The sequence below is a fragment of the Acomys russatus genome, chromosome 2 (assembly GCF_903995435.1).
Source record: "Acomys russatus chromosome 2, mAcoRus1.1, whole genome shotgun sequence".
NCBI lineage: Eukaryota > Metazoa > Chordata > Mammalia > Rodentia > Muridae > Acomys > Acomys russatus.
The window spans coordinates 65476060-65548148 of record NC_067138.1 but is presented as its reverse complement, the minus strand read 5'-3'; the positions used below and the strand labels follow the sequence as shown (position 1 = coordinate 65548148).

Sequence of the window (72089 nt, the reverse complement as noted above, 5' to 3'; positions counted from 1 at the left end):
AGTCCCCTTCCCCATGCGTGGTCCTTTCAGGGGTCTAGGGTGCTGCCCATCATCTTCTGCCTACGAGGCTGCAGGGCAGGGCTGCTTCTTCAACTCAGGAAGCATCAAGCCCAGCAAACCTCTGGGGACATAAAAGTTGACTACATTTCTCCAGCAGGCCCAGGGTGGCAGAGAGGCCAGGTGAGTTCCACTCGAATGGAAGCCATCATAAGGAGGCCGCATGGCCGGCTGTGTTCACTGACGCCATTTCATTAAGCACCCACTGCATGCCATATGCTAGCTGCTGTAACAGGCGGGTAAGTCATCGGATTATGGAAGAATGGCTAGGGGCATTTCCCGTTTTTAGAAGAGGAAACAAAGGAGCCTCAGTCTCTTCCCCTGTTGCTGTGGGAAACATGACAAAAAGCCACCGAAGGAGGAAGGAAAAGCTCATTTTTTGCTCTCAGTTCAAGGTACATACAAGCCATCAAGGAGGCAGGTGCTGGAAGTAGCTTGCCACATCACATCCATAGTCAAGAAGCAGAGTGATGAACGATGGAGGGATGCAAGTAGCCTTCCCCATAGGTGAGACCATGCGGGTAAGTACCCCCCTCCTAGCGATGAGTTCATGCAAATACCCTTTTCCCCTTTTGTGAGCCCATGCGAGTACCTCACCGCCCCCAGCAATGAGCCCATGTGAGTACCTCTTCCCCCTCCCCGCCTCCAGCAATGAGCCCATGTGAGTACCTCTTTCCCCTCCTCCCCGCCCCCAGCAATGAGCCCACATGAGTACCCCCTATGCAAGGATCCAGGGATGAGCCCATATAAGTACTTCCCTCCCCTGGCAGTGAGTCCACGTAAGCATGTGCCCCTTCTTCTCTCCCCCTCCCCCCTCCGCCCCCAGCGATGAGCCCACACTCAGCTCCTGGTCTCCACATAGAGTATTGGATCTCAGCAATCCAAATCCAAATAATGCCCAGAGGCTGATCTCCCCGGTGATTCTAGATTCTGTCAACTTGACCATTAACGCCAAGCACAACAATTCCACCCCTTGTCGACTTGACAACGACACGTGGTGTTTGAGCCATAAACTCTTGCACTTGTGCCAGAGGCTTATGACCATGTCCTAATTAAAATGAATTCATCATGATTTGCTGACGGGGGCGGTGGGGGTGGGCAGTGGTATGCTGTGACCAGCTGCTTCAAGCTCCCTCTGCTTTGACTTCCCTGCTGTGGTTGTATTAATTTGCTTTCTATTTCTGTAATATAACGCCACAACTAAAAGCAACTTGGAGAGGAAAATGTTGATTTTCCTTACATGTTCCAATCACAGCTCGTTAGGAAAGGAAGACAAGGCAGGAGCTCAAGGCAGGGACCTGGAGGCAGGAACTGGAGCACAGCCCACAGAGAAGCGCTGCTTACTAGCTTCCTCACTGCTTTCTGATACAACCCAGGACCACCTTCCCAAGGATGGCACTGCCTGGAGCGGGATGGGTCCCCCCACTTCAATCATTAGTCAAGAAAATGCCCTTACAGACTTGTCTACAAATGGGCCAACTTGATGTAGGTTCCCTCTTCCCAGATGTCTCTAGCTTGTGTCAAGTTGACAATAAAACCAACCAGCCCCGTGATGGAAAACCTAAGATAGGAAGGCATATCCAGAGGAAAAAAGGTCTGGAAGTTGAGCCAGGCAAGGTGGCACACGCCTTTAATCCCAGTACTTGGGAGGCAGAGGCAGGTGGATCTCTGTGAGTTTGAGACCAGCCTGATCTACAAAGAGCAGCCAGTGCTATTACAGAGAGAAACTCTGTCTCAAAAAACCAAAAAAAAAAAAAAAAAAAGGCTGGTTTGTTTTTGTTTTGTTTTTTCTTACCCTTGAAACATACACAACGAGGCTGCTATTTGCATAGTATTAGTGTATGCATCTCTGTGTGCATGCACACACACACACACACACACACACACACAGGCACACATATGTTCTGAACAAGGCCTAAATTGGACATCCTGGCTTGCCACAAGCCACAAGCCCAGTGGTGTTAATGGGAGCACAAAACTACCTAAGTATTCCAGGCACAGGAGAGAGTGGCTATGTGGGAGTGGTTTTGGTTCACTTTGTGCAGCCTCTCCCTGAAAAATCAACACAATCAAGAGAGGACCTATTGCTCCAGCTGGACCGTGGCACCTGCACCGAGCCAGGGACGGATAATGGAAATCGCTTGCTTTCAGCAGGATCACAGGCCAGACGGGAGATCTAGCAGTGAGCTCATGCCCGCTGCCCTCTGGCTGGGTGAGCTTTGAGTCACCACGGACGAATTTTAAAGGTGAACAAGCTAGTGCTTCTAAATTGACAGCCAGCTGATAGCAATATAAACACCAGAGAGCTGTGAGAGAGCATCCATTAGACTCCAAATCTCGTTAGCCCTCGCGTGCTCCATTTTTCCAGGTATGTGCTAGGGCAAAGGTCTAAGACCATCTCAAAGAATAAAAGAAAATCCCACTGCTCCCTGGTCCTCACGTCCTCTGGACAGATCAGCATCAAGTAGCGGCCAGGAGCCAGGGGTGAGTTACCAATTACAATAGCTGGAGCACACAGCCAACTCTCAGCTCTTCCCCATCGCCATGGATTAAGCAAGTCAGCGCAGTTTTCTGCTTGCAGTTCTGTAGGTCCAGTTCTCCAACGGAGCCTGGGCACTGCAGGCTGCGGTGCACCTGGCCTTCCGGCCGGCATCTTTCCCCCTGACTGCTAACCCAACTTTTCCAAGGCTCCAGAGAAGCCAGCCCTTTCTCACCTGTCCCGTCCTACCTAGGAGTCTGTGCAGCTCCCCCTCACCACAAGGGGGCGAGCCAAGGCAGACGTTTTTCTCCCTCCCTTTTTCCAGAAGGCTCTGAAGGGCACTCATTTAGGGTTATCTGCTTTTCCCTCTTCCGTGTCAGCTGGACCAACCCGAGCCAGTAGTATTCAAAGGCTTCAGGCTACAGTTCCTAGGGTACTTAGCCCCCATGTGACTGAAAGGGCAAGTTTGGATTTTTACTTTGACACAACGTCCATAAAAACAACAGCACAAGCAGGGTGTAATTGGTACAGCTCTCCGCAGGCTGAGGCAGACAGCCATCTGTGAGTTCGAGTCCAGCCTCGTCTACAAAGTGAGTCCAAGACAGCCAAGGCTCTGTTACACAGAGAAACCCTGTCTCGAAAAACCAAACAAAGAAACCAAAATCTGAACAAATAAAGAACTGTGGTCAGGGGTGTGGTTTTCCTGCCAATTTTTCAGAGAGTGTTCCTGGGGAGCAGTCCTTTGCTGGTACTAGACACGGTCTCTACGGGGCCTTCCATATTCAAGAGGGATCTTTTTTTTTTTTTCAAGTGGGATCTTAGGGGTACATCAGAGTTCATTGGAGAAACGACTACAAGAGAATTTGTAGACAGGAATGATTACTATGTGGAAATAGGTACAAAGATCTAGATAAACAGGCCTAGGCCAGGGTGGAGGTGTACACTGGATGAGGTTTATAAAGGAGGTTGAAAGCTATTCAGTGAGTGGGCATGGGTCTCTGTTGGTAGAGTGTTGGCCTAGCATGCACAAAAGTCCTAGGTTTGATCCCAAGTACCACATGAACTGAGCATGGTGGTGCATGCCTGTAATCCCAGTATGTAGCAGGTGGTAGCAAGGAGACTAGAGGTCTATCTAAGTCATCATTGAGTACATAGTTTAAGGTTAAGGGCAGTCAGAGATTCTGGTAGGGAGGGTAAAATGAGATGGAGGGAGAGGGAGGGAGGGAGAGAAGGAGAGAAGAACAGAGAGACAGAGAGAAAGAGAGATCTGATTTGGGATTCCTACCAGTTGTGGGTTGAGGACAGAAGAGCAAATAAATGGGCACTGTTGATGTGAGACAGGCAAGATTTCTATTCAGAAGTGTGCCATGTGCCACGTCATAGAAGGGAGGAAGAGAGGACCAGATCTTCATGGTCAGTTTGAGTGGAAGACACGTCAGTGCCTGCATTCTCCAACATGGATGCCAAGAGCAAAGACTTCAGCTAGACACCCTGATAGAGGTTTGCAAAACCCAACAGTGCATCCTTGGACCAGAAGTGATCTCCACTGGTAGAAAAGGCATATTTAATGACTTGTCTTTAAAAGGCCACCAATGAAACAGTGACTGCCTTATCACGAATGCCTCCTGGCTGTTAATGAACCATGATCTACCTCATGGACCAGAATTCAGATTGTGAAAAGCAAACAAGATTTTTGTTAATTCTGGTTTAAGTAAAGCTGGCATGTAGCAAAGGCAATATGGTCTTTCAAAAATCATATATATTCCAGGTTTGTGTTTGGACTTAATTAGGAAAGTCCAACTTTTCACAAAGGAAATGCCACCTCAAAATCAGTTGAAGACTAGTTTTAGTTCCATAGCTACTTATATGAACATGGAAGATTCTCTCCAATGTCTCAAAAGCAAGACTTGTTTCAATTTGTGTTCACTGGCCAGGAACAGACAATGGTTAAAGATAAACAAACAAACCACCACCACCAACAACAACAAAAAACCAAGTTGTCTGCATGGTTCTCGATTATGCCACTTTAACTAGGAACACCCCACATACACTGAAAGACACTGCCCTTTACTTACTGAAATACATCTTAGTATGGCGTGTGTATGATTATCAAGTAAGGAAAAAAGTCAGAGAATGAATACGGGTCGGAAGTCTGCCGGAACTCTCAGATTGAAAGGCATAGCATGAACTCCATGACACTACCCAGCCGTCCCTCTTCCAGGACTGCATATTAATGAGCACAACAACAAAACTTTGAGCTAGGGTTTCACTTCTCTGGCAGGCACTGAATGGTCATTGGAACAGAGGTGAGCGCCCTGGTGGAAATTCTACAAGGATCAAGGAAGAGCTTCCTAAATGGGCCATTTATAACTTAGAAATAAAGGCAGCAATAACAAGGTGGTGGGGACTGTTCAGAATTAAGTGTGGGCCTGAAGTGATGGCCTGTGAACCAACCAGAGGCAAGGCAGAGAGCCAGACTCTGGGGGGGTGGGGGTGGGGGGGCAGGCACAGGTGCAGTTTGTGGACCTGAATTTGCTTGACTCTGCTGCTCCCGCCATCTTCCTCACTACCCACACCATCCATGGGCTCTAACACCACAGAGGGGGTAACCTGTAGGTAGCTCCCAACCAGAGCAGGCTAAGCAGGGCCTTCCCTGCAGAGAGGCCCATTGATGGAATTCAAAATTAAATAACCTAAATGCATCCAGCTTCATCTACTGAAAGAGGAATGTGGGCAGGCGTTTTAGCTCATGCTTGGAATCTCAGCACCCAGGAGGCCGAGACAGGAATGCTGTGAATTTGAGGCTAACCTTAGCTAGAGTAAGATGGTCTCAAAAAAGGTAATAAAATATGCGTGCACTGGCCAGTCACAGTGGCAGATGAAAGCTGAGCGCCTGAGGAGACTGGCACACAAGGGAGCTGAAAATTCTATGAAGAACAGTGCCAGACCATTTCCTCACTGTGCAAGGAATTCAAAATACACAAAAGAAGCAGGGTTCAAGCTTGGAGTATTAGACATGTTTAGCATGGTACTATACTCCACATTATCAGTACATATGATGTATAAGTGTGTATAGACATATACTACATGCATGTGCAAATGTGTAGTTATCGTCAGTGTCAGCTGCAGAAGGCATAGTAACCACACAAAAAGAACAACTCTGCTTTCTAAGGAGTCTCCAGGAAAGGGAACCAGTGCTCCTGGGGAAAGGGCAGAGAGCAAGGCTCTGATGCTAAAGTGCAGATGCCTGGGATTTACAGCTATGGCAGGAATCGAGGAGCTAGTCAGATTTGCTACAGCTTGGCACTTGTCACACCTGATCAGCCGACCCCTGAAATAACAAATGACCTATTATTACGAAGCAAAGCAGGAGACCAACACCTCAAAAATATAGACCACCAAGGGGAAATGCAAGAATACAGACAGTAACTGCTAACTAAAGCACTCTGTTGGAAAGTTGCCCATGGCAGCCATTACTTAGTAACTGATTCAGAAGCATCAGTAGATACAAAAGCAAGCAGGTGACAAACACAGCATTTATAAAAGGTTAACATGGCTCCCGTCAGCTTTTTGACTTATGACAGAAGTTATCTTTACAGGGGAGCAACCTGGTCACTCTCCAGTAGCAATCTTCAGGTTTTCCGACAAGTGTGTGCCCAGGTCCAGTGATGAGTGGCATTTTATGGCAGCTGCTCAGAAATATAAAACACTGAAGTCATGAAGATCAAAGAAGAAAGGGCCTGCTTTGAGACAAACTAAAAGCAATTTGTTAACTTGTTGGGACTCTGGCTATATCTGCAAAACTGCAAAGGGTCTCAGAGGTGGACATGAGGTTGTGGGAGCCCTTTGTTTAGTTCACATTATCCTGAAAATTAAATATATTAATCAATGTTATATTATATTATTAAACTATTGTTTAGTCATATATATGGTGCTACATTTGAAAAAACAGTGTAAAATTATAAAAGCCACTTTGAATTGCAAATGAGTAGAGGTCATTGGACATGGTGGTGCACACCTTTAGTCCAAGCACCTGGGAGGCAGAGGACAATGGATCTCTGTGAATTTGAGGGCAGCCTGATTTATACAGTAAGCTCCAGGACAACCAGAACTACAGAGGAACACTTGTCTCAAAAAATATAGAAGAGAAATTTTTAATGACTAATTAAGAAGGTTTTGGGCAGGCATGGTGGCGCACGCCATTAATCCTAGCACTCGGGAGACAGAGACAGGCGGATCACTGTGAGTTCTAGGCCAGCCAGGTCTACAAAGTGAGTCAAAGACAGCCAAGGCTACACAGAAACCCTGTCTCGAAAAACCAAAAAACAAAACAATCAAAAAAAAAAAAAGTTTTAAACTAAACTAGTGTATTAGTCAAAATGATCAGACAAATCTGACCAAAAGGAAACCTAGAAAAACAAAGCAAACAAAAAGTACAAGAAACAACCTGAAACTATATTCTTAAAACTATACAGTAAAATGCTGAAGTTACTCCAGGCTACAAAATACTTGAATAAAGAGTACTCCACCTTCTAAATCACAGGAAATGTTACTTCTCCAGTAAACTTTTTTCTTTCAGTTTTGAGGTGATTCAAGTGCCACTGTATGTAAACAGTAACTGTACAACTGAGCACCTTAAAATCAGTTCTCAAATAATTTGAGTTTGCTATTGGAGTGGACACTGTTAATAATCTAATCCAGATCTGGTCAGACATTTCTTTAGTCGTTAAAGTAGCAGTTCAGTTCTAAGGACCCATGTAAGTATGGAGGGCTGTGACAGAAAGCAGTGAGTCTGTGGTGGTTAGTTACAACGGAAGTTAGGATCTGGCGAGGGAACACCTGGTTAGCAAAGTACTGTCTGGATGTGTCTAAGGGTCTGATCCAGTATCTCAACCTTCCTAACGCTACAACCCTTTAATACAGTGCCTCATGTTGTGATCTTTGTTGCTACTATCAAACTGTAATTTTGCTAGTTATGAATCATAATGTTAATATCTGATATGCAGGATATCTGATATTCAACCTAGTAGTTGAGAACCACTGGCCTCGGCGATAAGAACTTGAATCTGTGGGCTTACAAGTAAAGCTGACTACTCTCACCAACGTGGGTGGCTATCATACAATGTTTTTGTTGTTTATCTTCAGAAGGGGTTTCTTAGCCCAGGCTGGCCTGGAATTTGCTGTGCAGCCAAAGCTGTGCTTGGACTCTGGATCCCCCTGCCACCACATGCTAGGTGCTAGGATTACAAGGTGTGCAACATGGCCGTTGGGTGGAGAGCCTGAATGCAAGACAAGGCAGGCGCAGGTACAGCTTTTTTTCTGGAGCTGGCACTATCAGCACTGGCCACTGCAGTGCCTTGCAAATTGCCATCTCATGCCAGCACGCCAGCCTTTTCAGGTCTCTGGCCTTGGGCTGACTCACTCACTACTAAGCCTTCCCAGTTCTCCAGCCTGCCGACTCTCATGCTCATCTCTCAATCTAGCTTATTGGTCACATGTTTCTGGAGAATGCTGACTCAAATATCCATCCTCTTAAGAGCTAATGAGAAACGAGGCTGGCATTTCCCAATCTTTACACTACTGTAAACGTGAATGTCGGTTCTCCTGAGTCCATGAGCCCTCGTCTACATACCCAACTAAATGCAGATCAAAAATATTCTAAGCCAGAAATAGTGGCACACCTGAACCCCAGGACTTGAGAGGCTGGAGCAGGAATACAGACAAAGCCACCTTGGACTACGTGTCAGGTTAACAGGCCAGCCAGGGCCATATAGCAAGTGAGGTGTAGGACTCATATTTAACATCTATCTGAAGTTGCACCTATGTTGACCATGTACATTTTGTCTCACCTAAAATAATAGTATAACAACTAGCTCTCGGGAGCCAGAGGCAGGAGGATCTCTGAGAGTTCGAGGCCAAACTGGTTTACAGAGTTTCAGGTCAGCCAAGGCTACACAGAGAAACCCCGTCTTCAGGGAAACAAAACAAAACAAAAGCTCTGTAGTAAGAATGGGACAGATCAACTGAGGAGGCACTAGGATGGATGACAACTTTTTAGTCTGTTCCTGAAGGCAGTGAGAACACAATCAGAGTCCACAGCTATCAAAACTAACTATGCTGATAAGGAAGGCTCTTTGCAATAGATTCCTGAGCTTCCTGACAGGTCCCATGACTGACAGTGCTTCCCTGACAAGTCCAAGCCTCTGCCAACCAGTCCTAGAAAGACTCTGAAATCCATCCAGTCAGACCCAGCCAGTGGGCAGATGCTCCGGACTAGTTCTCATTATCATGCTGTAAGGATAAGAACTGTAACGCAATGGGGAGAAACTTCAAAGCAGCCAAAGGCCAGAAGGCACACCAGGCAAAAATGCTCCCAGTGGAGATGCCAGATTTAGGAGATGGTGATGTCCACAGGAGGACCAAACTAAGTGAAGACCTGAAGTCACACGTCCTAGCATGGCAAGGTAGAAAGCAGACATGGTCACAAAGGAAGCATGGCCACAGAATAGGGAAGGCAGAACATTTTCTGTGAAGAATCAGGAGGTATGTTTGTAAGCTTTACAGTGTTCCAAGAAATCCACAGCAAACTGACTGAACTGCTAAATGAGCATAGGTTCAGCATGTGCAAAACTAGACGAACAATGACATGTGCTGTTTCACTGCACAGAACTTGATTTTTGTATTGTTTAAAAATGTGAAGAGTGGTCCAGGCACCGTGGCACATACCTAATCTCAGCACCTGGGAGGAGAGGCACGATCTCTGAGTTCTAGGATAACTGGTTACAGAGAAACCCTGTCCTGAAAACCCAAAACAGGTGGGTGTGGTGGGGCACGCCTTTGATCCCAGTACTCAGGGAGGCAAAGGCAGGTGGATCTTTGTGAGTTTGAGGCCAGCCTGTTCTACAAATCCAGTCCAGGAGAGCCAAACTAGAGAAAACCTGTCTTGAAAAACAAAAGTGAAGACCATTTGTGCTTGCCGTGGCTAATGTGGTCATTGCTCTCCAGCCTGCACTTCAGAACAAACCAGAGGAGATGTGGTCAGGAAGTGAGCATCCTAGCTTCAGAAAGCAATCACTGCTCTGTTTAGGTGTTATATTACCCTTGGGCTGGGAGTGGAAATGCAGAAAATGGTAATTCTACACCAATAAATTTAAGTGCCTTACAATCTTCGGTTACAGCCCAGCAGGCATCCTGCCACTGTGTCCATGTATTGGAATCACGACCCTGAGTCTGGTCTCCTAAATGATACAGCAACCAATTCCCAATGATGAAACAATGTCATCTCCATCTAAGCTTGTAGGAATATTTAAGCCTTCCTGAGGCGCTCTAGGGACTATGACCAAACTTTGTGTGAGGCAGATTAAGACTGGCATGGCAAAGCGATTGGTTAAAAAAAAAAAAAAGTGGTGTATGAAAAATTGAAGGTTGAAGATGGTGAAAACTATGCCATAAGAAACAGGCAGAGACCCTGCCAGAGTCCCAGATGATGATCCCAGGTTGCCAGCGGCAGCTGGAAGCTGCATGTACTGATCTTCAGGCGGTATTAGAAAGTGAGACTTGGAAGCAGCAGAGGAGTATAAAGAAGCATGTATAGTGCTGGATTCAGTGAAGTTAGAAGCCTCAACCTTTTCTATATGGAGTGTTTTATGCATTACATCCTGGGCTCCACTCTACAATTTGTTATTTTTGACCACTGCTGTGTTTAGTAATATGAAAATGTGGTTCTTTTAAAGCAGTTGCATGTATTTTTTGCATAACTTAATGTGCCAAATAAATGAGTTCATCTACTAAATTGTTTATTTCATACTTTAAAAAATATTTTTAAAAAATGAGAACTGCAATGTCAGATGTGTTGAAAATACTTTATAATCAATTTTCTGGAATCCTGCCGTCTAGTACAGGAAAACGTTAACAGGGTGGAACATTTCCGTACTTTTAAACAATGAAACAAAATATTTGACCAGAAGATGGTAAAATAATTTTACAAATATAGATTCAGGCTCCTCATATTTTCTACAGAGCAGCTAGACAATAGAAATACTAACGATGCCAGTAGATCTCAAATGCAAGACCCAAAAGTCCAGTAGTCACTTACATTAAGAGGTTTACCTAAACTATCTGTTAACAGTGACAGCAACAGGCATGAAAGCCGACCTCACTCGTGCATGGTGTCTCTTGGTTAGGGATGGTCCACTGGCCCGAGCTGTCCTCTGGAAACCATCACTCCTACTACTTCTAGGTTTGCATCCAGAAGTCCCAAATCACCACCAACCTCTGTGGTCAATTTCCAGAAAGAAACAGCAGCGCTATTTTCATACGCTTCCTGTGCCGTCTTACACTAACAGCCATAAGGAAGCAGGCAGAACAGCAAATGGAAGCATCCCCCTATCTCACCGGAAATGTGTCGCTCCTCTCCCCTACCCACTGCTGCTGTTTTGAAAGATGCATTTACTGTTTCTTTCTCATAACACACATGATCCACTGTAAAACACATGGGCAACACACCCAACAGCCTACCATGTTTACGGAATAAATACATGAAAATTAAACATGGCACATCACGAAGGAAAATCATGATCTCATTTATTTTCATGACTGCAGGAGGGGTCTGCAAAGGCATCTTCTTCCACGGCATCATCTTTCAAGTCTCACTTATGTCCAGGAAAAGAAGATATGACATGTTCAACAAGCTGATACCCGGCCCCTCTTTATGATCAAAGAGAAATGCCAGTGAGGGGGTTTCCAAAAGAAAAAAGAAAAACAAACAAACAAACAAACAAACAAACAAAAACAACCTGAGATGGGCAAAATCCAAATAAAAGCCAACACTGTGATTGAGATTTTTCTTTTAATATGCCATGAGATATCTTGATTGTATATTTTCCAAAGTACTTTCCAGCCACATCTCCCAAGCATACAAAAGTTTTCTCCCATGTTTGGATGCAGTAAAAGATGCTGGAGTACAGTTCCATCCGCCTCCTCTGTTTGAAAGCAACATAATACTAATGACGTAATGGCGACACGTTCTTATCTAATAAAGAAAAACATCCACAAGTGCCGGGAACCCAGCTCTGAGAGATTTGCACTAATTTTAAACTGAATCAGCTGTGTGTGTGTTTTAAAGGCAGCAGTTTGACTCACAACTTGCTGATCAAACACATTTCTACTGAGGAAAAGGGAGGGGAAAGGAGACTGAATGCTGCGTTTCTTCATTGGCCCCAAAAGTGCTAATTTCACAAAGGGATACATCAAAAGCAAACATGCAATGGTTGTTTTAAATCTTTTACTGCAATACAACAATGAAGTAAACAGTAATTAGACACCTACCAATTTTCCCAAACAAAGAATGTAAACAGGAAAATAATTCTGCCTGTATGTGTACAGCTTTTCAAATCATGTTAGAGGGTATCACATTCAATAATCAGGAAATTTTAAAATAGCAGTAATTATTTTCATTTTAAGAAAAAGTCCCCTTTCTACCCGCCCCCAGCACTGAACAAGAAGAACGGCTTCCTTTGCACCAATTTCATATTTATGTGAAGCAGCAACGATGACCATCAATAATTTGGCATTTCTGTTTATAGATGCCGCAATTAGGTTTTTTTTCCTTTTCAATTTCAAAAAGCCATTATCCAGTGTTGCCATAAAACAGACTGTAGATTCTAGGTAGCAAAGATTCTTTCAGAAACCAAGGTTAAGTCAAAGGAAAGATAAAGCAGGGCATCACACTAAATTTTTGGATCTAGTACACTAGAAACAATGAAACCCAGGAAAAGTTACCTACTGCTTAGAAGAATAAAGACCTGTAACGGTGGATGTTTGGTTGAATAGTATTTTACACTGTGTGGATCTGCAGCATCTGCTAATTGAAGCAGACATGCACTGTATGTATCCCTGCCCTAAATCCTAGCTCCCTCCCTCCCACCCCCACCAACCTACTACCATATACCAAATATTGTGGATATGAGCCCAAGTCACCCCAGACAATCCAGTGAACAAGTTTAGTGTAATGCACTGGTGTGAGTGTGAGGTACAAAAGAGTCCCTTCAGTCTTCATCAAAGTTTTGCTGTAGAAGAAAGTTGGCAGCCAAATTCTCATTCTTCTCACAAGCAAAATATGCTTGAATCACAAGTCCTTCAGGAAATCCTAATGCCTTTAACTGGAAGAGAAAAAAAGGCAATTAAATTAATCAATTATGGTGGATTGTGTCTGCTTTATATACTAGGGATTGGAACATAGCCACTGGACACAGAAAATGCTCATGAAAATTTTACAAGTTCAGCTCCATTTGAATCTGAATTCATTGTTCAACACTCATAGGGGTAGAATACATTTACAATCACCCAAAAGACTCTTTTTTAATCTTCTGAGTTAAGGAAATTAAACAACAGGTACTGTATGTTAAGTACTTTCTGGTACCTATACTAAAAGTCAGTAGCTAACTGTTTTGATTTAAAAGTCTATTAGTGTGTGGAAATATAAATATCAAATGGATTGAGTAAGGGAAAGTTAAGAAAGGGGAAGAACATGTGGAAAGATCTTAACTTACACACCAAGTTTTTCTAAAGTAAATGTTTCATTTCTTAATACAGCTTGTATTTGTCAAATGTTGGTCTCTTGCTTCTTTCAACACTTTATATTAGCAAAGTGGTGATCAATTGTAGTACCACTGCATGATGTATTTATCGTGAAATGACGACAGTGCTTTTTTATGTGTACTTAAATGTATAGTATATTTGAAACACCAATATTAGCTACTTAATCTCATTTATGAACTCTATTAAAATTACCTGAGATCCAATTTTCACTGCTTTTAAAACCTTTAAACACTCAAGTCAACTACCAGCTTACTTTACTACATACAATTATTCTCAGTCAGACGAATATCCTCCCTATCACAATAACTTTCTATTACACATTACTTAAAGATGACTGTTAGGAACTAGAGAAGAACAGAACAACAACAAACCAATTTGGCACAAGAAGTTATTTATAAATTGAAGTAAAAAGACTCCAAAGATGAGCTAGTTATCTATATTGTGCCCAAGTTAAAACTAGGGTAGCTGAAGTAATGGATCAAGAGACTGAGGGGTGGGAGGATCCACCCACATACTTCAAGACAAACTGAAGACTCAAAGACACAAATATGTTACAAATATAAAGACAGAGTGTCATGCAAACAATAACTAAAAGACAACTAGAGTAGCTGTAGTTTTTAGTCAAAACTGTTACAAAGATGGATATTTTTGTGACTTAAAAGGGGGGAGCAAGAAACCATAATTATATATATAAATAACAAGAGGCCAAAAATACACAAAACAAACAAAATATAACACCGAAGAGAAAAGGCAGCAATTCTGCTGTACCTGGAAACTCCAATGCCATCACTATCAGTAACAGTATACAATCAGACAGAGGACAAGGAAGTCACAGACATTAACCAGTACTGTAAGGCAACTGGTCTTAACAGCAGAAGAATGTCTAATAAGAGCAATTACAGTCTCAAACATGTACAGAATGTGCTTCTGAACAAATTGTATACCTTCAACCATTCAGTTCAACAGTCAGGGGAAAAAGAAAAAAACTGAAGATTCAAATTGCGAAAGTAAGAGTAGAATGTAGCAAATATTATTAGTATTTTTTGACAAATAAAAAGTATATGAAGGGGGATGGGGGTGGCACACACCTGTAATACCAGCACCCAGAGAGGCAGAGGCAGAGGCCGAGGCAGAGGCAGGTGGATAGATCTCTGAGTTTGAAGGCAGCCTGGTGTACAGAGTGAGTTCCAGGACAGTCAAGGCTAGAAAGAGAAACTTTGTCTTGAAAAACAAAACAAAACAACAACAACAAAAAAAAACAATGAAGGGGGGGGAGGGGAAGTGTATGAAATAAAATACATAAGCAAACAACTTCCCCAGAGAAAAATGAAGGGCCAGATGGAAACTGGTAAAGCCTATTAGCTCCTTAAAGAATCAAGACCAATTCTTAAATTTTTCCAAAATAACTCCCTTTACTCATTCTGTGGGCCACAGTTCCCTAAAACTAAGACACTCCCACCAGCAGGAAACTACAAAATAATAGTTATGAATATGGTATAGGAACCGTCAATCAAATATCAAGAGATTGAATTAAACAGCATTATCTAATGGTTAGTGCAATTTATCCCAGGATGCCATATTGATTCGATGTACAGACTCAAGTACTTCTAAGAATAAAAGACGATCTTTTAATGAACTGAGAAAAAGTATCTGGCAAATGTACTGCTTGTTATGACAAAAGCTCCACAACCTGACACTGAAGGGTTAACTTCCTTAACCATAAAACTCCATGGGAATAAAGTAACAAATGTGTTCAGCAAGATTTTTCAGAATGTAAGATCAACACACAAAACCAAACTGTACTGTACTTCTATGCAGCCAAAAATGAACATTGTGAAACTATAAAGAACAATTTCCAATACCTTCAAAAAATAGTTCTAGCCGGGCATGATGGCACACACCTTTAATCTCAGCCTTTGGGAGGAAGAAACAGGAGGATTGCTGTGAGTTCAAGGCCAGCCTGGTCTACAAATCCAGGACAGCTAAAGCTACAGAGACAACCCCTGTCTCTCGGGGTAGGGGATAATTCTTAGGAATAAACTCATAAGTAGCAGACATTTTTAATTACTACAGCTCTACACCACCACTGAACATGACTTGGTAAGAATTAAGTTGCTCTCTGAAGGCAGAGGCAAGCCGGATCTCTGTGAGTTCGAGGCCAGCTAGGTCTACAAAGTAAGACCAGGACAGAGAAAACTGGTCTCGGAAAACCAAACAAAATACAAAAGAATTAAGTTGCTTTGTTTTGAGATGATCTCACTACGCAGTGTAGGCTTATCTTAAGACTTGGATTCTACAGCTGACCTGTACTGCTCAGGTGCTGGGATCACATGCTGTTCTATCCCGTGAACCCAACAGATTTAAGATTGCTAACAAAGGTCTCAGTGGGTGAAAAGTGGTGCATCAACAACTCTAGCCCTTGCAGAATGAAGGGAGAAAGATCATGACTTTAAGAGCATCCTCACTTATACATTAAATCAGACCACTTCAGGCTATTATATAGCAAGACTACCTCAAATGACAAACCCCAAACAGAAAGAAAAAAGATATGGAACATGTCTCAAATTCATCTCCAGGCTGAGCATAATAAGGGCTGTAGGCCGGGTGTGGTGGTGCAAGACATTAATCCCAGCACTTGGGAGGCAGAGGCAGGTGGATCACTGTGAGTTTGAGGGCAGCCTGGTCTACAAAGTGAGTCCAGGACAGCCAGGGCTACACAAAGAACCCTGTCTTGAAAAAAACAAAACAAACAGAAGGGCTCTAAACTCAGCCTCTTTAAAAGATATACCCCCAGAAACCTGACAAGCTGATCCTGAGATTTGCACAGAAGGATGGTGGATGCACAATAGACACAAGTTTGGAACAAAGCTGGAGCAGTCCACATCTTTTGATTTCATACTTCCTAGAAATCTGCCATCAAAGCAGTGAGGAATAAAGTACTGGCCTCAATGGCTATGAATAAACAAGGATCAAAGGATTAAAACTGAATCCAAAAAATAACCCCAACACATCCATGCACTGCTGGCTTTTTATAACAACCATAACTTCAATTTTTTTTTTTTTTCAACAAATGGTTTTGGGATACATGGATAGCCACATGCAAAAGGACAGATCCTCACTCATACAGATAGAACTCACAGTGCATCACAGCCCCACACCTAAGAGCGATGTGTGAACTCTTGAAAAACTAGTAAACGTTATTTTCACTTGGATTAAGCAATGTTCTATATAATAGCAGACAAATATATAACAGACAAAAATCACAGAGAAAAAGATAATTTACGATGAGAAATGAGAAACCAATCTAAGTTTAAACTCAGAAGGAAGTTAAATCCAGGCATGGGTGAGTACATCTTTAATTTCAGCTGGAGAGGGGAAAGGAGTCTCCTTAAACACAGGGCTCTCTGGTCACCACCTCAAGACACTGTGTAACAATGTGAAAACAAGGTTTAAAAAAAAAAAATAGCAATCATGGAGAGAAAAGGAGTTACTGATCACAGCAGCACAAATCTAGTTATTGCAGTGCCCAAACTTGCACTGGTCTATTTAGTGAAGGCAAACAAAGTTAAAATAGCCATGCTTCATGTTTTTTGCACAGCATTCCTATATAATTCCCACAGACACTTATTTAACAGTTTGAGGAAAGTAGTGAAGTAAAATTAGAAATATGAATGATTTTGAAGTAGGTGTAATGCTTAGTGTTTTTCTTACATTTTTCACAAATAAAAACTTTAGTCTATTAATATGCATACTTGATTTACTTAACATGGTTCTTTGCTGCTACTGGGGCTAACAAATACAAAAGACAGGGGATGGGGCAGCCACTGGAACAAGGCAACACTGTTTCTGGTGAACAGAAATGCCACAGGTGTATGCCAGCAGGATCCCAGGTGCTAGGGGAACCAAGAAACTCAAATTCTTTTTAACGTAAACTCACCCGTTCTATAGCTTCTTTTTCCTGAGGTGTTACTTGGATGTAGTTCATGTGCCCACTTCCAGCTTCTGCAATTCCTCCTCCTCCTCCTCCACCACCTCCTCCTCCACCTCCTCCTCCACCTTGAGTACCAGCTTCCTGAACTGGTTCATTTAGCATCTGAATAAAATGCTCCTGGTGTTGGCTAATTTGCTGTAGTTGATTTTAAAAACAGAAGAAATGGGACACTGATCATAACTGTCTTCAGGAAAAAAGCAATCAATTCTAAATAAAGTAGGAAAAAGTTAAGCCAGGCATGATGATTTACTTTAATTCCAGCACTTAGAAGGCAAAGGCAGAAGGATCATGTTAGGCATGCCCGAGTCCTATAGTACACTTGAATTTAAATCCAATCCTATCTAAAAGAGCCAGAAAGAAAAAATTTAAGTGATTTTTAAATATTATTCTTAAAGAAACAGAACAGTTCTGGAAGGTAAATGGAGAATGCAAATTTTTTAAAAACATTCCACTCACCTAAATCAACATCAAAAAGCTACCATGGGCTTAGACACAGAAGAGAACTTCTTTTTTGTGTCTCTTTACTTTCCACACTTGCAGGCCATTCTGTGCTGTACAAAACTCAGGTATTTCCAGGTCTGAGCATGAAATATGCCCACAAGAGCTGGGCGTGGTGGCACATGCCTTTGATCCCAGCACTCAGGAAGCAGAGGCAGGCGGATCACTGTGAGTTCGAGGCCAGCCTGGTCTAAAATGTGAGTCTAGGCTAGCCAAAGCTACACAGAGAAACCCTGTCTCAAAAAACCAAAAAGAAAAAAGAAATGTCCACAGGTAAATTTCTAAGAGGCAGTGTCCCACTAGTAGCAAGCTTATGAAAAGTGGTTTACAAAGTTAAAACTCCCTCTCAGACTCTCGAAGACATCTGAAAGAGGAAATAAACCTTTCCCAAACATAATTAATTAACTAACATAAGATGACTCAATCTTTATCTCAACTCATCCTTCAGTATGCCCACCTAGAACACAGGCAAATTGCAGTACAAAACCAACACAGGACAACCCCATTTCCCAAATTTACGTGGATTGGTCACCTGCAGCAACTGTGGGTTCTCCCGACCTATCTGCTGCAGCAGAGCTGGAAGCAGAGACGGATTCTGCTGGATAATTTGTCGCATCTGCTGAAACTGAGGCTGATTCCGTAAAAATTCAAGTGGGTGCCCTGAAACAGATGCAAACATTTTAAAACAAAAAAACCAACACGTAACAGGAGATGGTTAAACCATCATTCAGACAGAAAATACTTTACATGACATGACTTGAGTTCTCAGGTGTTATAGAGAAAATAAGTCACAAACTCCCCAAACCCTAATGCCTTGCTCTGTAGAAGTTATACTATTAGCAATAAGATAGAACACTGAAGCCAGCCAACCACAATGCCCTGTGAGCCACCACAGAAAATGCACGCACACAAAAAACAGCATCCTGTATCAAAATAAAAGGTTATCATGTTATTGTAGTTGCTCACAAGTAAGAAACACATAATACTAGTCTCTGTGAGACTGAGAGACTAAGTTACCTAGTAGGTGACGAATAGGAAATACTAAAATCTAAGCCAGAGCTGTGCCTCCTCTTTCTACTACAATAGAGTCCCAACTGGTTGCTAAAATGAGCAAGAAATTATCAAAAAACAAAACAAAACAAAAACAGTGTTTTCTCTGTTAACTGTTTACCCACTAAGATTTGGGTGGCCTTGAAATTGTACACTACCACCACCACCCTTTTTGAGCCAGGGTCTCTATATATCCTGGCTGTTCGGGAACTCTGCTGTATAGACTTGGGTTCCCTCAAACTCAGGTCTGCCTCTGCTTCCCAGTGCTAGGATTAAAGGAGTGCCCACCACACCTGGTCTGAGCTCACCTGGCCATCTTGAACTCACTTTGTAAACCAGGCTGGCCTTGAAAGCACAGATTTCTGCTTGCCTCTGCCTCCCAAGTGCTGGAATTTAAAGGTGTGCACCACCATCACCCAGCTACACCCTACATAGGTACTGAATTCAAACCATGAATCATCTTTTCTCAATAGTCGATTAGTAGAGTAAGCTCTGACCACACCGATGTGCTCTAAAAGCCCGACAGGGTCTCTCTACTGTGAGTGAAGACACAAAGTAAGGCTTACACAAACGCTCTGGGAATAAATCTTACCAGTCAAGTACTTCACATTAAATGATCTTACACTAAAAACTCAAGACCATTTGCCATCTGAAACAGTCACTTTACCTCCAGAACTTGTTGTTGTTGTTGTTGCTGTTGTGGTCGCTGCAGCTGCAGCTACTGCTGGAGACTGAGGAGTTCCAGTACTTGCTGCCTGGGGAGAAGGATCAACCACAGCCTGACTTTCTCTATCTCCTGGGATTCCCTGCCAACACAAATTTCAAGCTTTAAGACATCTCAAAAACACATATGCTAAATATTATACACAGCAAAACCTGGGCGGCTCACTGGACACTGTGTAGGTTACGTTACATGTTTGCTTATTAAAATCTTACAAATGGCCCAGGTACAATGCTGTAGTGCAAGGCAGCTCTTTTCCACAGTGACAAATGTACTGTCCAGTGACAGCCACGACCCACATCCAATTAAACTCTGAGAACATTAATAACTAAGGCATTCATTCTTCATGGGGCTTCAGGTGACTTTTGCTCCATGAAACAAAAGAACTGTGTTTACATGAATACCAGGTGACTGGTGGCCAAGTAAGCAAGTCTCCTCTATTGACTTATGTTTCTGAGCAAATATCTAGAAATTGTCACGCATTAAAGGGGAGGGGGACTTTCAAAATTGACAAAATAAGTATGAAATAAATTTCAAATGATGCTGTTTCAAGCATTTATCTTTTGAAACTTAAAAGTACAGTCATAGACTTTCTATTTTGATGCACAGGACTTAAACAAAGAGCAGTTACAACTATTTTTTTTTTTAAAATCATCAAATTCTTAAACTTTAAAAGATGGTATTACATTCATTTCCTGTTAAACATTAAGCTAAACTTAAGGAACTGAAAGAACTGTGGCTAAAGGGGCATCAGTAACTGCAGGCACTCAAAACAGCAGATCCAGGGTCCAGACTTCCATTAAATTCCCAAACGGAGAAGTTAATACTGCCTCCTCACAGAGGACAATTAAAATTCTGCTCTAAATAACTCATAATAGATCACACTAGCAACTAGGATAGAAGGTGTCAGTCTATTCAGTTAGAAAGATACTCCTCCAGAGCTTCGCTGGTACATAAGGCTCTGCTCCAAAGAAGACCACTTTATAACTCACTCTAATTAAAGTCATTTCAGAGTCATTTCCAAAAGATTATATTTTATCAACACAAAATGTGAACATTAGGGGTGAAGGTGGAACAAACTATTTGGCATATAGTGCTCCCCACTGAATTGTTAACTCATCAATTAAAATCTTAATTTCTGTAAGAGTTTGACATTAAGGAGAATGAAGAGACATGTAAAATACACTTCTCACCATTAGAAGATATTCCACAGCTCTGTCAGGGTTGTTGAAACTGGCTCTCAGGGCTGCAATTACTTGCTCTCGTTCATAGCCCATTGACATGATCTCCGTTACCATATTCTCGTAAGACTGACCAGTCACTAAACAGGCGTGTAGGGGACAAGGAAAAAGTACAGAACGCTCAAGAAACATTCTCTCCATAATTCCTGACTGTATGATGTCTATGTTTCATATACTGCTGTGTTATGCAAAGACAATTAACAGTATAAAGGTCAACACGTAGTCAAGTAGGCAGAATAGCCTCCTAAAATGTTTATGTTCTAACCCTTAGAACCTGTATGTATGTAGATTAGGTGACATGGGGAAGTGAGCCTGCTTATCAACTGACTTTCCAGATGGGCCCAATGTCGTCAATAAAGGTTCTTAAAAGTAAAGTGAGAGTTGAGCATGATGGTGCACACCTTTAATCCTAGCACTGTTTGGGGATGGTCTAATGTATTTTGATACTAATTACTACTTGCTGTCTTTGTGACCCACCTTTTCATTAATAAAAAGTCATCCCACCTGGCCAGGGCAGAGGAGACAGGTGGGGCTTAAAGAGAGAGAGAGAAAGGAATTCTGGAAAGAAGAGAGACCCTGAGGAGAGAGGAAGGCCTCCACGGTTTATATGGAGGAGAAGCACATGGCCGGTGTAGATGGAGAATCTGGTCCAGATGAAAAACATGAGCAAAGTATTTGGGATTATGGTCGGAAGATAGCTTGATAGAAGTTATTGGAAGCAGATGGCAGGGGATTGAGACAGGGGTCCCATGCCTCCCCCACTATGGCAGGTAGTTTAAAGGATTGATATCTGCCCTGCCCCGGATTAACTAAGACTATTTTAAAATATAACAAGTGTCAGTGCCTTAATTAATACATGTAACTTTAAAACAATAAGTGGCACCCAAATGTGTGACTCAAACCCACAACCCTGAGATTAAGAGCCTCTAAACTACCTCCCATAGTGGGGCAGGCACGGGATTCAATGCTATCTGCTTTAAATAACTTCTATCAGGCTACCTCGCATCCACAATTTCATATACTTGTTCATGTTCTTCATCTGGGCCAAATCCCCATCCACGCCAGCCACATGCTTTTCCTACATCTAACCCATGGCAGCCTTTTTCTCTTTTCTTCGGGTCTCTTTTTTTTTTACCCCCCTTGTGGCGGTCTCTCTTTTTCTTCCTAAGATTTCTCTCTCTCCTAGTCCCACCTATATCCTCTGCCCTGCCCAGGTGGGGTAGCTTTTTATTAAGCAAAAGGTGGGTCACAGAGACAAGCAGTAATAAGCATCACAATACACCACACCATCCCCCAACACAGCACTCAGAAGGCAGAGGCAAGAGGATCTTGTGAGTTCAAGGCCAGCCTGGTCTATAAAGAGTTCCAGGACAGCCTGACAGAGAAACCCTGTCTCGAAATACAAAACAGCAAGAGTATTTTACTAGAGTTCTTGAGAAGACTGGTTAGAGATAGAACAGGAGAGGTATCACAAAAGCCAAATGGCAAGTTAAAGAAGCAGGGACTCAGCCAGGTGTGGGAGGCAGGTGGATCTCTCTCTGTGGGTTTCAGGCCAGCCTGGTCTACAAAGGGAGTCCAGGACAGCCAATGCTATATAGAGAAACCTTGTCTCAAAAAACAAAAAACAACAAAAACAAATACAAAAAAAAGCAGGGGCTCAACAGAGCAAAGAGATCCTGGGATGATAATGCTGAGATGAAAGGGTCCAGTGACACAGCCAACTGGCTCTAGCTTTGGAGCTGCAGAATAGTTTACCATTTTCTACTCTACTTCAGTTCTTCCCGTACCATTCTGACAAGTATTTACAATGTATAGCTTTCTGTGTGTGAAGTAATGTCTTCAGTCTTATAAATTACTAAAAGTATTTGATAGAAGTGCTGCCCCAGGATAGTCTCTCAAAGACGAAATTCTGAATTTAGTATACCCAGGAAAGCTTGGGTTGATTAAAACATCTACATTTTTGTCACTACACATGACAAAGGTACCAACAAGTTAAAGCCCAAGTAGGTCAGGTAATCCCAAGGGTTGCAAGGTTGTCAAAATGCTGCTGTTAGGAAGCCAGAAACCAATCAAACAGGTGACCGCAACTATCCCAACGCTCTATCTACCGTACCAAAACAGGAACAGGGATACTAGGCCATAAACAATAAGAACATGAACTCCCATTAATAACTGGAGGGGGAAACCTGACAGATTAGAGAAGGGAAAGGGACTTTACTAACAGGCAAAATCAAAGGTTTGGGCAAGAAGACCTTTTGGTATGTGCCATATAAGCAACAGGACGCAGCTTGCAATCTAAAAGGCCAGCATAGAGGATGAAAACAGGAAGTGACCAAGCAAGTGGGAGGCACACAAAAGAAAACACAAGGTCTTCCAAAGGCGCTTCTGGAGGAGGCCACACACAGACCAACATGATAAGACCACATATAAAGTTCACATTGGAAAAGTAATTTCCTTCAAGGAGTATACTTAGCTGCAAGAGGAGATTTTAAAGAATTCAGTATGGAAAATACCCACGTCTCTACAGTTAAATGACTAATGGTTGAAATACTTCGTTTTAAAACTTAATTATAAGTAAGTGATCATGAAACTGATATACCAATGTGATCTAGAGGATGAAACTGCACTGTCTGAGGATGTATTTTTTAAGTTAGACACTCACCAAGGGCACTTGTTGCATCCTCAAAAAGATTTGACCGGGAAGAATCTCCTGGTGTACTGTAAAGAAAAATCAGTTTAAAAAGTATGCAAAATTCATTTAAATTAGTATAGGAACTAATTTCTAAAAAATTCTTTTTAAGTATTAAAGTCTGTGGGTATACCAGTCTCTTAAGAGATTATACCAAAAGTTTTACCTGTAGGATTTAAGGAAAAAATTTCAATCTTAAAACTACTTCTGAGAACCCATCATTCTACATAACATCAGAAGGACACAAAACGAAAGACACAAAACAATGCCTTTACAGAAAATATGCTGTGAAATATGAGAACGATACTGTAGTTAAAATAACCTACAAAGTCACAGCAAAAGAAATATCATTAGTAGTACATGATAAAAGTATCACATGTAGAAACCAAATGAAGCTGGCAGGTCTTTCACAGTGAAGTTTAACTATGTAAGTTTTCAATAATAGGGAAAGAAGGCATACACATTCTATAGCAAACACACAAAAAATGGCAGGTAGGGGTATACACTTATTCTAACCTAAAGAAAACCAATTTAAGGCCTAAGATCCTAAGTTAATCCTCAGCAAAACAAACACACAGACGTCTGTTCTGCTGAGGAATCAGATTAGGTTCAAAATAAAAGGATGACAAACAAAATTATAAAACCCCATAGAGCTGCTGACAGTGGAAATATGAAACCACATGTGTATATATGACAAAGTAGAAGTGAAGTCATCTGCAGGAACGAAGAGGACAAGTGGGAGGAGCAATGAAAGGGAGGGTAGTATGAGTGGAGTTATGCTCAAGGTACAGTATTTATTTATAAATATTAAGTATCAAGGCAATTACAATGTCTACTTTACTTTAGTATCCCTGAGTGTGTGTGTATATATGTGCACCACATGTGTAGTGCCTTGAAGGTCAGAAAAGGCGTTAGATTTCTTGGACCTGTAGTTACAGACAGTTATGAACCACAATTTTAGTTGTGAATTACATTTATAAATGCATTTGTGTGCATGTGTGGCACACATTTGTGTACACTGTGTGGGCAGAGTACACAAGGAGGACAAAGGATGTGTACGGGCTGCTTCTCTTCTACCACGTGGCCAAGTGAATCAAAATCAGGTTGCACAGCTTGGAAACAAGTGCCTCTACCTACTGAGATATCTCACGGGTCCTCATTCCAGCTTTAAAAACAAGACCATAGCCAGGCATTAAGTTCATGTTATCTTTAAAAAACAAAAAATAATTCATTTATTTTTATTTTATGAGCATTGGTGTTTTGTCTGCATGTATGTCTGTGTGAGGCTATCAGATCTTAGAATTATAAACAGTTGGGAGCTGCCATGCGGGTGCTGAGAATTGAGCTCAAGTCCTCTGGAAGAGCAGTCAGTGCTCATCAGCGCTACACCATCACTCCCAGCACTCAGCACTTAAAAATCTCTCTACGCACTTAAGACTGAGTTGTACTTTAAACACTATTCCTCAATCTTGATTCACTCTCACTTCTTCCTAAAACACATAGACAATCTCTAAGTGTATCAGAACATCCCCAAAATTTGCCTGTGTATTAAAAAGCATGCCCAGACCAGAGAGACAGCTCTTGACCAGCAAGCTAGAGGACCTGAGTTTCATCCCTGGGTACAAGGAGAACCAACTCCCACAGCTGTATTCTTCTATATGCATGCCATGGGTATGCATGCACACATGCACACACATACAAAAATAAAAATGCAATAAAAATTGTAAGACACATGCTCTTAGAAGTTGTACAATGCTGCTTTATAGTGCTTAGCTTATGCCTCTGGCTTATGTTGTTCTATAGCCATTTTCACATAATGGGTCCTGACTGGGTGTGGCAGAACACTGCTGAAGTCTCAGCACTCAGGAGGCCTGCTGCACATTCACTGACAGCATGATAAGCTAAAACTGGGCCTGACTTTAACTGTGTCCTTGACCAACAATACTGACCTCCCAAAGGACAGGTGAAGCTTCGTTCTTCTTTTCTTTTGAGACTTAATGCATTTTGCCTACACATGCCACACATGTGCCTGGTGCCTGAGAAGGCCAAAAGCGGGTGTCAGCTCTCCTAAGACTGGAGCAACAGACAGCTGTGAGCCACTATGTGGGTGTTGGGAATTGAACCCAGGTCCTCTCGCTAAGATCTCTCTCCAGAGCACAAGCGCAGTTTCTTTATGGCAGTAATGAGCAGCATAATCCCTACTGCTAACAGGTAGTTTTTGAAGAACAAAACTGACCTGAACAAACAAATCATAGAAAACAAGATGTCTGCCCAAACTGATGGGAGTATACCTGACGCCTGTTCACCAAGTGGCATGCTTTAAAAGAACACATTCACCTTGTTTTCTAGACCTTCTGCCATCCTCCCTGAAGATACACAACTGAGAAAAGACTGAGTAGTTAAGTGCTTGCTTCAGCAGGACATACACTAAAACTGGAACAATACAGAGAAGATTAGTATGGCCTCTAAACAATGCTGACCTGAAAATTTATGAAGTGTTCCGTTTAAAAAAATAACTAAGTAATTAATGTATTATGTCCAACAGAGAAGTCTACAGTCATTCAAGCACAGTAGAGCACACCTCTAGTCCCACAGCACTCAGGAGGCAGAGGCAGGTGTTATCTGAGTTTGAAGCCAGCCTGGTCTACATAGTACGCTCCAGGATAGGCAGGGCTACACAGAGAAACCCTATCTCAAAAATCCCAAACAAACAAAAAAGAAGTCTTTAGTCTGTTTTCCTAAACCTCTAGGTGTTCTTTCCTAACTTAGGTAAACTTTCTGGAGACCTAAAAAGGTTTCATTAAAACTTTCATTCTGGCCGGGCATGATGGTGCACACCTTTAATCCCAGGCAGAGGCAGGCAGATATCTGTGAGTTTGAGGCCAGCCAGGTCTACAAAGTCAGTCCAGGACAGCCAATGGCTGTATCAAAAAACCAAAAAACAAAGAAACAAACAACAATAACAAAAAAATTTTAACTCTTTGGCTATGTATATATGTTTATATGTCTATATGTGTATTTAAGATAATATAAACTTACATAATTCTCTGAAGACCAAAAAAGGTTTTTACTTTTTGGCAAAGTGTGTATGTATGTATGTGATATAATATGTATTAATGTGTCCTGATCATATCCACCCAACTCTGCTATGACCTGTCCTTTAAGTCTCCCCCTCCCTCCTTCATGTCTCTTCTTTTTAAATAACAGGCTGAGTCTAACAGTACTGCCTATATGTACATAAGTGTGATGACATCCACTGGAGCTTGGAAACCTATCAGTGGCTGTAACTGCCCCCGTGCCCATGGAAAAATGACTCTCCGGCCCAGCAACCCTCTACTGCCCGTAGCACCTCCCACCTATATTGGAATGCTGGATGGCTTGAGTTTATGCAAAAATTAATCTAATATTAGCACATCAATGTACTGTTCAAATATGAGATGCTCATCGTGTATCCTAGCTTGGTAAGGATATTAAGAAAGTCAGTGTACTACTTACTAAAGACATTACATTTATGCTGGTGAGATGGCTCAGAGGTTAAGAGCACTGTCTGCTCTTCTAGAGGATCTGAGTTCAATTCCCAGCAACCACATGGTGGCTCACAACCATCTATGATAGTGCCCTCTTCTGACCTGCAGGTGCACACTATATACATAATAAATAAACAAATCTTTTTAAAAATTGTATAGTATCTAAATTGTTTAGGGAACCAATTTGTCAAATTTCTAAAATTCTTCCCAAACACCAACTTTTGATGAAATGGTATAACCTGATTCTAATGATCTTCCAATGTGCAAAAGAGCAGAATGCATTTTAGTAATATACGGAGAAAAGAGTTTAGTTAGGCAATAGTACCACAGAGGCTGAAGAAAAGTGTTCTAGGTTAATACAAAAAACATATTACATTTCCTAAACTTTGTGCTATTTTCTCAGCAATGAGCAATTGATTTTAGACTCTTCCAAAACACAGCTGACTTGGTCAGACATGGAGGTCACGTTTAGAAGTAGAACACTAAAACAAAGGGGTTCCATAACCCATGTCAAACCATTTCCTAAAAATACTAAAACCAAATCGCTGTGAGTTCAAGAACAGTCTGGTCTACAAAGCCAGTCCAGGACAGCCAAGATAACAGAGAAATCCCGTCTTGAAAAACCAATCAATCAGCCAGGTGTGGTGGCGCACGCCTTTAATCCCAGCACTCGGGAAGCAGAAGCAGGCGGATCCCTGTGAGTTCGAGGCCAGCCTAGTCTACAAAGTGAGTCTAGGACAGCCAAGGCTACACAGAGAAACCCTGTCTCGAAAAAACAAAAACAAGAGAGCATATTTCAAGGAACTTTCGAAGACAGGATCTCTATTTTTTCCTCCCAAGACAGGGTTTCTCTGTGAAGCCTTGGACGTCCTGGACTCACTCTGTAGACCAGGCTGGCTTCAAACTCATAGAGATCCACCTGCCTCTGACTTCCAGGGTGCTGGGATCACAGGTGTGCACAACTATGTCCAGTTCAAGGAACTTTCTTGTTGAGACAGAATCTTGCTATGTGGCCCATTCTGCCTTTGACCCTGTAATCCTTCTGCTTCAGCCTCACAGTGCTGATTAGTCACGGCTCACATGCAACTTCCATTCCAGTCATTTTTAACTGTTCTAATTTCATTAGTCATTAATCTCTTAGTATGGCTAGTTTATAGATTAAAGTTTATCAGGGGCATGTTTGTTTAGGGAAACGCATAAAGAGTTACCTTTGTGTGGTTTCAAGTATCCACTGGACATGTGGAATGCATGCCGTGTTTAAGGGGCAAAGCTGTTTATACTGCCATAAACAGCATAAATGTTTCCCATGCTTTCAAAGTATTTCCAATCACTTCCTGTCAGTGACTGGCTCTGGCTCTAACATCACATAGACTAGTGTTCCAAGTTGTACACAGTCAGAAAACAAAAATAGCTTAGTGCCAATTTCAGGCTGCAGTAATAGAACTCATATTTTAGATTAGGCAGGAAATCCCTTCTGTGATTTCTAGCCAAAATTACTATGACTGAGTCATTTGCTTTGACCATTATCATTATGAATAAAGGAACATCTCATCACCTGCAAATAAAAACAAGCCTGTCCAAAATCAAAAACAAAACAAAAAAACAACTGTTCAGTAACCCTCACTGCAATTCCTCCCCCATCCCTCTCATCTGATTCACCAGGTCTCAGTGAGGAATAGTGGCTCTGGCAGTAATGAGGAAGCAACTCTGGCTAGGAGGCAGTGGCTAAGAGTGTTCTACCAAAGCCGCAGGTGCCAGTCACCTCCTCTAATAGCACTTCCGAATAAATGAATCCATACTATTTAGTTACTGGTTCAACAAACGGAGTTATGGGAAAGAGCAACTACTGCTGACTCTTACCTAGCAGTCACTGTGCACACGTGCCACTTGCTTTAGATTGTCTTAGTATGACCCACATTTTATAGATGAGAAAAACACCCAACAATCTTAAGTATACTTTTCTAAAATTAACAGGGCTAACAAATGTCAGAACTACATACAATGCAACACAGCAACTGAATTATTTATTGATGTGGAAGGCTACTTATGTTATATTAAAAAAACAGCCACAATTACAACAAATAAAAAATGTTTTGACTGCCGAGCTATGGTGGTGCACGCATTTGGGAGGCAGAGGCAGGCGGATCGCTGTGAGTTTGAGGCCAGCCTGGTCTGCAAAGTGAGTCCAGGACAGCTAAGGCTAACACAGAGAAACCCTGTCTCGAAAAAACCAAAAGTTTGGCAATTATTCTTTTAATAACTTAGCCAGGTGTGGTGCCTTTAATCTCAACATTTGGGAGGCAGAGGCAGGTGGATCTCTGAGTTCCAGGCCAGCCTGGTCTGCAAAGCGAGTCCTGGACATCCAGGGCTTTTACACAGAGAAACCCTGTCTTGAAAAACCAAAATAAATAAATAAATAATTTAAATTTTTTATGTTTCTTAAACATCTCTACTCAAAATGAGCACCTTTCCAATAAAGGTGCTTCTTAAAGCGGAGAGTACAGAAGGCTGTATGAAGAATGTATGCCTGTACTATTAGTAGTAAAGTGTCGCAACACACACTGCCAGCTAGGACGACAGCGTAGCTGATAAAAATGGCTGGCTAGGCGGGCATTTAAGAAAAAAGAACTTGACTGCAGATCCCTCAAAGCCATGACAAAGTAGGGTACAGTGGCATGTCCCTATCACTCTAGCACTGTGAGGGCGGCAATGGGTTGGTCCCAAAGGTTCACTGGCCAGCTCTGGATTCAGCTAAAGACCCCATCTCAAATAAATAATGTGAAAAATAGAAGAAGACACATTACTCAGCCTGTGTCCTCCATTCACTAGTGTGTGCACATATACATGCAAACATGAAAGACAGGAGCACAATTCAGAGTTCACTTAAAAATAAAAATGTAACACAGTCGTCAGCTTGATTTTTTTTTTTTAAATGACTACTTTGTGATATAATTTCTTAAATGTAGACCTTACCTGTCAGCTGGTGCAGGGCTGGTAGCCACTGGTGTCTGTGCTGGCTTTTCTGCAGGTTTCTCAGGCTGAGTTGCACTAGCAGGTGCAGGTTCAGAAGATGCTGTAGTTGAGGCTGGAGTAGTAGATGCAGGTGTGGGAGTGGGAGCCAAAGCAGGGGTAGGAGTTGGAGCTTGAGCCGCCACGGCTGCTGTGGTAGAGCTAACTGCAGTAGTGGTGGGAGTACTTGACTGCTGAGTTGTAGCTGGCACTGGTGTTGTCACTGCTTTGGGCTGGATGTGGTAAAAAGCCAAGTAAATAAAAGGCACTGTGTGTGATCACTCACTGTACTACAATGGCTACATGATCAACCTAGTAACAAGTAACCTGTGCAACTGGAGAGAGGGCTCAGTGGTTAAGAGCACTTACTAACTGCTCTTCCAGAGGTCCTGAGTTCAATTCCCAGCAACCACATGGTGGCTCACAACCATCTATAATGTGATCTGATGCCTTCTCCTGGCCTGCAGGTGTACGTGCAGGCAAAGTGCTATATACATAATAATCTTTAAAACAAAAAACAAACAAACCAAGTAACTTGACCATGATTTTTTTGACCATAATTTTTGAATGGATAATAAAAGATCAACATTAGCAAATGAAAGGAATTTACTGCCCTTCAAAATTCCTAAGATCATTGACATTACCGTAACTACCAAGTGCAATTAGCACTGGACAGTCATTTCAGTCTTTACAATTCAATTTGAAAAAGAACCCAAAGAAGTCAGTTTTAAATATAGAATATACGTGCCCCAAAATACAATATAGTTTTTACAAATCTTTACTTAAGCATCTTGCTTGTAACTTTAAAGTCTATATTGCCACTTAACAGCACTACCAAAGGAGACTGCAGTCTAAGTAGATACTGACTATGAACAACAGCTGTAAGTACACAAAGGACTAGAAACATACAGCAAAACAACGTATGATCATATACTTGGTAGGTCCTCAACCAAAAGCACGGCTGTAAAGCCTTCTATGCAGCAAATGAAATTAAACAGGCATTTAAAAAATCATACTGGAGCCGGGCGTGGCGGCGCACGCCTTTAATCCCAGCACTCGGGAGGCAGAGGCAGGCGGATCGCTGTGAGTTTGAGGCCAGCCTGCCCTACAAAGTGAGTCCAGGATGGCCAAGGCTACAGAGAAACCCTGTCTTGAAAAACAAAACAAAACAAAACCAAAAAAAATCATACTGAATTTCACTCTATCTGAACTATTAGTGTTCAATCTACTCAGCTCATAAATTTTCTGTAGAGTTAAATCAACTATTTTAACAGAAGATGGGATTAAAATTGAGCACAGTCTCCCACAATCCCAAATCAAAAGCAGTGAGCTGAACTGTCTTGTTCAACATGAACTAATAAACTGTTGGAGGAAGCTAACTTACTAGTGTGGGCTCAAAGGAGCCTTTAAAACACTGCTAGCATATACTCCATTTTCCTTTTTGTAATTCTTCTTTTTTTTTTTTTTTTTTAAAGATTTATTATGTATACAGTGTTCTGCCTGCATGTACACCTGCATGCCTGAAGAGGGCATCAGATCACATTATAGATGGTTGTGAGCCACCATATGGTTGCTGAGAATTGAACTCAGGACCTCTGGAAGAGTAATCAGTGTTCTTAACCGCTGTGCCATCTCTCCAGGTCCTCCTTTTGTAATTCTTAACTGCCAATTTAACAGTGTGAAGATTATTGTTTGTATTCTCAGAGAGGGTCTCGCTGCCTCAGCTTCCTGAGTGCTGAGGTCCTAGTAACACACTGCCACAGTCACACCCTGGTACCTACCTCTTTAAAGTAATTAAGGTTCTAAATTTGCAATGAGCTAAAGTCCTTCACAATGATTATTCTGAATAAAATGGAACACTACAAATATGCAGATTTTGATTTTTAAAGCATTAAAATTTTATAATAACTAATCTTGAGAAATGTGTATTCGTATTAATGCATTTAATTATTTGTGAGCTATTTCTGAAAAGTAAGTTTAAATACACACAGCACCATGAAAGTGTTCTGCTGCTTCGATCTTTTAAGTGATAGGCTTCTGGCATCTATTCCTCATAAGCATAATCCATCCCAAGACATTTTCACTCTTCACTACACTGAATATTGAAGGAAATACAGCACAACTACCCTAATGTGGGCTTATCCTATTATTGTCCCCTGTGCCACCATGAATAAAGCTAAATAAAAAGGAAAGGAAACCACAGTACATGCTACAAAACAGATGACCTTGTGGCCCTGTGCGAAGTGAAATAAGCTAGTCATACAAAGCTAGAGTTTTAAGAGTATGGCTGTAGTTTAGAGAAATTGAAGTTTGGTTGTTTTTGGTTTGTTTTTTTTTGTTTTTTGAGACAGGGTGTCTCTGTATAACCCTGGCTGTCCTGGGCTCGCTTTGTAGAGCAGGCTGGCCTCGAACTCACAGCAATCTACCTGCCTTTGCCTCCTGAGTGCTGGGATTAAAGGCATGCGCCACCATGCTCAACAACACATTTTAGTTCTAACATTGGGGGGGGGGGGCAAGTTTCTCAGTGTTCTCAAATTCCTAGCATGTTATTCTTGAGTTGTAGGAAAAATAAAATCAATATCTTAACTCCAAGAAATTTCAAACATAATTTTAATAATCTTCACACTCTGTTACTCAGTAGCCAAAACTCATGGTTGATAAATAAAGCACAAATTTAGCAGTGCTTGCAAAGAACTATAGCCTAGAGAATTTTCAAATGATGAAACCCAAAAGGTAAAATGCTCATTTCCCAGTAAGGTAACAGTTTTCCACAGAATCACACATGGACACTGCTCATTTAAGGACCTATTCTTCATTGCCAAGCGGTGGTGTCACTTGCCTTTAATCCCAGCACTTGGGAGGCAGAGGCCAGCCTGGTCTACAGAGTGAGTCTAGGACAGCCAAGGGTACAAAAGTTACGCGCTGAGAACAAAAGACTTACAGGAAGTACACTATATATGAACCATATATGTAAGGTAATTAGTATGAATTTTATCTTTTATTACCTTTTCTTGTTCTCCTTTCTGCACATTAACTATACTCACATATGTTTACATACATGAATGTACACAACAGGCCAGCATCTTTTTTTTTCTTTTATTTTCTGAGCCGGAGTGACCTTGCTTAAAGCATCCAAGGTCTATCAACTTTTCTGAAACTTTTGTGGTTTCAGTTTTCTTTAGAGTTGATTAATAACCATTTTATATGCAATAGATTTTCATCATCCATCTCACTGTTTCCTACTGCTCTTATTTAATATTCTATGACTTTGGAGGAAACTCACATTTATTCCACTACTAGTCTTTGATAAATCAACTTCAACCATCAACTTAAACTTGCTCTCATTATTACAAAGAGTGTTGCTGTTTGCTCCCTCCCAAACTCAGGCATTTAAACCCTGAAGTCATACTGATTTTAGACAGGATCTCACTAAGCAGCTCTGGCTGGCCTGGAACTTACTAAGTATAGCAGGCTGGCCTAGAATTAGAGATCTCTGTGTCTGCCTGCAAAGTGCTAGTATTAATGGTGTGTGCCACTACATCTGACATAACCCTGAAAGTCTCATGATAAACTAGTATGAAGAGGGTAGAATTAAATCTGACTGTGGTATTAGAGGAAGGGCCTTTCAGACTACATGAACAATTCTAATGGCTTTCTAAGGACAGAAGAGAAACTATAGGCTGAGAGAAATGTACAGGTGTTCCCATCATGACAACACCTATAAGTGTTATTTTGTAGTCTTCACCACACCGTTTGGACTTCCATCTGTCTGATCTAATAATAACCCTTTTTCTTTTTTTGCTTTTTTCGAGACAGGGTTTCTCTGTGTAGCCTTGGCTGTCCTGGACTATTACTGCAGACCAGGCTGGCCTCGAACTCACAGGAATCCACCTGCCTCTGCCTCCTGAGTGCTAGGATTAAAGGCATGCGCCTCTACTGCCCGGCCCAATAACACTTTTTCTACTTTACACTTCTCCCTTGGATATTTTATTACAGCAGTGAAAAGATGACCAACAGTGTATTGCTATTTCCCAGATTATCTTTCAATAAGCAAGTATACAAAGTCCTCTCTTCAAGGAACCCATGTTGACCCTCTGTGTGTGTGTGTGGGCATGCATGTGGAGGCCAGAGGCCAGATGTCAACTCTCAAAGGCCACCCACCTTTAAAAGTCTCTTACTGGCCTAGAGCTCATCATGCAGGCCAGATTAGAAGACTATTGAGCCCCAGGGCTGAACCTGTCTGCCTCCCAGTACTGTGCTTACAAACAATGCATGTGATCACATGCTTTTTGGTGAAGGCTCTCTGGAGAGACAGAACTCAGATTCTTCGGCTTGCCAGGTAAGTAAGCATTTTACTGGCTGAGCTTTTCCCCAAGCCCTCAAGCTCTATTTCATAAAATTACCCAATATATTTCACCTTCATAAATCACAAAACAGTTCTCTCCAACGGAGAGGTGGCTCAGCAGCTAAGAACACTGACTGCTATTTCAGAGGTCATGAGTTCAATTTCTGGCCACCACATGGTGGCTCACAACCATCTATGATGCAATCTGATGCTCTCTTCTGGCCTGCAGAGGTTCATGCAGGCAGAGCATTCTATACACACATAAATAAATAAATCTTTAATGAGATACTCTCAAAATAATTCTACTGCTGGGTGTGGCAGAGGCAGGCAGAGACAGGCAGATTGCTGTGAGTTCAAGGCCAGCCCAATCTACAAAGTTGAGTCCAAGACAGCCAAGATCCTGTCTCAAAAAACTAAAATCATTCCATCATTTCCTTTTTATTTTCTAAAACTCTCGTCTCTTCACTGAAAACCAAAGTTGCATTCATTTCATGCTTTTCTTTTTCTTTTCCTGCCATAAGCCCGTTAGGTCTAACACATAACTTACCCAGTATCTGAAAGGCTGTATATTAAAAGCTAGAGTGAAAAGACATTAATTGCTAAGAAATTTTAAAATAATCACATGATTATTTTATTCTAATCGTATTCTAGCACCTCTTTTTTAAAGCAGAGTGAACATAGTTTAAGGAAATGAGAGAAAAAACTCTTATCAAGGGTATCTCTATGTAATAGCCCTAGTTGTCCTGGACTCCTTTGTCAACTGGATAGCCTTGAACTCAGAGATCCGCCTGTCTCTGCCTCCTTGGTGCTGAGATTAAAGGCATGGGCCATCTTATATAAAGATGACTTCAGAACCACAAATATCTAGTTATTACCTTTAATATGGACCATGGTAAATCTGCCTACATTTTGGAAAGTAGCTAAGTGCACCATGCTATTTATTACATAGGCTGTGTATATTATGGGAATGCATAAATATTTTTCACTGTGGACTTGGCCACTATTTTTGAGATGAAGTACATGTATAAAGATAAGGAAGGGGCCTGAAACTTACTTTTGTCACCATAACCACCACAAAGTTTTTCTCATCGATTTTGTATTCTTTGAGAGCGGTATCATCACTGAGGATTTTACCTAATAATTCAAAGGGGAAAATGTTGTTTAAAGACACATTAAGCTTCGCCTTACAAAGAAATTACTCAATTTATCAGCAGCATTAATTTTACCAAGTAAAACTTCTAGGAAAAACTTTGGCAACCAGATAAGACAAACATAAGTGGACTACTACTTTAAGAGCACCAACGCCTGATGGAAAGATGTCTAACATTAAATGCCAACTGATTTGATTTTTAATTCACTAACTAACTGTATCTAAGACTTAGTAGGCAAGAAAATTTGAGTAAGTCCTGAAAACAGGGAGATCTTAAAGACAAGGGAAACTAAAACATTTCAATTGCCTGGTCATCTGAGATGAGCAGCTTCCTATTCTGAATACCAAACACTTGATGAATCAGAAATGTTCCAATGTTATAAAAGCAAAATAATTATAAACAAACAAAACAAGTGAACAAACAAAACCTCACTAAAAACAGTACAATACACAAGAGAAGGGAAGAATCCCAGGACTCAGTGAGCACACTGCCAAAGATCAAGGAGGCCATACTCAGGCAGACACACTGAGAATATTCAGGACTCCTGGGAGTTTCCTTTCCCTTGAATTTAGTTATCCATTCCAAAGAGGCCGCCGCCTTAAAAAACAACAGGCACCACACAAAAAACCCTGAGTCTATTTTCCTGGATTATCAGTGAGGCTAATTAAATTTGCAATCTCCTAGTCTGAACTCTTAAGAATTTTCTTACTTGGGCCTCTTTATCAATTTCAATAACTTGCATTTAATATTTTTTGATCCTATCATGGGGGCCTTTTGATGTTTGAAACAAAACAAACCTTCATTCTTCAAATTTGGTAGTTTAGGAAGACATAAAACTTGTCTTTAACAGGAATGATTTCACGCACATTAGTCAACTAGTATATAAGGTCTTTATAGATTGAAAGCAATGACACTGAGTTTATGAATGACACAGAAGTCCATCACAACGCTCACAGACTAAGTCATTTCACCCCATGGACACAGGAGGCAAATGTGCAAAGAGAAGACTGAATATTACGCCATAATTAGATAACTATTTCTTACTATCATTATCTATGCAATCATGTTCCTGACGGAGTCAATTTGAAAATACTGTCATTTCTAAGATATCATTTCTAAAACTAAAACAATGTCAAACAGGCAAGACATGGCAATTAATTTCAAAATTGAACTCATACCTGCATAGATTAACTTCTGACCTGCTACTGGAAAGGCATCTTTTCCCTTTTCAGATTCAATCTTCTCTTTCAATGCCTTTACCTAGAGAAAACATTAAATATAATAAAAAGAAAATTAAGCCTAAGCAAAAATTACAGTGTACATTGAAAACACGTTTTAATTAGTGCTTTACGCACTTTAAAGATCTTGTCTTTCCAATATTTTACTCAAAGGCCTGCCCTGTATTATTAGGTGCCTGTGGCATGAGCTTTATTTTTTATCATGTTATATATACATAGACCTAAGGCATGCATGAAGCCTAGATTCAATCCCCAGCAGCATAGACAAGCATCTAACAAAAACTTCTGTATTTTGACTTAACCAATTCAAAACAAAAATTTCAATTTAAAGGTTTTGTTTCACAAAATTTATGAGCTTATCAGTCAGATTAAGAAATCCCTTCTACAGCTGGGCATGGTGGTACACGCTGAATGTTGTGAGTTCGAGGCCAGCCTGGTCTACAAAGTGAGTCCAAAACAGCTAAGGGTACACAGAGAAACCCTGTCTCAAAAAACCAAAAAACACCCCCCCAAAAAAACACCAAAACAAAACCAAAAAAACAAAAAACTACCACCACCACCAACAACAAAACTACAACCAACCAAAAGCATAAATAATTCTTAAAAAAAGAAAAAAAAAGTCTCCAATGTTTGTAAAAACAACAAGAAATGCCTTCTAAACTAGGCATGGTAGCACATGCCTTTAATCCCAGCACTAAGGGAGGCAGAAGCATGCGGATCTCTCTGAGTTTGAGGCCAGCCGGGTCTACAAAACAAAGTGAGTCCCAGTCAGAAAAGGCTACACAGAGAAATCCTGTCTCAAAAAACCAAAAGAAAAGGAAAGCCTTCTAAGCTAGGCATGGTGGCACATGCCTTTCTTTAATCCCAGCACTAGGGAGGCAGAGGCAGGCAGCCTGTTCTACAGAATGAGTTCCAGAACAGCTGGGGCTGTTACACAGTGAAACCCTGTCTCAAAAGACAACAGAACCAATGGGGTGGTGACGCACACCTTTAATCCCAGCACTCGGAAGGCAGAGGCAGGCGGATCACTGTGAGTTCAAGGCCAGCTTGGTCTAACAAAGCGAGTCCTGGGATGGCCAAGACTAACACAGAGAGAGACCCCGTCTCGAAAAAAGACAAAAGAAAGGGGGGGGGGGGTCTGGCAGTGAGCATTTTCTTAGTGATTCCCAGGGGAGGAAGAATCCATGGTAGGTGGTACCATCCCTGGGCTGGTGTTCCTGGGTTCTATAAGAAAGGCTAAGCAGTGAGGGAACATCTGATTTGTTTGTTTGTTTTTTGTTTTTTCAAGACAGGGCTGATTTTTATTATAAGGCCTGGGGATGTGAAACCACAGGTGATGTTTACCTGTGGCCCACCTCATCCTGAGACCTAATCACTGTAAAACATAATAGTCCTTATGACCCTGCAAGCTCAGGAGAAAGAAATCTCTATAAGCACCTTTTAAAAAAAGAAAGAAAGGCTAAGCAAACCATGAGAAGCAAGGCAGCAAACAGCACCTCTTTATGGCCTCTGATCAGCTGCTGCTTCCAGGTTCCTCCCTGCTTGAATTCCTGTCCTGATATCCTTCAATGAAGAACTACAACCTGTAAGTCTAAGCCAAATAAACCGTTTCCTCCCCAGCTTGTTTTTGATCATGGTGCTTCACAGCAACAGAAATCCCAAGACAGAGCTCAAGCCTGCTCTGCATGGACTCCAGACCAGCTGGAGGTGCAAAATAAAGCCCTTACTTTGAAAGAGGGGAGAGAGGGGGAGAAAGAGAGGGACAGGGAGGGGGGAGGGGAAGATAGGCCTGAAGATGCTCCCAGAGTCAGCAAAATGGCTACATAAAGGCACTTGCAGCTAAACCCGAGGCCTTGAGTTTAATTCCCAGGACCCGTTTAGTGGAAGGAGAGATGTGACTTCCATAAAATTGTTCTCTAACCCTATACCATGACAAACATGCACACAAAACCGCAAAATGAACAAAAGCCTTTTACCCTAAGCATTCTAAGAAACAAATACAAATGCATCAATACTAAAAGCAAGTTTCTTATGTTTCATTATAACCAATTCAAAGATCAACAAGACATAATGCCATTTCCCTGGCGCTTGTGTTTTTGATGCCCATCAGGTGGTTCCAAGCTCAGCAAAGGCTGAGAGCCATTGGACTACTTAAATATTGTAATTGGACCTCTTAGCACCAGTCTCACCTATAATGGAGGGCTGGAATGAATGACCTTTATGGCATTTCAATTTCCAAAATTATGTGATAAAACTGGTGTGTTAGTACACGCCTTTAATCCCAGTACTAGGGAGACAGAAGCAGCCATCATCTCTGAGTTCGAGGCTAGCCTGGTCTACAAGGAGTGCCAGGACAGCCAAGGCCACACAGAGAAAACCTATCTCCAAACAAACAAAAACCAAAAAAGCCAATGTCAACATGGCCATACAACTCTTGGCAAAGTACTTCCTGTGGCAGGAGGATATTTGATCCCATTGTGAGCCCCAAGGTTGTGAACTATAATACCCTATTTCTTGTTTGGTGTGGTTGAGCCCTACCTTTAATCCAAGAACTTTCTCTTTATTGTAAACAGGTGATTGTGCTGTCTGTACACAGGATTTAATAACGTTAACCCTAGGTCAAGAGGAAGAGGATCGAGAAGCCAGCGGACAGGGATTAAAGAGTAGGAGGGACTTTGAGTTGAGGGGTATTTAAGACAGCATGACTAAGAGGCTTTTTGAGCTTTGGCCTTGGGTTTTTTGGCCTTTTCCTCCTGGACTGTCGGCTGAGCTACTGAGTTTTTTGGGCTTTCTCCTCTGAGAAGTGAGCTGAGTAGGAAGGTCAGCTGAGTGTTTTCTCAGCCTCTCTGAGTTAGCTTTTTTCCCCACTCCAGTATCTGGCTCCTGAATCTTTATTGGTAATAATGAACATCTGAGATTTTCATTCTTTTAAAACAACAAATTCCCACTGTTCTAAAGTTCACAGGTAAATATGAAACGATTAAACAAAACAAAAACCTCAGAACCTCAGGTGTGGTGGCACATACCTATAATCCCAGCACTCAGGGAGGCAAAGGCAACCTTTCTGAGTTTGAGGCCAGCCTCATCTACAAAGTGAGTCCAGGATAGCCAAGGCTACACAGAGAAACCCTGTCTTAAAAAAGAAAACAACAACAACAACAAAAAAAAACCCAAAACACCAGAAAATCATCTCAGCATCAATAAACTCAGAATATAAATTACATGTCATTATCCAATTTATTATACTTTCCCGTGACATAAAATTATGCTCGGTGAGGTCATAATTTAAGTCCACAACCTCTTTAACAACTTTGATCTACCCCTACACTAAGCCATTAGTTATCTTGTTATGAGAAAATTTGTTTTAATTTCCACTTTCCCCTCATTGGTATATATTCATTGCACATGGAACTGGGTTACATAAGGACATATCCGTACAGGCATACAATGCACTTAGGGCATGCTCTGCTCCCTCATATCTTCCCATTTGGGACACCTATTCCCTTTTTTCTCTAGACAGTTTCGCCTCTACTTTCATGTCATATACATATATTGATTTATCTTCATCAAACAGAAACCACAAATGAGAGAAAACATGTACTATTGGTATTTCTGGAACTGACTTTAAATATGGTTTTGGGGGGGTTATTATCTTGGAGATCCAGCTCTACCGTATCTATATTATTGGTTTGAGATAAAATTTGTACTATTTCAATTTTGAGACATACTTTCAGTCAAAAGGATTAAATTTTTATCAATGTAATTAAGACTTTCGTAAGTGAATTTGTTTTTACAGACAGGGTTTCTCTGTGTAGCCTTGGCTGTCCTGGAACTCTCTCTGTAGACCAGGCTGGCCTTGAGCTCACAGATCCGCCTCCCCAGTGCCGGGATTAAAGGTGTGCGCCACCACATCTGGCTTTAAATATGGTCATCTTGAGTTGTATCCGTTTTTATGCAAACAATGTAACTGTTCTTTATGCCCAGACAAAATTTTCTTTACACGGTCCTTTGCTGACAGGCACCAATGGGTGGCTCCCTAACAGCTTTTGTGAATTAGTGCCACAGCAAACACTCAATCAAGTATCTCTGTGACGTGTTAACTTAGAATGTTTTGGAAAAATAGCCAGGCACGGTACAGCTAGGTCATATGGTAGATGTCAAAACGTTTCAGAAGTGGCATTTAATATGCTGAATTACTTGCCCAAAGTCAACTACATGATAAGGCAAAGAACAACTGGCATGTTGTTGGATGGCTTGGCGTTCTGAATGAGACATGTCCCACTAAGTTTGCCTAAGTAGTTGAATACTTGGTCCCCCGTGGTGGTACTGTTCGGGGAGGTGTGAAACCTATTGGACGTGTGGCCTTGCTGGAGGAAGTATATCACTGCGAATAAGTTTGAAGCACTACAGTTTTATTCGACTTCCTGCTTTCCCTCCCTGCTTCCTGTGTGTGGATGAAAACATAACCTGCCAGCTTCCAGTCCGGAAGTCTTGCAGTGCCACGCTTTCCCATACTTTACTCTTTCCTTTTGGAACCATGAACAAAAACGGTCCCTTTTAATAGTTGGTTTTGGTTATGGTATTTATCACAGCAACAGAAAAATAACAAATATAGATATTAAGTTTATGGAAAAAGATTGTATTTGTAAGTGATACTATTTGGAAGCCACAAATGAATTACAAACTAGGTGTCCCTCTGAGTGAACCCCATTTCTAGAATAGTACAAAGTGCTTTTGAGCTTGTGAGTGATCCGCTACCACATTCTCAATGAACACATGAGTATTATACAATATGTGAAAGGGGGAAAACAGGAAAATTGTAATAATAAAGCAGGAATCTTATTCCCAACAGGTTATACTGAGTAGAGAGAAAAATAAGACAAAATTAATGTGCATCGTCACCTAAGAAAAACAATTTTTTTACACTTTTAGTTTTTGGTGTGTGTGTGGGGGGGAGAACTCCACAAGTTGACAATGAATTTCTCGTTCAATTGTGGTCTACCTTACATACTGAAGCAAGGTTGCTTGCTTAAAGATTTGACTGGTTTAGACAGCTGGTTCCTGGGATTCCCCCACCTCCACCTCGGGAGTGGTGGGATTAGTGGTGGGCTACCATACTGGCCTGGCATTTACATGGGTGATGGAGGTGCAAATGGTCCTTAAGCTTCTGTTATAAGCACTGTAGTAGCTAGTTTTGTCAATTTGACACAAGTTAAGAGTCATCAAAGAGGAGGAAGCCTCAAATGAGAAAATGCCTCCCTAAGACTGGGCTGTAAGCAAGCCTGTAGGACATTTTCTTAATGATTGATTGGGGAAGGACTAGCCCATTGTGTGTGGTGCCGTCCCTGGGCTGGTGGGTCTGTGTTCTCTAAAGAAGCAGGCTGAGCAAGTCACTAGGAGCCAGTAAATAGTACTTCTCCATGAAGCCTGCAACAGCACCTGCTGCCAGGTTCCTGGCCTGGCTTCCTTACCTGATGAGCAGTGAGTGGTATGGAAGAGTGAGCCAAATAAACCCTCTCCTCTCCGTGCGCTTTTGGTCATGGTGTCTCATCACAGCAATGATGACCCTTACTGAGACAAGTTCTTAACTCACCAACCCTCTCAGCCCAAGAAACTGTATTTTCTTTTTCTGTATCAACACAATGAATATTTTAAAAATTCAGAGCATGGGATGAATTTTAAAGACCTAAACAACAAACCACTTTCTAATTTTGTATATCAAAAGAACAAACAAAAATCCTTGTGAGTCACAACAAAAATATGCACAAAGGACCAAAAAGGGGTGCAATTATTAACTGCTAGATAATTTTTGCTTGAAAAAAAAAAAAAAAACAATCAAACCTGATTTTTAAAAAAAAAAAAAAAAAAAAAAAAATCAAGAGCCTAACAGTACATGAGAACTATACTATTTGGTTAAAGAATCAGAGCAGCATTAAACACATTCATTCCTTTTGGGTTCTTTTTTTTTTCTTTTTTGAGACAGGGTTTTCTCTGTGTAGCCCTGGCTGTCTTGGACTCGCTTTGTAGACCAGGTTAGCCTCGAACTCAGAAAGATCTGCCAGCCTCTGCCTCCCAAGTGTTGGGATTAAAGGTGTGCACTACCACACCCAGCTAACACATTCCTTTTTTGTTTGTTTGTTTTCAAGACAGAGTTTCTCTGTGTAGCCTTGGCTCACCTAGACTTATTATGTAGACCAGGCTGGCCTCAAACTCAGTGATCTGCCTGCCTCTGCCTCCCAGGTGCTGGGATTAAAGGCGTGCACCACCACGAGTTATAACACATTCATTCTTAAACAAAGAAAAACCGATCATCTGAGCATGCAACTCAAACAGGAAAAAAATGCAAATGAAATTAAGAAGCAGTACAAAATAGTCTTGCACCTGTAGGAAACAGTAAAATGACAGAGGCAGACACTGTGGTTACCTTGTGGTGAATCTGCCATGTGTCAGGGTTCCACATTCAAAGATTCAACAGTGACTGAAACATTTGTTTCTATTCTCAGAGAAAACAGTGTAACCACTATTTACATAGATAGCATTTACATTGCCCTAGGTATTCAAGTTACATAGAGAAGACTTACAGTACAGGGAGAATGTTCATCAGTAAAACTTATGTGAGGGACTTATGCCCTGGAGAATTTTCGTTTGGGGCTGGAGAGTGGTCCGGAACTGTGTGCACTTAAACAAGATGTGAACATAATCAGTTCCTCTCAACCTATAGCTCCATATCCATGAGTTGTGCTAGCTGAATGCCTACCATCATGTCCTGAAGACACACTAACAGCTCAGGGGAGATTTGTACGGGGTACTGGAGAGAACTGAAGCTTCTGTCAACAGCAAGAATCCAAGGGGTTAGCCATTTAAGGGAGCCACCTTGGAAGGACTCCTCCTCCAACACAAATAAAAGTTATTTGTGAATATGTTGCTAATAGTTACAATCACTGACACAGACATTTTAAAGGCAGTGTGCCTGTCACTGAGCCAGCAATTCAATGCAGAAGAGTCTCCCATTGTCTTTCCAAGGCAGACAGATACAGTTTTAACACTAAAACCTGAAAACCAGTTTAAACACTCATCATGCTTGGATAGCGATTACTGCACAAATATTCATTTGAATACTTGTGGATGAATATTTACAAAATTGTGAAAGGAAAAAACCTAGTGGCTGTACAATTTCTTTTTGAAAACAAACCTAGTACCTGCAATTACATGAAAGGCAGAGTCTAATGAGACTTACTGAACTGAGGGAAAGCTTCCACTTTACGACAACAAGCCTAAGTTACTAACTAAGGAGAAAACTAGAGTTTGAAATAAAATATAGCCTTCAACACTTATTAACAATATACAAAAAACATTGCATTTTTATATTTAAAAAGAGAAGCAATTATCATTATATAATCCAAATTAATTATTTAAAAGAGCAGGTTGAGAAGATGGCTCAAAGGGTAAGAGCACTTGCTACAAAGATGGTAATTTGAATTCAAACTTGACAATGATAGGAAAATCCCAACCCAACACACACACACACACACACACACACACACACACAGAGAGAGAGAGAGAGAGAGAGAGAGAGAGAGAGAGAGAGAGAGAGAGAGAGAGAGAGAGAGAGAGAGAGAGAGACACACACCAAAGGACTTCAAATTTACCCAAATTTCTTTCGGTGGTATCTTTGGCATCTGAAAACTCTGACACAGGAACAAAGGAGCATTTTCTTTTTTTTTTTTTTTTTTAATTAATTTATTTATTTTAGTTTTTCGAGACAAGGTTTCTCTGTGATAGCTTTGGCTGTGCTGGACTCACTTTGTAGACCAGGCTGGCCTCGAACTCACAGTGATCCACCTGCCTCTGCCTCCCGAGTGCTGGGATTAAAGGCATGCGCCACCACGCCCGGCCAAAGGAGCATTTTCTAAATTTCTCCTCCAAAGTAGTTTCTGGATAATTCCAGAAATGTATCAGGTGTCTACTGCTGGGCAGTGGTGTTGTACACCTTTAATCCCAGCACTTGGGGATGGGGGCGCAGTAGCAGCCGGATATCCCAGTTCAAGGCCAGCTTGGTCTACAGAGTAAGCTACAGAATAGCCAGGGGTATACAAAGAAAATGGGGGTGAGATGACGACACCACGTGGGACGTTGATGGAGGCTGTCTACCAACTTCAATGAAAACAGGAAGACTGCAACACTGAACTCAAGTAAGACTATCTCTCCTACCCAACAACTGGTGGTAGAGCACTACGTGAGAAGCTACACTAAACAAAGACAACCAATCCTTCAGGCAGTAGACGGTTCTGCTATCAAGCAGGGCAACCTAAAGCTTGAACCCCAGGACCCAAATGGTGAAAGCCAAAGAGAACCAATTCCCAGAGGACTCTCTGATCTCCAGATGAGGGAAGTGGTTATTTGTGGACAAATAAATGCAACTATTTTTAAAAGCAATCTTCATTGAAATCATTACCCAAAGGTTTTGTTTGATTGTTTTGAGAGGCAGGGTTTTTTCTCTGTGCAACAGCTCTGGCTGTCCTAGAACTAGCTCTGTAGTGCAGGCTGGCCTCGAACTCATGGAGATCCACCTGCCTCTGCCTCCCAAGTGCTGGGATTAAGAGCGCCACCGTGCCCAGCTATCCCTGACTTGAAACTTGCTTTACAGACCAGGCCTTGAACTCAATAGATTCACCTGCCTCTGCCTCCCAAATGCTGGGATTAAAGGTGTGTGCCACCATGCCCTGCTAAGGCTATTATTTTAAATTCTGGATCTATTATTTTTCCCACAGAAACTATGTAAAATGTTCCTAAGTCAATCTATACACATGAATTTAATTGCTTTTAAAATAAATTCCAGATGTTATGATTTTAACAAGATCAAAGCAGATAGAAATGGAAGTGTAGGACCAGGCCTTTAATCCCAGCACTTGGGAGACAGGCGGGCGGGATATCTGAGTTCAAGACCAGGCAGGTCTACAAAATGAGTCCAGGGGCTGGAGAGATGGCTCAGAGGTTAAGAGCACTGACTGTGCTGTGATCTAATGCCCTCTTCTGGCTTTCAAACACTGTATACATAATAAACAAAATCTTTAATAACAAACAAAAAAACAAAGAACAAAATGAGTCCAGGACAGCCAGGGCAATATCAAGAGAAATCCTGTGTTGAAAGACGAGGAAAGGAAAAAAGGGTGAGGGGGGGGAAGGAAAAAAAGAAAAGGTGAATTCCACAAAAATAAGCCATCTTTACTGTGTGGGTCACAGGAACCTGCCTGCTTAGTTAACCAAAGCAGGGGATAAGAAAGTCTTATTCACTGTTGAGCATCTAAGATTTGATCACATACACCAGTCATTTGCAGATCTACCCCCACTGCCTGAATAAGCTTACATGATGTTTATTCAGAATTGAGACTGGCTTCACTGCCCAGGTGTTTGTAAGGAATAGATGGCACTATCATTTGCTATAGCACATTTCTTTAAAAAGAAAATTTCATGCACTACCTATCCCAGAGATCAAATTTCAAGTCGAAATGGCAGCTTATACCTTTCAAAGCTAGTGCACTGACAATGTTGAGCTGAAAGCGTACCATTTATACAAGCTTTTCTTTTATTTCTTTTCTCTTTTTTGTTTTTGTTTTTCGAGAGAGAGTTTCTCTGTGCAGCCTTTGCTGTCCTGGACTCTCTTTGTAGACCAGGCTAGTCTCACACTCAGAGATCTGCCTGCCTCTGTCTCCCAGAATGATGAGATTACAGGTACGCACCATAGTATCCAACCTTACATAAGCTTTTCATAGAAAGGATAATAAGAATTATCAAAATAAAAGAAAACTTATTAAAGTGGGATTTTTATTTTAAAAACAGCACAACTTCTTCCACAATTTACTATACATTTTATGCACCAAATTACCTGATTTTTCACATCAACTTTAAGGCAAGCAGGTAATTTATAATATTCCCTTTTTAAACTAAAGAGATCTTTTTAAAGGAAATACTGTCCTCAAAGATAAAAGACACATGGACAGATGGAGAGCGGGGGTGAGAGAGACACTTCTCTAAGAACACTGTCTAGGGCACTTGGAAGAGAGCAAGACATGAAAAACAGTGAAACAGACGCAATGATTTTTGAGTTTTGCTGTAAGGTGGAACCAAGAAGCAAAGCCACAGCTCAAGGGGGACAAAAGAGGAAGGAGGTTTTATTAAGAAGAGGGCAAACATCTGCATACTCTAAAGCTGGAAACCCAGAGAAGCGGAGAGGCTGGGGTCTGAGTATGAAAGTTCCCGGCAGGTTCATGTATTAAAAACATTCTATTGGTAACACTATTTGGGAGACTCTGGAAACTCTCAGGGTTAGGAAGCAAGTCAGTCACTGGAGGCATTCCTTTTAAAATCTAACCTGTAACTTCTACTCTCTGCTTCCTGATTCCATGAAGTAAGCGGCCTCCTCCTCCAGTAGCTCCGGCTGCCCATGTACCCAAGTATAGGAGACCAAGCGACAGTGGGATGAAGCCTCTGAAACCATGAGGGAAATAATCACCGCTCCCTCATGTTACTCTCTTGGATATATTTAGTCACAGACACACAAGATGACTAATATAGGTGCCCCTCCCTTTCAGAGGACAGGATACAGTGGAAAAATGCAGGGACTAGTCTTAAGTGGTACATCCATAATAGATAGGCATCTACAATTTTTTAAAAATGTAGAGCCAGGCATGGTGGTGCATGCCTTTAATCCCAGCACTCGGGAGGCAGAGGCAGGCGGATCGCTGTGAGTTCGAGGCCAGCCTGGTCTACAAAGGGAGTCCAGGATGGCCAAGGCTACACAGAGAAACCCTGTCTCGAAAAAACCAAAAAAAAAAAAAAAAAAAAATGTTTAGTTGGGCGTGGTGGTGCAAACCTTTGATTCCAGCACTGGGGAGGCAGAGGCAGGCAGATCTCTGAGTTCGAGGCCAGCCTAGTTTACAAAGTCCAGGACAACCATGGCTAACATGGAGAAACCCTGTCTCGAAAAACAAACAAAAAATTTAAAAGCCACTAACAAGTAGGTAATTGTACTAGTCTTGTAGATGTACTGTCAAAATTCAAGAAAAATCTAGGATTTTCAGCTGAAAATAGAATAGAAATTGAAATCTTTCCTAATGGAACTCACTCTGTAGGCCAGGCTGGCCTTGAACTCAGATACTCCTGCCTGTCTCTGTGCTGGGATTAAAGAGGTGCCCTGACCTTATCCTTGTTTCTTAATGTTTGACTACTGCATAAACAAGAACGTGGCAGTATACTTTAAAGTTAAAAAAAAAAAATCTTCTGGGGGTTCATGGATGACTGAGGAGGTAAGAGCACTGGTTGCGCTTGTAGAGGACGCAGGTTCAAATCCTAGCACCCACGCGGCAACTAGCAACAGTACTTAACGTGTGTGTGTGTGTGTGTGTGTGTATGTGTTCTGATGCCCTCTTCTGTCCTCCACAAGCACCACACATATGTAGCACAAAGACTTATGTGTAGGCAAAACACCCATGCACAAAATAAAAATCTTTTCAAATACTGGGGTTTTTTGTTTTGTTTTGTTTTTGTTTTTCAAGACAGGGTTTCTCTGTGTTGCCCTGACTGTCCTGGACTCACTTTGTAGATTAGGCTGGCCTCGAACCCACAGTGATCCACTTGCCTCTGGCACCACCGCCCAGCTTTTGGTTTTTTTGCCATTTTAAAAAGTAGAGATGAGCAAGGCGTGGTGGCACACACCTTTAATCCCAGCAGAGGCAGAGCTCGAGGCCAGCATGGTCTACAAGGTGAGTCTAGGATAGGCAGACAACACAGAGAAACCAATAAGTAGAGACAAACTTTTAGCTTTCAAAAAGACAAAGGCAAATAAGACTTGCCCCTTGCCCTTTAGTTACTGAGCCTCAACTAAGTGATAAAGCTCCCAGAAAACCCAAACCCTGGCTTCCATGTCCCCATGCTCAGCAGCAGCGGCAGAGCTCACTCAGCACTGCGCAGTCCAGCAATGAATTACTCTAGGACTGCGTTTAGCTCTCAATCCTTTCTCGCTTTGCTCATGTTCATGTCAAGCTCCCAAGACTTTCTAAACAAGATACCATAAGTCACCTGATTTCTCAGTTCCTTCTAAGTAAAAACTAGTTAAGAGGCAAACCCGAAAACACAAATTTAAGTTTCCAAAGACAAGGTCTGTAAATTGCATAGGCTTTCCTAAAATCTTAATTTTATATCTACTTTATAAAACATATCCATTATGGTGGTGAGGGTGCCCAAACCAGTGAGTGAGGAGCCAGAAGACAGCCTCCCTCATAGACTCAGCCCTCTTCTACCATGCAGGTGGAGGGGATTGAAACTAGGCCATCAGGCTTGGTGACATGAACTGTTACCTGCTGATCCACTTTTAAATTCCCAAACTGGACAGAGAAACCTTATCTTTTTGTTTTGTTTTTCGAGACAGGGTTTCTCTGTGTAGCCTTGGCCATCCTGGACTCACTTTGTAGACCAGGCCGGCCTCGAACTCACAGCGATCCACCTGCCTCTGCCTCCAGAGTGCTGGGATTAAAGGCGTGGGTGCGCCACCACGCCCGGCAGAAACCTTATCTTGAAAAACAAAAACAAGAAAAAATTCCCAAACTGATCTACTTCTAAAATCCTTGGTTACACTTTGTAACAGGTTAGGAAGAAAGTATTTTGTGTCATCTGCTTTTTATTTTTATGGAAGCACTGTATCAAAAAATTATCAAACCTAAAGCATGCTGGGCAGGGGTCACATAGCTTTAACCACAGCACAGTGGAGGCAGAGGCAGGTGGTTTGGTTATTTGTGAGGTCTCAGGTCAGTCAGGACTGCATAGTGAAACCTGCCTCAAATGGATGGATGGATGGACGGATAAATGAATGAATGAAAAAGACATGTGTTTGCACACGGATCAAACCTCAGTATAGATGGAAATAAAGGGGCTATGGTGCAAGTCCTGGTACAAAGCTTGTGTAATGTGCATAAAGCCCAGAATCCCTGTCCTGGATCCCCAGCACAAAGAAAAGGAGGCATAGAATATGGAATGAAAACACGCCTCATAAAACATTTTGCATTACTGGTCTGTCTGTCTCTGTCTCTTTCCGTTTTTTTGCGACAGGGTTTCTCTGTGTAGCACTGACTGTCCTAGACTGGCTTTGTAGACCAGGCTGGCCTCGAACTCACAGCCAGCATTACTGGTTTCTATACAACATTAATATCAACAAAGTATATTTGTTCCAGTAACAAAGTTGAGTAAGTCACTAACAACTCACCAAACATGTATTTCTAAAAGTGTAAAATATTACATCCCCTGGAAAGATCCTTCAAACAGTAAGTGCGGTTAGGGTTTTAATACTGCACTGGCTCAAAAATAATAGACATGTAGAGGAACTAAAGTGCAGCATAAATTTTACACAGCACATATAATGTACATATGCTGCATACAATTCATACATATGTATAAAACATACATATATGTGTACACACACACCAGTGGTATGAAGTTACTACACAACTCTAAGAAATTCAGATACTAAAGAAATAAAGCAAAACCCACTTCTCTGTGTTTTAGTGACTCTGGGATAAGCAAATATTTTAAGCCCAAAAAGTTACCATGACCTATCCCCTGTCATTTATCACCCACAATGAGCCCTAAGCCAAGCATGCATTTTACATATTTCGCTTTTCACATCAGTAAACAGTTAACTGTGTTGTAATTTTTTTCTCTCAAGGTGCTGGAGATGGAACTTAGGGTCTCACAAATGCTTGGCATCTCAGCCCTGCACTTTCACCTTTTCAGTTTGCTATTCAGTACTCTAAGTAGTAAAGAAAAATGGTGGCACACTGCATTAATCCAGCACTCAGAAAGCAGAGGCAGGCAGATCTCTGTGAGTTACAGGCCAGGCTGGACTACAGAGTTGAGACACAGAGAAACCCTGTCTCGGAAAAGAAAAAGAAAAGAAAAAGAAAAAAAAAAAGGAATTTTATTTCACTGGGCCCTGTCCACTAGGTGTTAACAATTGCTTCTGAGAAGACTACAGAGCTCTCCTATGTAGCTGGTATTTTCTGTACCTTCAAGAATTATTGTATATTCCTGCAAATTAAATTCAATGTAAATAATATAAATCACTTTGTGCCACAATTTCAAAAAGGTAGGGAATTCTTGGCTTATTAAAGATGTAGGAGATTTCTGATATTAGCTGAGATAGGTAAAACATAACACCATGTCTTCACACAAATATATCTATATTGATTACATAGTAGGCCTCATTTATGAGCCACGTAAATGCCACTTAATCCTCACCATCTCTGCTGGTACTGTTCCTGTTTCAGTAATTTGTCCACGTCGTGGTAAACGAGTTTCAGAGCCACAAATAGAATTTGGGTCTCGGATCTACTTAATTAACACCAGTCCCTTCATCTTCAAGCAAAATATAATCAGTCGTTAAATGTTTTGTTTTTTAAGTACCCACAAATAGGCAGTCATCTGCTGCTTTACAACTATCTTAACACAGCGTCACAGTTCCAACAGCACGTGAGGAGAAAATTACACGCACGGGGCATTTTTAGATTCCTGACATAACTTTACCACACTAACTTTACCATAGTCGATCTATCTTTTTACAGGGAAGACCGAAGACGACAGCATTAGAATTTACGACGTGAACTCGTTAAGTGTAATCGGCTTTAGCTGCAGAACAGAGAAGAGTTTTTTTTTCTTTTCCTCCTTTTAAATACTACTATTCTGGGAGTCTGAGAAGTGTGCAAGTTCCCAAGTCGTCGGAGAACTCGTTAAAATCTGGACCTGAAGGTTTCTAATACAAAATTCTTCGCCACCAACCAGGCCTCAGAGCGTAATCTACCTGTGGGTGTTGGTTCGGTGGCTGGGGGGGGTGGGGGGTGGGGGGGGGAGAGGCTCGTAAAAACAATCTAAGGTAGACACAAATAAAAGGGGAGGCAAAGAATTCATTCCCCCCCCCCACCATCTCTTCTGGCTGCAGAGAAAACTAGGCACATTTAAGGCCCATCACACGCCGGGTAACCGGCCCCTAAGATCTCCGCACCTAGCCGGGTCGCAGGAGGGTGGTGACGTCGCCTAGGTCTCCCTCCCCCACCTGTGCACTTCAAGGCCAGACTCCAGCGCCCAGGCCGCCGGGCCTCCCCTCCCCCCTCCCGCCCGCCCTCCGGCCCCAAGACCACGCGCTCCGGGCCGCGGCCTCCGGTGCCCGCGCGGGCCGGGGCTGCTCCACGCCATCTGCCTCCGTCGTTCTCGGCCCACAAAGCCGGCGGTGACCTGACGCCCCCCCCCACGCCCTCCGGGGCTCTCCCGCGCCTTCCCGACCCGGGCCCGCGCTCCCGTCGCCTTGCGGCGCGTACCGTCTCCTCCGGGTCGATGTCGATCTTGAAGGTCTGCTGCTGAAGGGTCTTCAGGGTGACCTGCATGGTGCCTATGCCGGGGCCTGGTCGCCCCGGGGGTGGCCACGATCCTCGCGCTCTCGGGAGGAAGGCAGTGGGGGTTGGGGGGCTTGTCACATTCGCCCCGAGTCTCGCTCGCCCCGGGTCCCCTGGTTCCCCGCTCTCGGCTGCGCAGCCGCTCCAGCGGCCTTCCCCGTAAGCTCGGCCCCGCGGTGCTCCCTCACGCGCCAGCCACCGGGCCCGCAGGAGGCGCGAGGGACTCCCCGAAAGCCGCAGAGAGCTCGCTACCTCACCACAGGATGGTGGCCGCCATCACCGTGACTCGCCGAGACGTGCCCCCTCCCCCACCAGAAAAAAAACCCGGAGGATGGGGGCCGGACCCGGGCGATCTGAGCAGGCGCGGGGTGCGGCGACGCAGTGCGCAGGCGCGAACAGGAACTCCGCCCGGGAATTGGAGGCGGGGCGAGGGTTGCTGCTGGAACGTCGGAGGCGCGCTGAGGGAGTGCGCAGGCGCACTTCGTGGGCCGCGGCGCTCGGGGAGGCTTGGTGGGATCCGCCCGCCGGCACTCGCCCCGCCTACGTCCAGGTTCCGCCTAGCGGCGCGAGTTGCGCAATCCGTAGCTGGGGAACGGCTACGTGGTGACCCGCTGAGTGGATGCGGAGCCGCACGGAACCTAGGCGGGCGGTGAAGCGGGCGGAGCCTTAGTGGCAGGATTGTCTGGGGCCCGCCCTGAAGGGGCGCACGCCGCCGGCCGAGCGTTTGTAATGCCGGTCGCTTCTCTGATCTTGCGACAGAGACTCCGGCGAGGAGCTAGCTGATTGCGTACGAGTCTTGTGTTCTCTCCCTAGCCTTGGGATCTTCGACCTATAAGGAAAAGCGGATTTAAAAAGGAAGCCTAGTTGTGTCATGCCTTTCACAGGTTCATTTTGCCCTCCCTGTTAAGGAGATTAAGCAGTTTGCCCTCAGTTTCAGCACAAGCGCTTTCCTTTGCACTTGGTGCTTTCTAATCTTTGCTCAGATGTCGCCTTCTTGGTGAGGTTTATCCTGCCTACCCCGACTTAAAGTAGCAGCTTCTTCAGATCCCATTACTCTACGACGTGCGGTACTGAGCATATGTGTCATCTCTTCCTGTACTAACACCCATGCTGAAGCTGCACAAAGCATAGATTTTGTTTTGCCCAGAGCCTACAAAATGTGCCTAGCATGCTGTAGGTACAAGGTAAATATTAGAGGAATGGGCGGACGTGCCTCTGCTTCCTTAGCAGTAAAATTGAAATGTCACTTCCTCGGTGGGTGGTTGGAGGGAGTGGGATAATGCCTGTAAATCTTAGTGTCAGACACACAAAGTAAGTGCTTAGCTTTACAAGTATGTCCATTTAAGGCAGAGACAGAGGCGTCTAGTGATAAGCACCCAGTCACCAGAACATAAGTGACACCAGAAGTGCTTGTCTGTATACTTCTTAATAGTGCACTGACCCGTGTTAGACTTAAACAGTGAGAATGAATAAACAGCAGTTAACAAGCAGATCACAGTGAAAACAAACGATTTCACTATTTGGATTTTCATGGACCCTCAGAAGCTAGGATATAATTCTGTGGTGGGAACTTTCCCTGCCCAGACTCCCTCTCCACTCACAAGGTATGTCCCTGCACTGTGATAAATACCCAATTCCCTGCCTTCTGTCTTCCTGTGGGCTTAGTCACCAGGTGATCTCAACTCTTACTCTGAATAACTGGCAGCTGGGATCTCTCCCTTTAGCTGTAGGGTTAGCCAAAGGCAAAAGCAGCATACTGCAATCAGGGTAACAGGACTCTGGAAAAAAACCATGGGCAAAGGTAGCAGCGATTGACTTCCTTGTGGACTTTCCCCTACAAACCATTTCTCTCCCAGTCTTCCCCAGTTCATGTCTACGCCTCTTTTCACCACATCCAAACTATTGCCAAATCTTACCTATTTTACTCTTCAGTCTATACCTTCAAGTTCAGCCTTCCCCCCCCCCCCCTTTCAGGATTTCTATGGCTTCAACCATCATCAGTCACTGTCTCCTAAGGAAACTTCGATTCCAGTCCCCACACTGACAACAGTCCAGCAGTCAAACTGGGGGTTTTATTTTTGCTTTTGTTTCTTGTTTCTCTGTGTAGCCTTGGCCATCCTGGACTCCCTTTGTAGACCAGGCTGGCCTCGAACTCACAGCGATCCGCCTGCCTCTGCCTCCCGAGTGCTGGGATTAAAGGCGTGCACCACCACACCCGGCTTTGCTTTTGTTTCTTAAGACAGAGTCTGAACTATATAGCCCAAGCTGAACTGAAACTTGCAATCCTCCTGCCTCAGTCTTCTGAGTGCTCAGGTTAGAAGTGTGCACCACCATTCCTAGATCAAAATTGTCTTGTGAAATGATAAATGGAAATAGAATCATGTCACATTTCTTTGTAATATTTGTGCTTGACTTCCAGATATGATAAAGTGTAACAGTGATAAGCTTAAGAGGAAAGATCTCTTTTGCCTCATGGTTTGAGAGGCATCAGTCCGTGGTTGCTTGCTCGCTCATGTTGTTTTGGGCCTGCGGCCACATGATATGTTGTGTTGGGTGGGCATGGCGATAGAGCTGCTTGCTTTCTGGTTTCCAGAAACAAAGAGAAGGAAAAAACAGGTCTCCACTCCCTTCAAGAGTGTACCCCCAAAGCCAGGCGTGGTGGCGCACGCCTTTAATTCCAGCACTCGGGAGGCAGAGGCAGGCGGATCGCTGTGAGTTCGAGGCCAGCCTGGTCTACAAAGGGAGTCCAGGATGACCAAGGCTACACAGAGAAACCTTGTCTCGAAAAACCAAAAAAAAAAAAAGAGTGTACCCCCAGCAATCTAACTTCTTCCAACTCACACAGCTCCACTGGCTGGCAGCCCCACCTCTTCCACACAAGGCTTTGGGAGACATTTCAGATCCGAACCATAACAATACCTAGTTGTATATTAGCATAAAATGCAAACTTTCTCTGGCCTTTTCGAGCCCTCATGATCTGACTCTTGCCAAATCCTCTGAGCTTGTGTCTTTCCTTCTGTCTCCCTCCTATTCACTGCCATCCTGGGGACCATCTTTCATTCATCTCTCACACAGCTGGTTCTGTCCTCTGTAAGTGAGGTTTCTTCCGCCTGAAACTGTCTTTCCTGATACTTAAAGAGATGGGTTTTTTTGTTTGTATGTTTGTTTGTTTTTTCAAGACAGGGATTCTCTGTGTAGCCTTGGCTGTCCTGGACTAACTTTGTAGACCAGGCTGGCCTCAAACTCACAGCTATCTGCTTGCCTCTGCCTCCCAAGTGCTGGGATTAAAGATGTGCGCCACCACCACCCAGCTTTAAAGGGATGTTTTTAATTTTTCAGGTTCTTCTCTGGTTTTGTTGTTGGTTCTCTTCTTAAGAATTTTATCTTTAGGCTGTTGGTGGTGCAGGCCTTTAATTATAGCACTTGTGGGGCACAGTCTGAGTTTGAGGCCTGCCTGATTTACAAAGAGCCAGGGCGCCCCAGAGAAACCCTGTCTCAAACACTGAGATAAAAATAAAATAAAGAGTTTTATTTTTACTTGTCTGTGTGTGAGAGTAGATACCACATGTGTAGGGGTGACCTCAGAGTCCAGAAGAATGTGTCAGATGTCATGGAGCTAGAGTGACAGGCCACTGAGAACGGCCCAGTGTGGATATTGTAAACCAAACTCAGGGCCTCTGGAAGAGTGGTTAATGCTCTTTACTGCCAAGCCATCTATGCTGCTCCTTGCTTGCTGTTGCTGTTTTGAGAGAAACTCTGAGTAACCAGGCTTACAGGGCTTGTGCCTCAGCATCCTCCACGGTACAGGGTTAAATGTTTTATGTGTGTGGTTTGTTTTGGTTTTTTGGTTTTGTTTGGTTGTTGGTTTTTTTTGTTGTTGTTGTTGGTTGGTTGGTTGGTTTTGGTTTTTTGAGACAAGGTTTCTCTCTGTAGCCCTGACTGTCCTAGACTCTCTTTGTAGACCAGGCTAGCCTCAAACTTAGCAATCCACCTGCCTCTACTTCCCAAGTCTGGGATTAAAGGTGTATACCACCACACCCAGCAAATGGGGACTCTTCATAAAGCAAAAAGGAGTCCACCAACATTTGTCTGTTGGCTTCTATTGCAAATGCTTTCCATATATAGAGAATAAATATTCTTTCTTTGAGAAACAAATCTGGATGTTTTACAAGGCATGAAGAACCTTATACTCAGTCATTTCCAATCACCATATGGTCATACGGCCACCCTTATGTTGATGTATTGGATCCAGTAGAAGGCAGAGTCCTTCAAAGGCTTAGCCATGGAAGGAAAGGTATTACAATGGAGCTGGTACCTATCTGAATTCCTTCATGACCAGGATGTAGTAGCAAAAGGGTCTGTGCCCTTCCAAACTGAAGAAATAGCTCAGTTGGTCATAAACCACTTCCTCCTCCCTGAAAAGAGGCAACTATTGAACTATGGGAACCAACATTTGGCTAATGCATAGTTTCCTGATAATTCATCAACCACTGATGGAACCAAATAATGGAAAATGGCAGCATATAGGTGGAGTGGGGGTGGAATAGCCAGTACTGAAAAGGAACCACAAAATCAGCATAGCACTATTTGCTATAAGACAAACAACTAGGAGGCCAGGTGTGTTGGCACACGCCTTTAATCCTAGCACTAGGGAGGCAGAGGCAGGTGGATCACTGTGAGTTCGAGGCCAGCCTGGTCTACAAAGGGAGTCCAGGACACAGAGAGACCCTGTCTCAGAAAACCCAGGGTTTCTCTATGTTATCTTGGCTGTCCTGGACTCACTTTGTAGGCAGTGATCCACCTGCCTCTGCCTCTGGAGTGCTGGGATTAAAGGCGTGCGCCACCATGCCTAGCTCTCACAAACATCTATAATGAGATCTGGTACCTTCTTCTGTCTTGCTGGGTCACATGCAGGCAGAATAATTTATAAATAAATACATCTTTTTTTTTAAAAAATGGATCCAGCCAGGCACGGTGGCACAGGCCTTTAATCCCAGCACTTGGGAGGCTGGTGGATCACTGTGAGTTCAAGGCCGGCCTGGTCTACAAAGTGACTCCAGGTCAGCCTAGGCTACACAGAGAAATCCTGTCTCGAAAAACAACAAACAAACAAACAAACAAAAATAAGGGATCCATAGCCAGGTGGTGGTTCACACCTTTAATCCCAGCACTTGGGAGGCAGAGGCAGGCACATAAAAATTACAATGATTTAATTTTTTTTTTTTTGGTTTTTCGAGACAGGGTTTCTCTGTGTAGCCTTGGCCATCCTGGACTCACTTTGTAGACCAGGCTGGCCTCGAACTCACAGCAATCCGCCTGCCTCTGCCTCCCGCGCGCTGGGATTAAAGGTGTGCGCCACCACGCCCGGCTCAAAGCTTTTCTTAAGGTACAAATATTATCTCAAAATCTGTAAAAGTATTGTGTATATATTATGTGTATATATGCCCATATGTATATGTAAGGTATATATTACGTTCATGTAAAATTTCTGTTGTGATACTAGTAGTCATACAGAATATTAATTAATTATAGAAATAAACTTCATCTATCTTCCTAAACATGTTTTCAGGTTTGAGTCTGAAGCAGGTAACTAGGAACAAAGTTTGTGTACTTTGAATGCACTTAATAGATTGCGGTCCTCAAACCTTTCTGAGATCTACTGAATATGGCATTTAAGATATTTATCTTTTCTATAGTAAATCGAGATCATTCCTAACAGTAACTTTTGAGATCTCCAAGAAGATGATGGGACCCTGCAATGACAAACTCACCTAGAGTGTGGTAACGCTAAGCACTGGGAAAAAACTGTCCTATGCCTCTTCTGCCACGAGGTTCTGCACAAACAGTGGACGCTTTTGGGTTGATTGCTGTGTTCTACCTGGCCAGGATTGCAACTAAGCTCACAAACACCTCCCAAAGATCAGCTTCAGACTACAAACTGCTCAGGACATTCAAACTGCTTAGTTCATAAGAGCCTGACATGAACATTTTACAAAACTTTGGACTGAAAAATACTTAATCCTGCCGGGCGTGGTGGCGCATGCCTTTAATCCCAGCAGTCGGGAGGCAGAGGCAGGCTGATCGCTGTGAGTTCGAGGCCAGCCTGGTCTACAAAGTGAGTCCAGGATGGCCAAGGCTACACAGAGAAACCCTGTCTCAAAAAACCAAAAAGAAAAAAAAAAAAAGAAAGAAAGAAAGAAAAATACTTAATCCTAGCCGGGTGTGGTGGTGCACACCTTAAATCCCAGCACTCGGGAGGCCGAGTCAGGTAGATCGCTGTGAGTTTAAGGCCAGCCTGGTCTACAAAGCAAGTCCAGTACAGCCAAGACTACACAGAAACCCTGTCTCGAAACAACAACAACAACAAAAACCTTCATCCTAAAACTGCCAAATACAACCACCTGGACATTGTGGAAAACTTGGCAGAAATAGCTTCATTATTGTAATAGTTTTACTATTTAGTGTATTAGAATTAAAATATTTTGTTTTTATTTAGACAAAGGTGGAAAATGTTGCAGGATATTTGATTACACTATGAACCCCAAAATTGAGTTGTTTACCAGAAAAATTTGTTTCTAGTTGTGGTGTGGCTCAGCCTTAGCACACACTTTTAGTCCAAGAGCTTTTGCATGGATACTGGAAACAGGACTAAATAAAGTCAACCATAGGTCAAGAGGCAGAGCGAGCAACCAGTTGATAGGGCATAAGCATAGGGAAAAAACCATAGAGAGTAAGAGGAAGTCAGGAGGCTGTATAGAGAGACACACAGGAAGTAGAAGGGATTTCACTCTGAGCATTTTTTGAAACAGTGTGAGGAAAGAGGACTTTGTCAGTTAAGGAGGAAGGTCTGCTGGGTGCTTTCTCTGCCTCTCTATGTTAGCAGGCGTTCACCCCAGCATTTGGCTCCTGAGTCTGCATTGTTAAAATTGAACATTTCAGATGTTGTTCAAAACAGTGTCAGTCTTGGTCTTGTTTCTCCTCATATAAAGTCATTAGTAGCCAATGGAGCCTCTACCGTAATGACATGATGGCGTCCTGATCACACCTGTGCTGGCACATGCCTATCATACCAGCTGAGAAGCCTGTGCCCTGTGGATCTTCAGCCCTGAGCCAGCCTGGGCTAAGTGGCAAGACCCTGTCTCAAAACCAAAAGTGTGTGTGTGTGTGTGTGTGTGTGTGTAAGTAGCTTTCTATCCTCTTATTAATACCTCAGAATGTGAATTAAATGCCAACATAAGAACCTTTGTCAGACACATTCAAATTATATCTAAAGAGCCGGGCGTGGTGGCGCACGCCTTTAATCCCAGCACTCAGGAGGCAGAGGCAGGCGGATCGCTGTGAGTTCGAGGCCAGCCTGGTCTACAAAGTGAGTCCAGGACGGCCAAGGCTACACAGAGAAACCCTGTCTCAAAAAAGAAAAGAAAAAAAAAAAAATATATATATATATATAAATAAATCACGGCACTGTCAGTGAGGTCCAAAACGCTATGAGGAAAGTACATGAAGCCAAATAGGAGTTTGCTAAGAACGAGTTTTAATTGGGCATGGTGGCACAACTTTAATCCCAGAACTCAGGAGGCAGGGGCAATCAAGACCAACCTGATCCACAGGAAATCCAAGGACAGCCTCAGTTACATAGTGAGACCCTGTCTAAAACAAACAATCAAAAGCAAGTTTTAGTAGAGATTAAAGCATAAGCATTAAGGAAAGGGAAGGGAGGAAGAGACATTCAAAATTTTTTCTTTCTGCACCAGCAGGGACTGAACCTAGGGCCTAAGCATGCTTAACAAGCATTCTATATCTGCACTATATAACTGTACCCCAAGAGTGACCCTCTGAGTGTTTTAACAATAGCTACAGATGAGATCTGAAGAGTTTTGGTAGTGACTTTATTTAAAGGATTTAAAAGACTAAGTAAAATGTTTTGGTACGCTTCTTTTTTTTGTATCTAAGCTACCTTAGCAAATAAGATTATTATAAGATGGTTTATGAGGTGCACTGTACAAGGTTAACAGGCTCCTAAGATAAAAACGTAGGTCAGAAGAATTCAAAGAAACTCACAGAGACCTGCCTGCAGCATGCAGCACCAGGCCCAGCTCAGTTTTTTGAGTTTCTTCATGCCAGGAACTGCTCTGGCTTCAGGGCTACAGCAGAGGACTAAACAGCCTTTCTGGGTTTTGTATTCTAGTAGGGGGGAAAAAATCAGATAAACCAGAGAAGCTAAAAAGCAAAACGTATGCCATGCATCAGACAAGAGTGAGTACCATTCTGCTGCAGAAGCACATGAAAAGGCTCGGTCGCGCTCAGGAAAGAGGATGGCATCACATAATGGTCAGGCTATGTGCATCACCTCGCCAGCCCCAGGTACTGTAGCCTCAAGAGGATAGATCCTTATAGTACCCCATTTGGCTCCCTGGGGTGCATCCTGAGAGGTTTGCAGGATGCTGAATTTAAATCATACAGTGATTCATTTGGCAGAGTAAATGTTAAGACATCATAGCATTTAGACTTTGGGATAGATATTGCTGATTTTGTCTAGCCAGCTTTACGGTGAGAATTAGGAGCAAAATTTGGTGTACAATGGGTTTTGGTTGTGTGGGAGGGAATGTGCATTTAACTAGAAAATACTGCTCTAAGACGATCATTCACTGAGGGGTATTGTTATACAGAAAGAAGATGCCAATTGTTTAATTTTACCAATAAGGACTTAGGAGCCAGATGCTGGGTGAAAACCTGCTAGCTCAGAGAGGCAGAGAAAGCACCCAGCTGACCTTCCTCCTCAGCTGATGTCCCAGGAGGAAAAAGCCCTTCCTAGTCAGCTCACATCCCAATAGGAAAAAGCCTTTGCTAGTTGGTTCATATCCCAGGAGGCAAAAGCTCTTTCTCCTTCTCCACAATGTCTAAAATACCCTTTAACCCAATGTCCCTCCTTTCTACTTCCTTTGTGTCCCTCTATCCATCCTCCCTACTTCCTCTCAGTCTCTATGGTTTTTCCCCATGTTCACTTTGTGTCATTGGTTGTTTGCTCCACTCTTGACTTAGGGTTAATGTTACGCAATCCTGTTTACAGAAAGCTCTCAGATTAAAGATGTTTGCTAGGGCTGTGCCACACTACAGCCATCTGTTTACAATAAACAGTTCTTGCATTAAAGGTGTGTACTAGGGCGAGCCACACCACAAGTACTTGTTTACAGCAAGCAGAAAACTCTAGAATCAGACTGAGCCATACCACAATTAGAAACAGGTTTCTACAATCTCGGGGTTCACAATGTGATCAAATATTCTGCAATTTAGGGAAATACATGTAAATGTTGTTGTTGTTTGGTTTCTTTTTTGAGACAGAGGTTTTTGTTTTTGTTTTTGTTTTTTTCAAGACAGGGTTTCTCTGTGTAGCCTTGGCTGTCCTGGTCTCGCTTTGTAGACCAGGTTGGCCTCGAACTTACAATGATCCACCTGCCTCTGCCTCCTGAGTGCTGGGATTAAAGGTGTGTGCCACCACCGCCGAGACAGGGTTTTTATGTGTAGCCTTGAATATCCTGGACTTTGTAGATCCGGCTGGCCTCACACTCACAGCCTCTGGCTTCCAACGTGCTGGCATTAAAGACATGCACACCACTGCCTGGTTGGTAAATGTTTAACAGTATTCAGAAACACAGTCTCTCAGAGGCCACTGCAGTGTTGGTTTCAGGAGGCCTGGCCACTGCTCAAGCTGGCTGCTATCTTGTCACCATCCAAGTGGTGCAAGTTTGGCAGGCTTGCAGAATTCAAGAGTCACAGGGTCATGGAGGCTGCCATCTGCCTTTCAAGGGAAGGGCTGCCAGACCAAGCAATCAATGTATTACAGGTTCAAGCTCTCAGGAGGAAGCCCTGACAGGCTGGCACGCAGATCTGTGAGCGTGAAGCCCAAGCCACGGTGGCGCCACCAAGAACATGGAGTGTCTGTCATGAAAACTGTAGACAATGAATAGAGTCAACCTATTACAGAGTCTACATGGGCTTACTGGCAACACCAGCCTGTTGGAACTCGCACCATCCTTTCATATACCATGGAGACTGAATATAGAGCTACAAAATGTAATAATTGCCTTGCTGGATTTGCATCTTAGGTTTTTTTCTCTGCCCCTCCCACCTTTTGTGTGTGTGTGTGTGTGTGTGTGTGTGTGTGTGTATTTTTTTTTTTTTTTTTTTTGGTTTTTTCCAGACAGGGTCTCTCTGTGTAGCCTTGGCTATCCTGTTTGTCCTGGTCTTTTTCTTTTTTGGGTTTTTTTTTTTTTTTTTTTAGTTTTTCGAGACAGGGTTTCTCTGTGTAGCCTTGGCCATCCTGGACTCACTTTGTAGACCAGGCTGGCCTCGAACTCACAGTGATCCGCCTGCCTCAGCCTCCCGAGTGCTGGGATTAAAGGCGTGCGCCACCACGCCCACCTCTCTTTTGGTTTTTTGAGACAAGGTTTCTCTTGTAGTCCTGGCTGTCCTGGAACTTACTCTGTAGACCAGCCTGGCCTCCAACTCAGAGATCCTCCTGCGTCTGCCTCCCAAGTGCTGGCATTAAAGGCGTGTGCCACCACACCCCAGGTGATTTGAATCTTGTTTTCTTTTGTCTCATCTCATCTGTGTATGTCTCCACTGTTTGCTTTTGGAAAGTGATTATTTACTGTGTGTTGTATCTTGCTTTGTTTTAGTTTTGACAAGGAGTTGCATGTAGTCCAAGCTGGCATTGAACTTGCAATGTGTGGAAGATGACTCTAAGCTCATGATCTTTATTGACATCAACAATCACACCCAGTTTATTGGTGATTCTGTTAGAAACTGGGGCTTCATGCATGGTAGGCAAATATCTTCCAATTGAGGTACATCCATTCCTAGCCCATGTGTCTTGGTACTATGTAATTTTTTTCTTTCTTTTCTTTCTCTCTTTCTTTCTTTCTTTCTTTCTTTCTTTCTTTCTTTCTTTCTTTCTTTCTTCAGTGGCTCACAGCTAAGAGATTCCTTAGGTCTCTATTAAGGCTTAAACTTTTCTTTTTTTCTTTTTCTTTTTTCAAGACAGGGTTTCTCTGTGTAGCCTTGACTGTCCTGGACTCACTTTGTAGACCAGACAGACCTCGAACTCACAGCAATCTGTCTGCCTCTGCCTCCCAAGTGCTGGGATTAATGGAGTGCCCACTCTACCCCCCACCCCCATGTCCCCCACCCCACCCCTACTAGAGACTTAAACTTTTTATCAACTGACTTATCAAGACTTTGGAGACTTGCTGCTGCAGGTGGTGGTGGTGGTGGAACATGCCTTTAATCCCAGCACTTGGGAGACAGAAACAGAGGCAGCCTGATCTCTGAGTTTCAGGCCAGCCTGGTCTACAGAACAGCCAAGGACACACAGAGAAACCCTGTCTTGAAAAAAAAAAAAAACAAACCAAACCAACAAACAAATGAAAAAGACTTTGGAGACTCCTGAAGATAGACATTTGTATCATCTTAAATATAAAATGTCCCCTAAGGACTGATACATTGAAGGCTTGGATCTGGGCTGGTAGTTCTATTTTGAAAGGTGGCAGAAACTCTGGGAGATAGGAACTGGATAGCAGAATCATTTCCTGCCCTGGTTCCTTCTTGTATCCCTGCTTCCTGGCGGTCATGATTTGAACGGCCACTGTCACACATTGTGCCACCATGGTATTCTGCTTCACTCCAGGCCCAGAGCACAGAACCCCATGACTACATACATAATCCTCTGAAAACATGAGTTGAACTAAGTCTCTCCCCTTAATTTATTTTTCTCAGATGTTAGTTATAGTAATGACGAAACTGATTCAGTTGAAAATACAATGATGCTCGGGAGTCAGAGGCAGGTGGATCGCTGTGAGTTCGAGGCCAGAATGGTCTACAAAGTGAGTCCAGGACAGCCAAGACTACACAGAGAGACCCTGTCTCGAAAAACCAAAAAAGAAAGAAAGAAAGAAAGAAAGAAAGAAAACAATTATGTACAAAATCTGATTTGATCGTCTTTTGGAAAGTAGCAATTCTTTACTTAAGTGCCTTCATGGGAAACATAAACTGAGATAAGTCATAAACATATAAACTGAGATAAGTCAGTTGCTACTTTATCATATTTTTAGGTCTGATGTAAGCTATTTCAAACCGAGTTATATGGCAGCACGTTTGTTCTACTTAAAACTTCCTCTCCCCTGCTAGACTTGTTGGCACACGCCTTAAATCCCAGCACTGGGGAGGCAGAGGCAGCCGGATCGCTGTGAGTTGAAGGCCAGCCTGGTCTACAAAGCGACTCCAGGACAGCCAAGGCTACACAGAGAGTCCCTGTCTGGAAAACACCATCATCATCAACAACAACAATAACAAAACAAACAACCAAAAAACCCCCAAAACTTCCTCTCCCTATGTCCTCAGGTGTTCCTCATCTCAGTGTCTCAAAAGCCTACTTCCTGCAGCCACTGGCCACAATGAAACCTAAGGATGGACACAGGAGCCCTGTACATGAACAGTCTTATAAATGAGCAACCAAGGAAAGGCTTGATCTTCTTTTAAAAAATCTTCATGGGAATGGGTGATGAGTGACACCTGTGGGCCCTACAGGATTCCACATGCTGACTGGCTCAGGTGCCTGCAGAGTTCCCGTTGACCAGTTGACAATCCTAAACTCTCCAGGTCTTAAAATGATAATTTTCCTCCGTTTCTTGAATTTTCATTTCATCTCATTGTGCCTAACCTGACCAAGACACCTGAACTGGAACCTGCCCTGCCTTCAGGGCTCCCCTAGCGCATGGCTATTTTGGCTTGTGGCCACTCTCAGAGTGAGACCTTAACACTAAGGTAAGATGCTAAAGAAAAGAACACTTCAATAACAATCACTCCCGTGCCTAGCCACTGAGCAAAGGTGTACAGTAATTCTTCATTTTTACATTAATTTTGTAGGCATAAAGCCTCTTCTCAAGTTCTAGACTAGGGAGTGGTGGCTCCCCCCCCCCCAGTAAAAAGCTAAATCCTTACTGCAATGGTAGTTCCCAACTCATTGCCAAAGCCTTCAGAAATGTACCACAGTCCCCAAATATATTTAAAAACAATTTCAACTGAGCTGTAAAAAAAAAAAAAAAATCTTTTGGGGGCTAGGTGCAATGGAACATACTTGGAACTCCCAGACAGATGAGTTGACCTCTCCAAGAAGATTGTCATGACGGGAAAGCCAGCCTGGATTCTGGATGCAACAGGCTGGACACTCAGAGGCGATAGTAGTGGTGTCGTCAGCTTGCTGAGGTCCATGCTGCACACCACGTGTGCAGTCCCTATCATCAGGGTCTCTCCGTTCATGGATCCATCATCCTTCACTCCTGCCTCCTAACAGTTCACTCCAAACACAACCCTAACCCTTCATTTACAGTGTAAATGTGATGACTTCACTTTTACTTAAAACCTGTAATGGATGGCTTAACAATTCAAATCTGGACTCCTTAAAATTGTCTGCAAGGGCCCAGTATTTGATCTTTTTTTTTTTTTTTTTTGGGCGGGGGGTCTCTGCTCCTTTCTTTTCTGATTTCTGAGCTACACACTGCTTCAGTTACACTCCATATTTGGCTGTCCCTTGGACTGTCTGTGCACATTCCTACCTGAAGATTTCATTCTTCCTTCTGCCACCTGCCTTTTCCTTTGCCGATCTTTGTCTAAATCTCACCTTTTCAATCAGCTGTGCTCCAAAGCGCAATCCTCCTGTTTAATATGACAAAGTGCTCACCACTTCCCACCCTGATATCCCTCCCTGATGCTCTTTATTTTGCGTTTCTCTTTCCCTCCTTTTACTTTAGTTTCTTTGCAGTCCTGAGAATTGAACCTTTCCTATGATAGATGAACACTACTGCTGACCGAAGGCTCAGATCCCCTGCAATGGTTAGTGTTGGTAGTGACGGGCTCTGGAATCAGCATCACCTGGGAGACAAGTCTTCTGTGAAGGATTATCTCGGCTGGGGTGGTGGTGGTTGGGGGAGTCATCTTGGTTATATTAGATGAAGTGGGAAGACCTGCCCACTATGGGTGTCACCATTCCTTGGCTGGGATCCTGGACTGTACACGTGGAGAGAGGGAGCTGGGCAGCAGCCTGCATTCACCGATTTCTGCTTCCTGGTTGTGGATGAAGTGACTTCACCTCCATGATGGACTATATAGTTGAACTGTGAACTGACCCGGCCTGCCGGGGTTTGACTAATGCTCAGGAGGAGAATTCTCCTGTATAGGGACAGAACACAAGACACAAAGAAGGGGAGCAAGTCTTTGATCAAGCTCTCAAAACTTTATTGTTCAGGTAGAAGGTTTTATAAGGCAGGGGGCAGGGAAGCATATTGCTATGGCAACCCAGCTGCAGGCTATCTCAAGATGTGAGGAATTCCAAACAGGTCACAACGTCCTGCCACACCGAATATTTTACTATTTTTATCTAATCTAACTGTTAAACTACAACAGGGTGGCTCCATCTAAATCTTATCTTTAGTCTAACTGCCGGACCACGACAGGGTCAGCTGGTTTCTGGTAAATGACAGACTGCTGGAGAAATAGGAACCTAGGCTCTGACAAGATGGCTGAACATTGGCCATATGGCCTATCCCCAACAGTGAACAGAATAATCCATTCTTTCCTTAAGTTGCTTTTTATCAGAATGTTTTATTACAGCAGCCAAAACAAAAACTGAAATACCCCTCTTACATTTTTTTTTTTTGTTTGAGAGAAGGTCTTGCTAAGATTCCTTAAACTGGGCTTGAACTCACAATGCTTCTACCTCATACTCCTAAATAGCTGGAGTTACAGATTTGCACTGTCAGTCTCTCCTCCTTTAAATTTGTATAGCTTCTACATTTATTATTATTTTTTATTATTGTTGTTGGGTTTTTGAGACAAATTTTCTCTGTGTAGCCCAGGCTGCCCTGGACTCACTTTGTAGACCAGCTGGCCTTGAACTCATAGAGATCTGCCTGCTTCTGCCTCCCAAGTGCTGGGATTAAAGTCATGCACCATCAAGTCTGGTGTCAGCTTTTGAATTTATTGTGTAATTTCTCCAGCAAGAACACAGGTTGTCTTTGTCTGTTTTGCTCATTCAGATCCTTTATTTTTATCTATCTATCTATCCATACATACATCTATCTTTTGTTTTTCAAGACAGGGTTTCTCTGCGTGTAGCCCTGGTTGTTCCAGAACTTACTCTGTAGCACTTTCTGGCCTTGAACTCAAAGAGATCTGTCTGCCTCTGCCTTCTGAATGCTGGGGTTAAAGGTGTGTGCCACCACTACCCAGCTCACTCACATCCTTTAAATACCAAGAAGTGAGCCTGAACGGAGAAAGAGCTCAATAATGAAAAGAACATGAAGCATCTGGTCAAAGAAAGCAAATAAAAACAAGCTGATATGGCTGAGGCCAGCCTGATCTACAAAGCTAGTCCAGGACAGCCAAGGCTACGCAGAGAAACCCTGCTTGAAAAACCAAAAAGACTTAATCACTACTGGTGATAGCAAAGTGGACAGGAGTGTTTTCATAGTTTGGCAGTGAGTTGGCTTTTATTACAATCTTTTGGAAAGTCATTTAGTTTGTGTGTGTGTGTGTGTGTGTGTGTGTGTGTGTGTGTATGGTTTGCAAGAATCTCAACAGCCACCACTGCCATCAGAGTTCTGAGCAATGTAAGAAGGTAGTTCAATTCAACACAATTAAATAGCCAATGTTGGTTCAAATTTTGGGAGTCTGACCCTGAATAGTTTATTTTGGACATATTTAAGTATAGGATAATTTGGTGAAAAGTTTCCTGGTGGTAGTTAACACAGTCCTGTGCACACAATAAAGCACAAAGTAAGCTAAATAAAGATCAGATACGACCGCATCAAAACTCTTGTGACACTTTCCATGAAGAACACAGGGTTTTTCTGCAGAACTGGACGTCCTGACCGGACTGACCTCCAACTCAGATCTACCTGCTTCTGCCTCTTGAGTGCTGAGATTAAAGGCATGGCTGCCATCGCCCAGCTGAAAAACAAACTCTTGATAAGAATCCGGGGGAGATCAGGTGTGGTCTTGGCCTCACAGATAGTGCAAAGGTCACCAGGTTATTAAACACCTCTGCCTCCAGCCTCTAGGTGGTTAACAGGTTACTCATCCCTTCCTTTGAAGAAACAACACTGTATGTTCAATGTTCCTGATTCCCTTAGTGAGCACCCGACCTCTGTGCCTCCCTCATATTTAGTATTTAGTCATACAGAACATTTATTTACTCAGGGACTCCTGTAACCCTGCATGGCCTTGAACTTGTTACTTAGCTGAGGATGACCTTGAACTTTTAACCCTCAGCCTCTCAAGGCTAAGATTGCAAGGGTAAACCACCACGCCTGGCTCATATCGATGATTTTTCCAGGATCTTAATTCTTACGTTCATCAAAGCCTTGTCTTGAATACCCTGGAAACAACCTTCCTTGGCATAGCTAAGCTATGGTTTGGTGTGGGGTTGTTTCACAGTGTCGTCAGCAGCTACTGGGGCAAAGGCCTGGCATCCCCCTCTTTTTTATGTTTGAACAGTGCTGCTGATGCAACTCAACATTCCTTTTTCTTATTTGAGCTGATTTTCTTATCAGTTTTGCAAGAGAGTTAAAAAATTATTAGCAATAAAATTGTGAAATAGACCTTTTGCTAAAGTTCAGTGTGTTTAAACAGTCTTCCTGTGCCGCTAAGCCCCCCAACATTTTTTTCTTCATTCCAAAAGGGAGCTCAGAACCGGGTCATGGTGTTTGCCCTTAATCCCAGCACTTGGGAGGCAGCGGCAGGTGGATCACTGGGAGTTCGAGGCCAGCCTGGTCTACAAAGTGAGTCCAGGACAGCCAAGGTTAACAAAGAGAAATCCTGTCTCGAAAAACAAAACAAAACAAAACAAAAACAAAAAACAAACAAACAAAAGAGCCAGAAAGTTGACAAGCTTGAGCTAATAATCTACCTATAATGCTCATTACTAAGTGAGATTAAATTTATAATTTGTGGTTCCCATTCCCAATTGTTTCATTCTTTCTTTGTTTCTTCACTGGAATTTCAAGTTTATTATAGGATAAATATAGTCTCTATTGTGGTTTAGTTACAGTTGAAATTAATAGGGCCAGCAAGATGGCTCAGCAGATAAAGGCATTTGCCACACAAGTCTGATGACACTGTTCAATCTCTGGAACCTATATAAAGTTAGTTGGAAGGAAGAGAACTGACACCACAAAGTTGTCCTCAGACCTCCACATTCACACAGTGGCATGCGTACCTGCCTATCCACCCACATCATGCACACTCACACACATACAAGCACTTTGTTATTGTTGATGGTGTTGTTTTCAACCCTGGCTATCCTGGAACTTGAAGGAGAGAGAAACCTGTTTTTTAGGACCCCAAGTGCGGGATTGGAATGGTCTCGTGAGAGAACAGGTGAGGTTAATCCACTAGAAGACCGACCACATCGTGCGGGAGCTTGATTGTTGCCAGCTGAAAAGATCCTGTGAACAGACTCTGGGGGAGATATAAAAATGAGCCCAGAACTGGAGGCGGGGCTTTTTGGAGACTTGGGATAGTTTTGGCTGTTCGTCGCTGCACTTCGAGCTGCTCCTAGAGAGAACCGCTCGAGGGAAGGCTTCAGGGCTCCAGCTCCTGCTGAGATTCTGGGTTCTGGCTACTCTAGGTTCCAGCAGAAGAAATCTTGCAGATTGTGCCAGGAGAATTGTTCCTCAGAACTGATACCCTTACGGTTTTGTTATTGTGTCCATTAATCCTCATTTCCTATTGTTTTGGTTAGTCGGGTTATAAGTGACGTATGCTCGGTCACAAAGCTGTTAATAAAATATATTGAGCCCACAGGAACTCTCTTTGTAGACCAGGCTACCCTGGAACTCACAGAGATCTGCCTGCCTTTGTCTCCCAAGTGCTGGAATTAAAGGTGTATGCCAAATACAAATAGCCAAACAGTATGAATGTAACATTTATATAACTCCTGATTGTTTCGTGGTTCCTCTTGATGTAGGTAGTTTATTGTATGTATGTGTAATAATATAAATGTACATATAAAAAAGAAAAATAATAAAAAAGAGAGAAAAAAGTTTGTGTCACCACTGCGAAGTTACAAGCATATTTTTGTATACACACACACACACACACACACACACACACAGAGAGAGAGAGAGAGAGAGAGAGAGAGAGAGAGAAATGTATTATCTCATTATCAAATACAAACATAAACAAAAATGAAATAAACCTAAAATGTTTGTTTATTTATTTATTTATTTTTAGTTTTTCAAGACAGGGTTTCTCTGTGTAGCCTTGGCTGTCCTAGACTTTATTTGTAGACCAGGCTAGCCTCAAACTCATAGCAACTCACCTGCCTCTGCTTCCCAGAGTTCTGGGATTACCAACATGTTCTACCATGCCTGGCTAATATTCATACAGATTGGGAAAAAGTGTTAGGAGTCAATTAGGAAAATCACAAAGGCCTTATATAGAAAACCCAAAGAAAAAATACAACTTGTCAATAAACTCTGTTGGTAGATATTTCTGTTGTACCTAGTATGTCCCTGTGCAGTTCTGAGTTTTAACTCTTGTGACAATAAGATGATTTTTGCCAAAGTTACTTAATCTCATATGCTTCCTTAGTCCCTTCCCCCATGACACATACAAGTGAGGGACAGATCTGGTTGATAGAGAATTTTTTTTTTTTTTTTTTTTTGTTTTTTGAGACAGGGTCTCTCTGTGTAGCCTTGGCTGTCCTGGACTCGCTTTGTAATCCAGGCTGGCCTCGAACTCACAACGATCTGCCTGCCTCTGCCTCCCGAGTGCTGGGATCAAAGGCGTGCGCCACCACGCCTGGCTGAGAATTTATATTTTAGAGCCATCCCCATATATAAGGTTTCACATCTATATATTATTCATCCAGCTGTGGATCAAAAATATTTTCAAGGGGCATGGAGAGATGGCTCAGAGGCTAAGAGCACAAGCTGCTCTGCCAAAGGTCCTGAGTTCAATTCCCAGCAACCACATGGTGGCTCACAATCATCTTTAATGAGATCTGGTACCCTCTTCTGGCATGCAGGCAGAATAATAAATAATCTTAAAAAATATTTTCAAGGTGCTGGAGAGATGGCTCAGTAGTTAAGAGCACTGGATGTACTTCTAGAGGACCCAGATTCGACTCCTAGCACCCACATAGCAGCTCAAAACTGTCCATTAATTGCAGTTCTGGGGAATCTACCACCCTCTGCTGGCCTCTGTGGGCACTGTGCACACAGACATGCAAGCAAAACACCTCTACACATAAAAATAAAGTAAAAGGTTTTTGTTTTAAAAAAACAATTGTCCATAGTGAATATGTGGAGATGCTTTTTTCTTCTTTCCTAAGCAAGGAACTATATTTATTTACATAAGATGTATATATCATTAGGTATCAAGTAACCCAGAGTTGATCTATAGTACGTGAGGATGTGCTCACAGGTAACATACACCACTACATATAAAAGGCCCAGACATCCATAGATTTCAGTATACGCCAAGGGTCCTGAGGAAGTGATGCCTTGCAATGCTGAGAGAAAACAGTAATTGATATACAGAAAAAGAAAGAAGGAACAAATTAAAAAGAAAGAAAGCATCAAAAACACAAAATTGGGAGCTGAGGGGCTAGGTCAGTCCACTGAATGCTTCATGCACAAGCATGAGGAGCTAATCCAACCCCTAAAATCCACGTCTAAAAGCAAGCATGGTGCTATATACCTGTAATTGCAATGCTGTGTGTGTGTGTGCGCGCGCGCCTGTGTGTGTGCCTGTGTGTGTGTATTTGTGCCTGTGTGTGTATGTACGTGTGTGTATGTATATATGTGTGAGAGAGAGAGACAGAGAGAGAGAATGGAGAATCCCGAGGGCTCTTGGCCAGCTAGCCTAGCCTAATTGTTGAGGTCCAGGCTAATGAGAAATCCTGACATAGAAGACAGGGTGGAGAGCTTGTTTGTGATGTCTTTCCCAGTCATTTTTAAGCATTACCCAGAACTTCTCTCACTGTTGAACCTTTTCCC

General features: G+C 42.6%; 1 protein-coding gene and 1 non-coding gene across 2 annotated transcripts; one reads left to right on the top strand and one right to left on the bottom strand.

Annotated features, from left to right (window-relative positions):
* Window positions 1–11805: 11805 nt before the first annotated feature.
* Rad23b (RAD23 homolog B, nucleotide excision repair protein) lies at window positions 11806–52363 on the bottom strand. Its single transcript, XM_051162176.1, has 10 exons — window positions 51958–52363; window positions 36536–36617; window positions 35261–35340; window positions 29826–30094; window positions 23299–23354; window positions 20589–20716; window positions 19342–19480; window positions 18157–18284; window positions 17073–17261; window positions 11806–12696 (listed from the first exon to the last, which is right to left on the bottom strand). Exons 1-10 carry the CDS (start codon window positions 52021–52023, stop codon window positions 12583–12585), a joined length of 1251 nt encoding a protein of 416 aa, XP_051018133.1. The 5' UTR covers window positions 52024–52363; the 3' UTR covers window positions 11806–12582.
* LOC127207465 (U6 spliceosomal RNA) lies at window positions 25729–25835 on the top strand. Its single transcript, XR_007832915.1, has one exon. It is a non-coding gene; the product is annotated as a U6 spliceosomal RNA (small nuclear RNA).
* Window positions 52364–72089: the final 19726 nt, after the last annotated feature.

Excerpts from the sequence above, each read along its gene's own strand:
- Rad23b (XM_051162176.1), bottom strand. The coding sequence starts at position 52,023 with ATGCAGGTCACCCTGAAGACCCTTCAGCAGCAGACCTTCAAGATCGAC. Across the intron at positions 20,717-23,298 it reads GGATGCAACAAGTGCCCTTG|TGACTGGTCAGTCTTACGAG; the intron begins GTGAGTGTCTAA and ends ACGCCTGTTTAG. Across the intron at positions 19,481-20,588 it reads CTGTGGAATATCTTCTAATG|GGAATCCCAGGAGATAGAGA; the intron begins GTGAGAAGTGTA and ends TTGTGTTGGCAG.